Source organism: Melozone crissalis, unplaced genomic scaffold, assembly GCF_028551555.1.
Source record: "Melozone crissalis strain CALT ecotype California unplaced genomic scaffold, PUWL_Pcris_2 ptg000061l_1, whole genome shotgun sequence".
In the NCBI taxonomy this organism is placed as follows: domain Eukaryota; kingdom Metazoa; phylum Chordata; class Aves; order Passeriformes; family Passerellidae; genus Melozone; species Melozone crissalis.
In genome coordinates, this window is record NW_026535839.1 from 12,063,612 (window position 1) to 12,133,851 (window position 70,240).

The 70,240-nt window shown below is 42.5% G+C and overlaps 4 protein-coding genes across 4 annotated transcripts; 3 read left to right on the forward strand and 1 right to left on the reverse strand.

Moving 5' to 3' along the window:
* The first annotated feature begins 14,391 nt into the window (after positions 1-14,391).
* CCNG1 (cyclin G1) lies at positions 14,392-18,358 on the forward strand. Its single transcript, XM_054287853.1, has 7 exons — positions 14,392-14,455; positions 14,821-15,084; positions 16,008-16,261; positions 16,850-16,928; positions 17,033-17,131; positions 17,377-17,571; positions 18,188-18,358. Exons 2-6 carry the CDS (start codon positions 14,821-14,823, stop codon positions 17,566-17,568), a joined length of 888 nt encoding a protein of 295 aa, XP_054143828.1. The 5' UTR covers positions 14,392-14,455; the 3' UTR covers positions 17,569-17,571; positions 18,188-18,358.
* A 4,172-nt stretch (positions 18,359-22,530) lies between these two features.
* Positions 22,531-26,931, reverse strand: NUDCD2 (NudC domain containing 2). The gene is made up of 4 exons (XM_054287911.1): positions 26,639-26,931; positions 25,167-25,215; positions 23,803-23,954; positions 22,531-22,867 (listed from the first exon to the last, which is right to left on the reverse strand). Exons 1-4 carry the CDS (start codon positions 26,825-26,827, stop codon positions 22,784-22,786), a joined length of 474 nt encoding a protein of 157 aa, XP_054143886.1. The 5' UTR covers positions 26,828-26,931; the 3' UTR covers positions 22,531-22,783.
* A 189-nt stretch (positions 26,932-27,120) lies between these two features.
* On the forward strand, positions 27,121-38,776 carry HMMR (hyaluronan mediated motility receptor). The gene is made up of 18 exons (XM_054288008.1): positions 27,121-27,175; positions 27,656-27,754; positions 28,352-28,428; positions 28,990-29,070; positions 29,773-29,961; positions 30,198-30,284; positions 30,562-30,662; positions 31,757-31,831; positions 31,965-32,143; positions 32,895-33,043; positions 33,336-33,550; positions 34,155-34,271; positions 35,070-35,228; positions 36,380-36,532; positions 36,636-36,735; positions 36,968-37,144; positions 37,647-37,809; positions 38,433-38,776. Exons 1-18 carry the CDS (start codon positions 27,121-27,123, stop codon positions 38,450-38,452), a joined length of 2,196 nt encoding a protein of 731 aa, XP_054143983.1. The 3' UTR covers positions 38,453-38,776.
* Positions 38,777-42,989: 4,213 nt separating this feature from the next.
* Positions 42,990-55,040, forward strand: MAT2B (methionine adenosyltransferase 2 non-catalytic beta subunit). The gene is made up of 7 exons (XM_054288092.1): positions 42,990-43,111; positions 46,038-46,232; positions 47,622-47,736; positions 48,021-48,173; positions 50,799-50,992; positions 51,904-52,017; positions 53,439-55,040. Exons 1-7 carry the CDS (start codon positions 43,049-43,051, stop codon positions 53,607-53,609), a joined length of 1,005 nt encoding a protein of 334 aa, XP_054144067.1. The 5' UTR covers positions 42,990-43,048; the 3' UTR covers positions 53,610-55,040.
* The last annotated feature ends 15,200 nt before the right edge of the window (positions 55,041-70,240 follow it).

The following is a 70,240-nucleotide window of genomic DNA, read 5'->3' on the forward strand; positions in this document are numbered from 1 at the left end:
TGCCACTGTGTACTACAAATATTTTCATGCTTCCCCCATCCACATTCCACTACTCTTTGTTACCCTCTCTCATCTCAGTGACTTTGCCATTTGTATGGCAATTTCCTCTAACAGCTTTACTCAGATTCCAAACTGTACAAAATGCTGAACAAAGCAGAACAAGTAATTCAAGCACCTTTAAGAGGACTACAGAGCCCTTTAGCGAGCATTAGATAAGCTTCTGAACAAACAGCATTTATTTGGCAAATTATCCCTAAGGTCATTGAATTCCACAACAACCAGAAGCAAACCCAACAAAGAGGAATGCGCAAGGAACACTTTTACTGTAGGGGAAAACCTCATCTAGTTGGGATACACAACCACACTTGCATAAATGGGGTTTCATGCTTTAAAGCAGCACTAATTCTTATAAATGCTTGCTTCTGGTAATCAAGAAGCTTATGAGAAAGAAAGAAAAAAAAAAAAGAACAAAGCAGTGACAACACTTCTCCCAGAATTCCTCTGGTACTCCAGGGAAGGATCCATCACTAGAAACTCACATTACACAAGGTAGGAATGTTTAGCATCGCTTGATATTCACACAATACAGTGGTCAAGGAGTACAGATTTTTGCATCTGTTTTTAGCCAGCATAGACTGGCTAAATAGATATTATTGAAGATGAGACCTTCCAAAAGCAGTAATGGAATTTGGTTCTGAAGCTCCAGAAGGACACAATATTTCTCTGCATTTCTCTGGTTCATCAGGGATTTAAACAAGGCATTCATCAGGGCTTTCCATCTCTACTTCAGAAACACCTAAATTGCCAAGGGTTCAGGCCAAGTTCTTCATAACTAGAAGTACAAGAGTAAGGAATATGAGCTGGTGATGTCTGGGGCTCATCCTCCAAGTTCTGACCAGAAGCAATATCTCAACCTTTTCAAAACAAACTTTCTGTTGAAATTAGCCTATTATAAGAAAAGCATTTTGTCAAAAATATCTTAACCAGCTCTCATTTACCAGTTAAGCATTTAGTCTCACAGAGGCAGATGATTTTGTTCTGGTTCACTCATGCAGTTCAAGACTAACACACCTTCCACACAGCTGCCTCAATTCAGCCACACATTTGAGCATTAAGCATGTTCACATGAAAGAGTGAGAAACAAGAGCCCGGCACTTGTTGAGTTTATAGACAAAAAGCAAGATTTCTTTTTGATAGCTGACAAAACTGTCAACAAATATAGATTTAGGAGCTTGAACATCACTAAGCAGCAGGAATGAAAATACACCATCCGTTCAGACTTGCCAAACATCAGCTTCATTTGTGATTCTAAGTTATAAATCTTTGACAGTTTGGGGCTGTGGAAGTGTCCAGACTGTAGTGAAACACTGACTCATGCAAACAAAGCATAAAGCAAACAAATTTAAAAAACCCCCAAACAACAAACCCTTGTGCCTACAAGCGACTGGGATCCCATTGCAACTCAGCCTGTGAGGTGTGGAGCAGGAGCTGTTTGCCACATGAGAAGATCTCAAAGTTACACTGCAATGTTTGCCGCTGGATCAAAACCCCTTGCCCTGCTCCTTGCACTCAAAAGGGATGTAACAGTATTATTCATCCACTCCAGGGTTCGCCCAGGAGCACTGGGAAGTCTCTTAGGCTCATCTCCTCTAACTACCCTTTTGAACCCTGAGCAGAAGTCCTGGCTCAGACACACAGTCTTGAGCAGCACATTAAAAACAAACTTGGAATAACTGTGGAGAGAACAAGTGCAAAACAGTCCCAATGTGATTTTATGTTCACTTACACTACAGCAAGAGCCTGTCCGCTTCTGTGTCTCAGAAAAAATCCTACAGAACCCACAATATTCAAACCAAGAAACAGCACACTTGAGTTTCATCATTTTCCCCAGAACAGCATCAAAAAAAAAACAAACAAAACATGGCCACTCACACACTTACAGAGCTTGTGCCAGAAGGAGCTTTCAAAATGTTACATTTCAGAGTGCTAAAATGATTGTTCACAGAAACAAAGCCAAGCAACAGAGGCACAGAGCACAGATGAGCCAGCTCTGGAGCTGGGCAGGAACCCAGTATTTCATTACACTCCCACTCTGACTTTAGCCTCAAAAGACTTTTTGTCCTCAGTCCAGCTCCCACTGCTGCCAGCCTCTCCACTGGTTTCAGCAAAGGTTGATTGGGCTTCGGGGCTTAAGTTTCAGACATGCTAGATGTGTGTTGACCTCAGCTGTCGTGGTGAATGCTCAGCAACACATCTGGGAGAGCAAATCCTCTGCATGCAAAACAATTCTGGTCACGTCATCACCTCACAGGACTCACAAAAGCACAGAACTACTTCAACAAGAAAGACAGCTCTGAGAAGGATGGTGACAGAGAACTCCAACAAATCAGTCAAGAAGACTAAGCACGAGCTGCAGACTTGCAGAAGGTTTCAGAAATAAATACATGTCCAGTAAAATTCTTCTCTATAAAGAGAAGCATTCAGCAAACTCCAAACTATAAACCAAAGCACTCTATAAACTGAAACATCGTGAATGAAGATAAGGGAATTTCAACATACCTTAAAAGCCAATGCAGATCTGCATGACTTGCAGTAAAGCTTCTTCTTTCTTCCTCTGGTTTACAGGTAGAACTAAGCCAGAACTTACATTTTGTGCTCCAGCCAAAGATGTCTGGCCTCCATTGAAATTCTTGTTTCCATTAAAGCACAAGTCATTTAGGTACTTAAAATGTACTTGTGCAATATTTTGTTTGCATCTATCCACAACACATTGAACAGTATATCATTTTCATCCCTAAAATATTATTTTTAATACCTGAGAAATTACACAAAGGCATGGAGGAGGCCATCTAGAAACAGTAGGTATTAAAAAAACTTCTTTCCTAAGTGTAGGACTTGAGAGAGCTACAACACACAGAGGAACACCACACAACTTCAGAAGGCATCAAGCATCTGCCCTTTACTGCTCTTCAGGCCAGCCTTTTATCCCCTCCTGTTGATGCCCTGCACCTGTGTGCCCTCTGCTCCCTGTGTGATTGGGCAGTGCCCCTGGGCACTCCATGCCTCGTTATCTCCAATATGATTCACCTGAGCACACAGCTGTACCCAATTAGGGATGAGGCTGGGCCCCAGCCCCACTCCCAATCACCACAAACTCTGTGCCTACATTTAACTACCTCACAGACTCAAACCACAATTTTTAAAGGCTGGGAAGACATACCTACAGTTCTCCAAATAGATACAGAACCTTCAGTTCTCCAAACCTACTGGGGAAAAGTAGCTTCTAATAACTACCAGTGGTAAATAAGCAATTTCTATCACATGGAGAAAATACTTGAGATTTTTCTTAACAGATCAGTAGTTCTCTGTTCAAAGGCTTTTATTTTTAAATATAATAAGTAAAATCTCTATCTTCCTTTCTAAATCCTTTTTTCTTGCCTATCAGGAATAGCTTTTACAATTACAAAGTAAATGCTGTGATGAGCTGGAGCTTAGAACCTCCTTGGAGTACTTTATGAAACCTATTGGCTTTCAGTGCTGTCTCGGAGATCTTCCACATAAGAGTGATTTAAAAAAAAGAAAGAGAGGCAAAGCATGATTCTGATGAAATATATTGAATGAGGATTTAGGGATTCACCAAAAAAATGTCATTTCCCCTTCATTCATAGCTAAGCTTTGACTTGTTACCAGCTATTAAAGCTGGGAGTTCTTGCATTATGTCTGGTCAATGCCTGATGCAGTGATGACCACAGGTACTATAAGAAGGGTGGGACTGCAGACATCAGTATCATAGCTCCTGGCTGGATCCTAGAGTGTTCATAACTTTCTATGTCCAGGGAAGAACTGAATAAAAGTGCCCAAAATGGTTTCCTTCAGTAAATTCCTCATTATCTATGGCCTGGTTACAAATTGTGCTGTTAGCATTTGGACATGCTGCTGCTTGGCAGAGAATCAGCAATGCAGATTTTGAGCCAAGCCCAGGGTGAAAGGGAATAAAAAGGTAGAGCTGAAAATCTTTGGCAGTGCAGAAATTCCTTCCACATTCCCAGCAGCAGGATGGGCCTTCCCTGCAATGCACAGCAGCCCTTGACTCAGGCAAACAGGCCCAAGAAGATTGATTTATCAGCACAGCAAGCACTGGAAATCACAAATGTAGGCAAGAGGTTGAAAAGAAATCTTGGAGTACAAGAGACAAAAGCAATTGACATTACACCATCCTGACTATCTAGTCCTGCCAGAGGACAGAGAAGTTTAGCACCACAGGACCTTAGAAATTACAGGTTATATTGTTTGTAGCTCACATTAAAAACACTCAGATTATTTCTATTAGCCGGTTTTTCAACTTATTCTTTTCTTAAGTAAATCAAGATATTAGTTGCTAATGCTAAGTTTATGGAGGTAGCTGTTAACAGTCCTTTGATTTCTGCTTGAAGTTCTAAAATACTTTCTAACAAAACCATACTTTTTTTTACAGGACAAGCAAGAAACACATTTTCTGTTTATCTACTGGGATAAACAAAGCAGTAATTGGTAATTCATATCTTCCTTAAATTATTTTCCTCAGTAGGAACTGAGACACACAATAAGTGGGCATTGAAAGGAAGAAAAACAAACATCTGAAATGCTGCAGGTCTTTATCTCACAGCAATGATTATGAAGACAGCCTTTATAGGTCTTCCTCTGTCAATCTGAAAAAAGTTCCGTGTTACAATTAAATCAAATCAGATGTAAGAAAAAGAAAGGTATGAAACACTGAAGTGTAAAGATGCTCATTACCCTGAAAGAAAAATGAAACTGCATACAGAGTAACTGCATAAACCACACATTCTTGTGTCACCAGCCAAAACAATCTTATTGATATATATTTTTATATCTGACATAAGCTTGTAATAACATTTTCAAGCAACAGTTCTTTCCTATTGATTTTCTATGCAATCCATTAGAGAGAATGCTATCACCTTTGAGTCAGCTACAGGGCTTTAACCTTCCAAGAAGTCTGGGAGCACAAATATGACAGTTTTTCTGAGCAGCATTGATTGCTGCATATTTTAAGTTATTCTGTAGAGGAATACCAGAAAAATAGCTTCTAGATGCATAATGTATAAGCTCATTTACAGGAAGCAAGGAACAAATCAAAAAGGGAGAAGTGACACCTAAGAAACTGATAGAAGCAACAGCAATTTTGTCAAAATAGATAACAACATGGAAAATTTAACCTTATGGAAAAACTCTTTATTCAAAGCAGGCATTTTGACAAACAGCCTTTTATTTTGCAAAAGGTAATGAAGAGTACCCAAAATGAAATAAAGAGCATTGCCCCTTGTCTCTGAGACCTCAGCACACAACCTGCCAAAGCTCCAAAATGTAGATTTCCCTCCCACAAACATCCAGTGACACGGAGACAGCACTAGGCTTCCTGTCCAATGCACACATTCACAAACCTCGTGATAAATGTGAAATAGAAGGCTTGCAAACACAGTGTTACCATAATTCTTCATGCTTCTGCAGTTCCTCAGACCTAGGCTCGTGCTAGATTCAGATCAGCAGCCAGCAGATCTGTAAATGCCTCCTAGGGAAGGGTTTCCCAAGCCAAGATCAGAATCAATTTCACTTCACAGCTTTTACCTGAAAACCATACTATGTTACAACATAATAAACATCCAGCCAGGAGTCCATAAATATATAAGTAATCAGCATTGGTTTTGTTTCAGGCAGCCTGACAATTTACAGCTGTGTGCTTAATGAAGCACAGGTTCTCCAGGCAGCCAAAAGCTCAGCAGAACACAAGAGGGGTGTTTTCCCTGTCCACATTCCAAGAAGAGATTCCCAAACTCCTGTCACTGACCACTCTGTTCTAACCATGCATGTACCAGCGGCCTCAAGGGAAGGAACCAGTCCCAGTTGGACCCCACTAGTTGAGGCACAGAAAGTGACCAGCAAGGATGCTTTAACCTCACATTCCTTACAAAGAGAACATCTGCAGAGTGCCTGAAGACATGCAGGTGCCAAAATGGCTCCATTCAGCACACAAAGTGTATTCGTACTACAAACAATTCCTGCACAAAAGTGCAAGTTCAGTTGGAAAGTGCCACTGCTCCTTTTGCACACTGAGAAGGCAGCAGCCACACAGCACAGCACATTTTGCCTGCAGTTACCCCTTGGACAGGGACTGTCTCCTTTCTCTGAGGCCACTGGTAAATACAGACCTACTCCTCCAACATCTTCCTCATCTCATCAGAAGTTTGCTGCCTACATACTTTGAAAACATGATTATGTTTTATACAGGTTGAGTTTAGACTCCAAGGCCCATCCATGCCATTGCTTACCAGGCATAGAAAGCAGGAAGCATTATTCTCTGGTACAGACTCCATTGGCATACTAGAAGATAAATCAAACAAAAAAAAATTAGCTGGATAAATTTCTTAAATTATAGTTAAAATTATTTGCAAGCAAAGCTAATATACTTGATCTTCAGCTTAAAAGCTTTGCCTAGCAGTTAACACTCAGACCTGAAGTGTGGATGTGCTCCCTGTCACCTCAAAGCCAGTGACTCTACCACTTTTCACCAACCAGGGATTAGATATCTATCTTTCACATTGCTCTAGCGAAGCCTTCAGGAAACTCTCATCATGAGCAGTGGCACATAAACACAAACATCCCACCCTTCATCAGCCAGCAGCAGTTGTTCTTGCAAGCAATTACTCTTTCACTTCATTTAATAATCTGCCAAGTCTTCTGCAGAGACCTCAGCTCACTGTTCTGCACCATTATTGGCTTGTGACTGCAGAGATTCCAGACTCACTGGAGCACAAGCTTATGTAAAGCTGGGCAGACACAGAGAACAAACAAAAGCAGACTGGACACAATATCAGCAGATTCTCAAAACCATAATACCCAATTACATAATTAATTCTCTCATTCAATCCAGTTCTTCTGCCACCTCAGCAAGCTATCTGTCTAGTTACAAGCTTATCTTCATTGCTACATTAACTGCCCCAAAACCCATTTCACTAGATGCCATATAAAAAATCCTCAATTGGTAGAGAAGTCACACTTCAAAATACAACATCCATCAAAACACCTACAACAACACATTGTTCTCTTGCAAATCCCTTAATATTACTCAATACTGAAGGCAAATTAAAAAAAGCATGATGGGTCTTATGTTAAGGCAAAGAGAGGAGAAATTACTCATCTAAAACTTCCATAACGGCTGCTGCAAATCAGCCACACGAGGATGTAGCAATTAAAAGTACAAGATTTGAGTGCATGTAAATAGATTTGCTGGGTATCGAGCTAAATGGTAAAATGAAACACTGTGTATGGAAAACAATCCTTCAGAAAAAAATTACTCTTCATTATTGTAAACTTGATGATTTGAAAATCTAGAACACTTCAGATATAGATTTGCAAACTCTATTTGTCAAGTGAGTGCATCTTATTCCCTTCAGCAAGTTGTCCTGATTTTCTGCAAAATTCAAAAATCCTTCTAAGGGGAGGTTAAGTTGAAAGTTCTCTATATAAAAATATCTCCCTTCACATTCTTTTCTCGTATTTCTCAGCCCTGAATTTATAAAAGTAATTCCACAACACATTCGCTGAAACTCCTAATATAAATACAGCAAATCTCACAGTCTGTAATGAGTGTTACATGAAACATGAGCAGGGACTGTGCTATCTGTGAGCCACCACTGCCCTCATCTGGGAGAAGGCTGAATCTCCCTTTCTACCAGGACAGATTTTAATTTTCCACATGATTGTTTGTTTCATTAGTTTTGGTACTACAGATCTGAGAATACATGCTGTCATTTACATTTTCCTTCAAGTTTAAGTGTCCTCTCTCAACGAAGGGATTCCTTTCAGATCCCCTAGCAAGACAAGGAGAAAAACCTGCTAGTACACCTGGACAAACAAACAAATCAAATCACCAAACCAAGAAAACCACAGCATTTGCTTCCACACGAGTGGTAACAAGTGATTTCAGTGCTGAATCCATCTACATACAAATGCAAACACCAAATATGCAGTGCAAACAAATGAAAAGCTGAAAACAACTGGGATTCAGATCAAATAGAAAGAGGTAACAACAAAAATAGTGACAATGGGAATAACTTAAACACTCTCCACTGTTATTCATAAAGGCATAACTACTCAAGGGTGGGTGAAAAAACAACCTAAAGGGGGCAGAAGGACAAGAACTGCTATTGAACTGCTATTGACTTCCAAAAAAGGCAAGGAAATGGAGTCATGATTAAAAATTTGATTAACCATAATTTAAACCAAATTTATGTACCACCAACAATAAGGAGACAGATCAGTTTAAAGGAGCAGAAGGACTCACACAGCCTTGACCCAGTATGACACAGAAACAGAAAAAACCCAGATAACCAACCAACATTATTTTGCTCTCCTCTTAAGTAAATCATAGCCCTACTAAAATAATTCAGCATTTTAAACAATAATTTTGGCTGTTAACATTAATAGCAAAAAAACCTATTTGAATCGCCTCTATTCCACAAGACATACATTCATAAAGAGCATTCTGTGCCATTTAAGTTGATTTTTAAGCACTCCCTCCAGAAGCTGTGGTCAGGATAATATTTTTAAGGAAAATATTTAGTTAGCTGTTTAGTCTAAATCAATCCCTAGCAGTATCATTAAATATTTGCCTATTTATGCCTTCAATGCACTACTCATTTGGCCCTTTCCACAAAAAAAAAAAAAGCTAAGTCATCCCTTCTCAGACTGGAAGCCCAGTCCCTAAAACTGGCAGCAAATTCTGAGGCTCACAAGCTGAATTTTAACTGTTCAGTAATCAGTGCTGGTTTCTGCAGAAATTACTTGTCTCAGCTGTTTCAGATCTTGCAGTGGGAGGGTGACACAAGCAGAAGTCAGTGAGGCTGCTCACAAGCATTTCTTTATTTAAGCAAGAAGGAATGCGTTCCATGTTTTCAGCAAACAGCTTTGGCCAGCTGTGAGCAGGTTGCAGGGCACTTGGTCTCACTACAGGATTACTGAGTACTCCCAGCACTGTCTGAGCCTCCACAAAGTGGTATCAGAGACCAGTGACTAAAAACTTGGAACTCTATATACCATAGTTTAAGAAAACTATAAAAATAGTAGAGGCCCGTACAGGTCAGAGGGAAGGTGAGAGCAGCACTGAGGGGACTGCAGCATCTCTTTCAATTACCAAATTTCACAGCACCTTTCTCACCCATATATTAAAAACTAAAAAATAGACTTTTTTCATCCTCCTCTGGGACCTGCTTTTCAAATGTGCAGCACCAGACAAGCAGCACAACAGGGCTCATGTTTCCCTCAGAGACAACACTGTCACTCCAGCTACATTTGTCTGACATTTTACATTCACACATTAGGAGACAATGACTATTTCTGGACTGCAAAATACTATCTGAAGGACAGATAGATTATATACCCTGCATTCTAAAGTGGCAGGTTGCTATGGTTTCTCCCTGCAAGAACAAAATTCACTTCGTTAGGTTATCTGAAGATCTCCACTAAAACCAAAAGGGGCCATCAGGGAAGCAGCCTGTCCTTTAATCACAGCTCTGCCTTCCTGAACACCAGTCCATTTTTCTTCTGAAACAGCTTTTAAAAAGAAGAATGTAGTTCTGCACATGAACTGAAATATCCTGATACTCCATATTCTGAGATGAGCTCTACCACAGGGTTGGCACAACAACATGGATCCTGACTGAGTGGAGACTGCTGTACTGAAAACCTATGGTTTAGAAAAAGATATTTAACTCTTGGTTGTTTAAATTACTACCTGAACTACTTAACTCATTAGGTAAATCACATTAGGAATTAGCAGAACCTCTTTTCTTGAAAATAAAACACAGATAACAGGACAAAATATTTATTCATTAAAAAGACACAAACCCAGCCGAGGCAAACTCCCATGACCAGGTATCACCCTGCTTCTGGAGACTGTGGCAGGAGTAACATATTCAAGTTACTTTTTTTCCCCCAACAATCCTTTCTGTGTGTTTTTGCCTATCTCCATCTCCTATGTGATCCATCAAACAAAAATTACTTGCCCATGCCATGTCTTTGGGCTCTTCAGCCAAGCACAGTGCCAAAGACTCCTGGTAGTGCTTTTAGAAAACTGTTTTCAACCATTCAGAACTCCTGAGCCCTCAATTAGTGTTTCAAGTTGCATTCCTTTGGGATTTATTAAAAATTTGACTTTCTAAAATAGAAATAAAAACTTACAAGTGCAAGTGATTGACTTAATTTTTGATTGACAAAAAAGACAAACTGTGTATTTCCATCATGCCAAGTCTCAGCTTAGAGGGCTCACCAACTGTTATTCCAGAGTAGTCAGGAACAATGAGCCCATTATCAGTAAGCCTAAAGCAACTGTGCAGCACCCACACAACCATTGGAAACATTCAATCCATAAGCAAAAAAAATTAAAATATTGAAACATGAAGCATGACTTTGTACTGTCTTGTAATGACTCAAATATTTCTAGCAGTTCTCTCTGAAGGGAACTGACACTTTCCCCAGGCTGCTCCTCCCAGCGTGATTAACAAAAACACACACACTTTTGCAGGCCTATTAATCACCACAAGTGCCCAGTCTCAGCTTTCCCTGTCTGTTCAACAAATTATTCTTTGTTCCAAATCCAGCTGACATGACTCTTCCTAAAAAAGCACCACTGAATCTTCTCACAGTGGGAGAAAATACCTGGCTAAAAATTATCGGTGGAGAAGATGTAACCATGACTGCTGCTAGATTTTAAGTTTACCCTGCAGATCCATGATTTCATACCCCATTCACACCCTCTTCTTCTAGGGCAGCTAACTACACACCAGTCATATTCATAATGCTTGCTGATGCTCTTAACAAGAGCTGGGGGAAAGGAGTGTGAAACAGAAAAGGATTTTCCTGAATGGTGTCAACAGAAACACCATGTCAATATGGTGGCACGTCTGGCCAAGCAGGAGAGCAGGCCAGCCACAGTCCTCCCTGGACCCTGAACTTACTGAGGCTCCTGGATCCTCGGGTGCATGGGTGTGTGAGAAATGACTAAATGACTGGTCACTTTTAAAATTTCAAAGATTTATTAAATCTTAACAAAAAATACAACAGAAGGATTAAATACGGAAAAATTACAGCACTGGGAGCCCCTGTGACTCTCAGCCACGTGCTTGTCTTCGAAACAGATGCTCTGCCTTTTATACCACTAGCCCCTCCTAAAGTCTTGTCAGTTGACTTCTTCCTTGCTGTCCAGTGGTGGAGATCACTTTCTTACACCTTGATTTGGGGTCAGGTGTTACTGCAGTAGAGAGCCAACCCTCCCCAAATGCCCCAACCACCAAGGCCATCCCATGGTAACAGTGTAAGGGGGAGGACATATTACAGTAACATTGCTATACATCTACAAAACTTCCCTTAACATACATATCATGTTCACCCCACAATTGTGAGAGTCAGCCATCTCATTACTCATCTATAAAAGGTAGAAATCTCAGGTGAGCCAGTGCACATATTTACACCCTGCAGGTGCTGACTGTGGCAGTGAAGATTAAACAAATAAATTTCTGAAAGACATCTGACACGGGTTAAGCAGAAAAGAGGTGAAGATACCACTCCTGCAACTATCCACTCTGCTTCTGTAGCAGGCTCCCCACCCAGCCCTGCAGCACTGCCAGCACTCCCGTGCTTGGCACAGGCACTGGGAGCAATGGGTGCCCTCAGCTACCAGACCAATCCACAAGAAATGTGTGTGTCCTTGTCTCAGGCATGACACCCACTGAAGAGGCAGAACAGACATCTAGGAGAGAAGAGGTGGCATCTTTGCTTTCCAGTCTGAATCTTCCATCTCATCTCTGCCCTCTCTTGAAGCAGCCTGGAGAGCAGATGGAGTATGTGCACTCACTGCAGCCACTCCAGTGAGAAGTCTGACAGCTCACAGCAAGACACTTCTCAAGCTGTGGCCCAAGTGGCTACAGTAGCCCCACAAAGGTGTTTTGGGCTTCTGTTTGCCAAATGCCTAAGCCCAAAGAACATTTGAAAACCATAACTTGTATTTGATCAACATGAACTGCTTTTCCATGCTGTCACCTCAGTCCAGAATCCTTACTGAAAGAACAAAAAGCAGTGTTGATGATTTTGCCTGCTGTCAGTGGCTTCAAACCAGATCCATGGCCCACTGCTTTTTACAGCACTCCCTTAGTCTATTTTTAAGAGCAGTTTGAGAAATAAAAGCTATTTAAAACAAGCAGCATGAAAAGAAGTATCATTTGCTTCACATGATTATTATGTGCATAGTAACGACAGGAAGAATACTGCAAATGTTTTCCAACTCTTAAAAAAAAAAAAAAAGAAGAACACTTCCTTTGCAATATGTAATTTTGAATTTTAATTTAGATAACTCAGACTATTTACTGGCAACATAAATATCCATATTCATGACATGTGATTTGCTATAATCTTTATTTCTGATGTGCTGCATCTGTGAATACTTGAAGTACTTGAGTTTGCTTTCATGGGCAATTATATGGGAATGTCATCCAATAGCAACAGATTGATTTACAGTTTAGACTTCGTAGCACCAAAAGACAATTCATTTTCTCTCAGATGGGCTGTGGCATGAGACCTGGGATTGATGCTTCAATTCTCATTTTTTTAACAAATTACTTTTTCTTGTCCAATAGACATGCAAATCAAGGGCATTATAATGAAGGTCAAACCAGTGCCTTTTCAATGCATTCTCTCAGTGCATCTCAGTGGTTTGCAAAGGTCAGAGGAAGGAAGGGAAATGGACAGCAAGTAGAAACTTAGATTTCTTTTAAGTGTTTTGGAGGGGAAAGAGGCACAGGTACGGTATTTGGTCATTTCACCTTCACACCCAAGGACTCCCTCATTCTGACTTCCACTGAGCCTTCCAGAAATCCAAGCTCTTGCTATGAAAAACACATTTTTATTAAAAAACTTCTCCATCTCTAACTACATTTCCTTCCAGTCCTGCCTGCTGGAAGTTATTCTGAAGTAGAAAAGTACTTCCAATAAAACAAATTTCAATTAATTTCAACAGGCGATGGGAAGAATTAAACAAACCCACAATAAATCCGCAGTAAGTACAACAGGAGAAAGTAGTATGAATATCACTTTTGATGCATATATTGTCAGAGGGGCTGGAAAGTGTTTAAGACATGAACCCTTTAATGCCTTGTACCGGAGAGGTTTCATTCATGCTGGAGGTAAAAGCAGTAAAGCACTGAACCCCACTGGCCTTCAGCCCTGGGGGAGAGCACCTGCCCTGGGCTGGAAACCCAGCCAGGAGCCACCCCAGGGCTGAGAAGCCATTTATGCTTTAAGAGCCATTTGTACTGATGCCTTATCAAGGCTGGCCTAGAACAGAGGCTAGACAGACTTAAAGAGTGAAGCAGGTATTTATTAAAAGGCCTCAGTGGATCCACCTTGAGCAACACAAGAGCCCAGCCAGGACTACACCCAAGATGAACCAAAGTGGCCACAAAAATATGGATGACTGGTCACAAGATCTCTCACTTTTATAAGTTCTGGTCCATTTGCACATTGGAGTTAATTGTGCCATTACAGCTTTAAGTTATGAAGTCCCATCCTCCTTGTTTTTTTCTTTGTTGTTTGGCCATGTTGTTGTCCATGCTCTTGGGCCTGAAATCTGGGTGGCTGTCCTTAGTCCCAAGGTAGAGAAAGAATTGTTTTGTCTCCCTACTCTGCGAAGAATGCTTACCAACACTTAAAATGAAGCTCAGAACTACACACTAAAGCAGCACAGAACATGAAAAATACAAAAGTTAAAACCTAAGAGTTTTAACTCTAAGTTAATAACAGGCCTGGGTGCGCACTCGGGGAGCTCCAAGCGCCCCAATGAGCGGGACTATCAGAGCGGTCGGGCCGGGCTGGGCCGAGCCGGGCCGGTCCCTCGATGGCCGGGACACACCGGGCCGGTCCCTCAATGGCTAGGCCAGGCCGATCCCTCAGCGGCCGGGACACACCGGGGCCGGTCCCTCAATGGCCAGGGCAGGCCGATCCCTCAGCGGCCGGGCCACACCGGGGCCGGTCCCTCAATGGCCAGGGCAGGCCGATCCCTCAGCGGCCGGGACACACCGGGGCCGGTCCCTCCCCGTCTAGGGGCGATAGGAGTGCGGGCACCCTCCCCCTTCAGGCGCGGGAGGGGGCGGGGCCAGCTGGCGGGGGCGGGGCCTGGCGCGGCGGGACCGCCAGAGGGCGCCACTGCGCGGGCGGGGGGCGGCTCGCGGGCTGGGGGTGAGCGCCGGTGCCGCGGGGCCGGACAGAGCCCGGCCCGACCGCCGGCCCCAACCGCCCGGCCCTGCTGTGGACACTCCAGCCCCGCTCCGGACACTCCAGCCCCGCTCCGGACACTCCAGCCCGTCCGGCCCTTCCCCTCCCGGGCAGGGAGCGGGGCCGCACCGACAAGGTAAGGGCGCGCGGCCGGCTCCCGTCCCGCTGGCTGCGCGTTTGGTGTCTCCGTGCCCTGTCCGTCCCGTCCCCTCCGTGAGGTGGGCGTTGTCCCTCCGTCCCTCTGTCCCTCCATCCCCCGGCGGAGCGCGCAGGTCGCCCGTCCGCCGGCAGAGCCCCGCGGCAGCGAGGCAGGCCCGGGCATGTCCCTGGAGGTGCGGCCGGCGCGGCCCCGCCGTGCCCCTCACACCCCCGGGCTGCGGGCGCCCCGGGGCGCTCCGAGCGTGTGCCCGGCCTGCCGCACCTCGGCCGCAGAGTTTGTGCGGGTTTGGTGAGTTTGCCGCGTTCCAGCTGTTTGACCGGCCGCGCTGTTTCTCGCCGCAGATGATCGATACCCCGGCGAGCGGCGGCGCTCGGGACCCGGCGCTGGAGCTGCCCGCGATGCTGGAGCAGGAGCTGCGGGCCCAGCCCCGCGCCGCCGGGCTCCGGCTGCTCGAGGCTGCCCACGACAATGGGCTGCGAATGACAGCACGGCTGCGAGACTTCGAGGTGAAGGATCTCCTCAGCTTGACTCAGTTCTTTGGCTTCCACACCGAGACGTTCTCGCTAGCCGTGAATTTCTTGGATAGATTCTTGTCAAAAATGAAGGTAAGGCTTTTTAAAGGATAAGCTCTCAGCCTAGTTCCTATTCGAAACTGGAATGTCTTGGGTTTAGATAAAGGTTAGGCTCCTTCCAGAGATTTATGATTGTGCAGAGCTAAAAAATTGTGTTTTCCGTTCAGATTTTGGTATTGTTAAGAAAGGTTTCCTCTGGAAAAGGAAAAACTAAACATGTCGATGGGCTGGGAAACAGGACCTATCAATTTACCCTGTGTATATGAAGATGCTGTTGAACACCTAAAATCTGGTCAGACATCAGTTAGCACTGCACTCTCCCGTGCAGATGTGACATGCTGACCTGAGTTGTTTTAAATTGTCTAACAAGACAGGATTACCATTGTACAATTTGGACAAGGACAAAAGCTTGTTTTGCTTGTGTGTTCAAACAGAAATGAGAAAGCTAGATTGAATGGATGGGAAAATGATGATTTCAAAGACTTGTGAATCCAGATTAGGCAGTAAAAATCAGGGAATAAAATAAGGGAATAAAATTAGACCATTTATATATACATGTACATATATATGTTTGTATACATAGTTAAAATAAAGTTGTAATCCCCCAATATTTTACTAGCACTCACCATGTAGAACACTTTATGTCCTAAAACCTTCCTATTAGGCTATTTTAGAACTTTATTAGCAAGTCAGTTCTACCTCAATCAAAATTGCTCTGCAATCTTTGCTTTTTAGAAGAATGAGATGCAATTTACAGTGCATAACTGTTTATTTGTTCAGTTAAATAAAGATAGTAATGTACAGTAAAAGATTTAGTTTTCAGTCTCCAAAACAAAACAACTCCTCATCCCTCATAATTTTTTGATGAAATAGATTGGTGCCTACAGTTTGATACTTACATGTTGTAATAACTGATCAGAGGCCTTCTTCTCTAAAAATAATTTACTTTTCTTTAGGTACAGCCTAAACACTTGGGCTGTGTTGGACTCAGCTGCTTCTACTTGGCTGTGAAGGCATCAGAAGAAGAGAGGAATGTGCCCTTGGCCACTGATTTAATCCGAATCAGCCAGTATAGATTCACTGTTTCTGATATGATGAGGATGGAGAAAATCATACTGGAGAAATTGGGTTGGAAAATCAAAGCTATAACTGCCTTCCAATTTCTACAGCTCTATCATTCATTCATTCATGAGAATTTAAGCTGTGAAAGGTACAATAACTAATGCTGATTTTGCTATAATTGCCTAAGACCAGAAAATGTAGAATGTAGAACAATAAGCAGGGAAATTGCTTGAGTAATTGGCTTTTCTATACTTTAAAAATTCCACCAACTTTTCCCCCTACTCGTAATTGTCATAAATGTGAGCATCTGTGGTTTAATACTATTGTAATTTTAAGTATTGTTTGCATGAATGGAGTATTGCTCTCTGAGCTGAAAACTAAACTTGATCAATAGTGATGGTATAATAAATCTCTGCTTATGCTGCAGTGAAGTATTGCCTCATTGTAAAGATTGCAAAATCTGGTTTAAAAAGATTCCTTTTACTAGTAAGCACTGAAATTCCTTGTTAAGCCTGCTTTGGTAATGCAACTCTTCCCCAGTGTAACACAAGATTTATTTTTGGCATTGAGGCTGCCAAAACTGAACACCTGTTTGAATGTAACCCCAGAAGTTCTGAGACAAATGAGGCCTTTGTTTAGATAATGAACATTCTTGCTGCTTCTCTGAGTTCCCAGAGTGATGTTGCCTTGATCAATCTTGCATTCCTCTAGATTCACTCATCTGTTCTTGTTACAGGAGAAAATACCTTAATTTTGAGAGACTTGAGACCCAGCTTAAGGCCTGTTACTGCAGAATCATGTTTTCTAAAGCTAAGGTAAAGATCTTGAAAGTTCAGAGAAAATTAAACTGCTGAAACTCAGCAGTTTAATTTAGCAGTGTGTAAAAAGCAGTGTGTAAAAACATCTTCTCTCTCTCCAGCCTTCTGTCTTGGCACTGTCTATTTTGGCACTAGAGATAGAAGAACAAAAACTGCTGGAGTTGACAGAGCCATTGGAATTTCTACAGTTACATTCCAAGGTATGTGCAGATAAAATTTCAGGGGAGGGTGGAAGCAAAGTGCATGGAAAGGTCTACACGGTGGGGAAGGAACAGGTGCATTGGCATATTGGTTTCTTTTGTGGCTTTCTTGTGATGTTTTATTGGGTTTTTTTCATTTGGCCTGGAATATTTGGCTGCCTATCTTGTTGAAGAAGCTGAAAGTACATGTACACAGTAAAGATTTAGCTAGTTGTTAACATAGGACATTCTGTCTTGTTATGTAGATAAGCAACAGAGAATTGACCTTCTGGAAGGAGCTAGTGTTGAAGTGCCTTAGAGAATATTCCTCAAGCAAGTGTTCCAAACCAAATGTGCAGAAATTAAAATGGATTGTGTCTGGACGTACAGCTCGGCAGCTTAAACACAGCTACTACAGAATAGCACACCTTCCTACCATTCCAGAGACCACCTCATAACAGGTAAGGCTTTGTAAAATCTGTAAAATCAACTACTGATAATGTCGAAGTAAAATTAGCTGTTAACTACCTCCAGGGTCTTACAGGTTACCTCCTGGAATCATGGAATAGAAGTGTAGTTGCCTGTTCTCATGTTCATGCTTAAACCATGCTGTACCTAAAGAAGTGATAACCTAATCAATGTATGAACACTGGAGAAAGAACTGATTTGTGTTGTGGTAACAGAGATGTTCTACAGACATTGGGACCACACTCACACTAAAATGTGAAGTAAAGCTTGGAAAAGGGGAGAAAAACCTTTGCCTTGCTCTTATCCAAAAAGAAAACCAGCCTGTTAGAAGGAGTTTCTTGTAATTGTTCATTTAAGCCACTTATAACCGTTTTATACAGTTTTACTTGTAGAACTGCTTAGTGAAGGCTAAAATCTGTAATTCAGTTATTCCTGTTACTGTTGTTTTACTCTGTAAAATGGTAAACTTGTTACCTAGACTTTACTTCCAGAGGCTACACATTTTTCTCTAACAGCCATCTTGCTGGTTTGCTATATTAAGATCTCATGCTTTGTTTGGCTCTTGTAGAAAGCACTTCTGTTGACTGGTTTGTTTGCGGTTTTTTACAGGAGTACAATAAAATTGGAAGATCATCCTGTGATCTTGTCAACAGGCACACAGATATCTGAGAAACAGTCTGAACCATGATCTTAATAATGAAGAGCTCAACTCATGGAAAGAACATGTAACACTTCAGACTAAAGATCCTTCTAGCAAATACCAGTTCTTTTCATGATGAATTCAGTATGTGGTGTCAGTTTTCTTTCTTACTTGGTAGACTGTTCACTAGTCAGTGGAATAACACAATCCCAATGCAAGGGATTTTAACACCTTAGAGTTTGTAGAGCAGTTTGTGTAATCTAACCTCAGTTTACAGTAACTGCAGGTGCTGAATTAGGTATTAATTTTTAAAACCTGGTTCACTTTCTGAGGATTATGCAATACTAGGAAAATCTGATGTGCAGTAGTGCAGTGCTGCAGTGTGTTAAGAAAAGAAAGACTAATCCAACTCAATCTTGATGACAACAGCAAATGCCTGCCAGCTCACCTGGTGTGCTGTTTGGGCAGTACCTTGTGTCCACGTGTTCCTGCCAGGATGGGCACTGGCCTCCTACCAGACACATTAAACAGCAGCCTGTGATACCCACTGAATGTGTCAGGTAGGTAGAGCAGGAGAAAAGAGGAACTTTACTGTGTTCCTTTAGGAAAGACAGTCACTAGCACAGCATCAGTAATTGCAGTATTTGGTAAGAGCTGTAGTTTGCTGATGCCACTCTCATTGAGTGTAAAACTTGGTGATACCTGATGAAGGACTAAGGCAAAGAACTGGGTCACATGTAACCCTGTCATGCCCTAAATCTGACATTAGTTTTCCAGAGTTTTGCTGTACTAGAGGTAAATGCTGATACTGAACAGGCACATTGTTACAGGTACAGTAGGAGCAGGGCTAGTTCCGCCCCCCCCCCCCCCCCCCCCCGTGGCCTCTGTGTAGGAGTAATCCAGATGAGAAACACTGAAGATTGCTTCAACTCTGATCTCTTTCATGGTAAGCTTTGTAAAACATAACTGTTCTGAAGACCAGGTCAATATTTGGGGCATTCATGCTTCTAGTGCTACCAAGGAAGTGAATAATAAGAGTGTATTATTGTATGTTAGATGAAAAGAGGTTCTGGGAGAGTTGCTAATGTCCTCTTGAATTCTGTGTCACTGTGGGACAGAGGCTGTTGGCAACAGGCTGTTAAAGCTGATTGTTATATGGACTGATGGAGTGGAGAAGGAGAGATCAGAGTGTGGGATGAGGTGTTGGCCAGCCAACCCTTCTCTGTGATGGTACCAGCTGGGGTGGAAACCATTCTTTGCATATCTCAAACTAGTTAAAGCTTTCACAGAAGACTCCATACCAAAGCTCTCTACTGGACAAATCAAATCCTCTCGTGAGCTCATGGGAGTGATTGCACTGCAAAACATGTAAGTGGCTGTCACACCTGTCAGTGCTGCCTGGGCATTGTGCTGACCTGTGCAAAGTGGTTCAAAGGTGTGGTCAGCCTGCTGGGAGAGGATGCAGTGTGCAATTCTAATTGTCCTGTCTCAAGATATGTACCTTTAAATTAAACATGGAAATGTGCTTAACTAAGTAGCTTTTTTCCTGTAGTGTATGTTATGAAACATATTAGTAGGAAGCCTATAAATGTGACTTACACCTGAACAGTACCTGGAGAAAAATTTTCAGGCAAGAGGTAAGACATAATGCAGATTTTTTTTTTTTCCCCAGTTTATTTTTATAAGAGGTTGAGGCTGTGTAGGAGGAACCACATGAGAAAATGCTAAATATCTTAAAATATCTGTTCTTCAGCAGTGAATCACAGAATGGGTCAGGATGGAAGGGACCGTGGGTGGGATCAGCTGGTCCCACCTCCTTGCTCAAGCAGGGTTATCCCAGAGCACACGACACCAGATTTTGTCCAGACATTTCTTGGTTAACTCCAGTAAGTCAGACCCCATACCAGCTCAGGGAAACCTGTTCCTGTGCACAGTGGCTGCACAGGAAAGAATTTGTTCCTCATGTCCAGGTGGAACACAGGCATCACAGAATCACTAGGTTGGAAGAGACCTTCAAGATAACATTGAGTCCAACCCATGCCCTGACACCTCAATTAAGCCATGGCACTGAGTGCCACATCCAGTCTTTTTTTAATTTGGGGATGGTGACTCCACCACCTCCCCAGGCAGGCCTTTTTAATACATCATCACTCTTTCCATAAATAACTTTTTCCTAATATCCAACCTGTATTTCCTTTGGTACAGCTTAAGGCTGTGTCCTCTCATTCTGTCAGTTGCTGCCTGGAGAAAGAGACCACCTCCCACCTGACTACAGGCACCTTTCAGGGAGCTGTAGAGAGTGATGAGGTCACCCCTGAGTCTCCTTTTCTCCAGGCTGAACACCCCCAGCTCCCTCTGGTTCCTCACAGGGTTTGTGTTCCCAGCCCCTCTCCAGCCTCGTTGCTTCCTCTGGATGCACTCAAGCATCTCAATGTCCTTCCCAAGCTGAGGGGCCAGAGCTGGACACAGCAACTCGAGGTGCAGCCTCACCAGTGCCAAGAACAGGGGCAGAATGACCTTCCTGCTGGCCACACCATTCCTGATCCAGGCCAGGAGCCATTGGCCCTCCTGGCCACCAGGGCACACTGCTGGCTCATGTTCAGCGGGCTGTCACCAGCACCCCCAGGGCCCTTTCTGCCTGGGCCCTGTCCAGCCACACTGTCCCCAGCCCAGAGTATTGCAGGGGTTATTACAGCCAAAATGCAGCGCTTGGCACTTGGACTTGTTAAACTTCATCCCATTGGACTCTGCCCATCCATCAAACCATTCCAGGTCTCTCTGCAGAGCCCTCCTACCTTCCAACAGATGGACACAGGCTCCCAGCTTAGTGTTGTCTGCAGATTTACTAATGAAAGAATCCCCTCATCCATGCCATCAATAATGATATTGAACAGAACTGGCCCCAGTACAGAGCCCTGAGAACATCACTGCTGCCTGGCTGCCAGCTGGATGCAGCACTGCTCACCACCACTCTGGGCTGGCCATGCAGCCAGTTCTGAGCCCAGCACAGAGTGCTCCTGTCCCTGCCCTGGGCTGCAGCTTCTCCAGGAGTGTGCTGTGGGACACAGTGCCAAAGGCCTTGCTGGAGTCCAGGTACACAACATCCACAGCCTTTCCTGCACCTACCAGGCAGGTCACCTGGTCATGAAAAGAGACCAGGCTGGTCACACATGACCTACCCCTCCTAAACCCCTGCTGGCTGGGTCTGATGCCCTGGCCATCCTGGAAGTGCTGTGTGCTGGCACTCTATATAAAGTGTTCCATTTCCTTACTGGGTACTGAGGGCAGGCTAACTGGCCTATAGTTACCGGGATTCTCCTTCCCACCCTTGTGAATGGGTGTCACGCTGGCCAGCTTCCAGTCATCTGGAACATCACCAGTGAGCCAGGACTGTTGGTAAATGATGGAGAGCAGCATTGCAAGCTCATCTGCCAACTCCCTCATCATCCTGGGCTGGATCCCATCTGGCCCCATGGATTTATGAACATCCAAGAGGCTCAGCAGTTCTGACTGCCTCCTCCTGGATAACGGGGGACCATTGTGCATTGCTCCCTCACACCATCTTATCAACCAAAGAAGACAGTTGTCCTGAGGACAAAGGCATCTTCTCACTAAAGACTGAGGCAAAGAGGGTGTTAATCACTTGCTCCTTCTCCTCATCTGTGGGTACTGAGTTCTCTCCCACATGCAATAGGTTGCTCTTAACAAAGGTTGGTTTGTGCCCATTGCCTCTTGTCCTGTTGCCGGGCACCATGGAGCAGAGTCTGGTCCCTGCTCTGAGCCCTCCCTGCAGACAGGGACAGACAGGGATGAGATCCCCTCTCAGCTCTATCTCCTCTGGAGGCTGAACAGCCCCAGCTCCCAAAGCCTTTCCTTGTAGGGACATCCTTCAATCCCTTCCACAGCCTCTGCTGGACTCACTCCAGGAGCTCCATGTCCCTCATGTCTTGAGCAGCCCAGCTGGACACAGCACTCCAGATCTGGCCTCACCATGGCTGAGCAGAGGGGCACGATCACCTCCCTGACTTTCTGGCAATGTTGTTCCTGATTGACCCCAGGATATAATTGGCCTTCTTGTCCCCCAGGGCACTGCTGGCTCAGGGACAGCTCATTGTCCACCAGAACCCCAAGGTCCTTCTCCACAGAGCTGCTCTCCAGCACATCAGCCCCAGCCTGGTGCATGGGGAGATTCCTTCCCAAGTGCACATAAGCATGAATAAGAAGATATCCTTGCATTAAGACAAGTTGTAGACTTATAACTGATTTTTTTAGTATAGTTTTTCTAAAAAGAAAAAACCACCCAAACCAAACATTCTGCTTAAAGGCATTACTTTTTTATGTACACCTTTCTCTATAGGTTGTGCCTTAGTATCATAAAGTTATCACAGCTTATAAATCAGCTGGTAACATTTTGTCTTCAGTCTGCTGGAAAAGATCTTCTTTCTCTTCACTGAAGTAATTTTGACAACAATCCATTGAAGAGAACACTGAAGTCTTCAACAGTTACATGATTCCAGTCCTTAACTGTAATATGTAATTTGTCTAAAGGGTCACATATAAAAAGTTCACTTTTCAAGACTAGAAAAGTCTGGTCCTCCTTTGCTGTAGTTTCCAGAAATTTCTGCCCCACTGAAGTCAAACCCAGGGTTCTGATGGAAGTAAAATTAAAAATTGTTTAGTAAGTAAATTATGTAGAATAAAAATGCTTTAGAAAATACCAGACAACCCACAAAAGAAAAAAAAAAACTAAATTGCTTTTTGTTAATATTCTGCCATTGTAACAAGAACATGTAACAATGAACTTGTCATACATTTAACACAGCACTGAAATTCTTGGAACATGCCTCAACAAACTCTGAATTGTCATAGTTTGGTTGTCTGCTGCTGAAGTGACTTTGTAATGCTGTTCTTGCTTAGCAAGTAGTCAGATCTGCCAGAAAAGAAATTTTAAGGTAAGTTTAAGAACAAGATCTGGCCTTTGGTGTGCTTTGAAACTGCCTTTTGAAATTCTAAGTATGTGCACTGATGGATAGCAAGGTTCATAAAACTGCTGTTCTCTGCTGCAGTACATAGCCTGCTGATTCAGCTGGTATGTAAAATGTAATTGTACACCTCTGCAGACATGTACAGGAATAGTTGTGTGCCAAAGGTAGAGCAAAAGAATTTAGGCAATTTTAGTAAAAGTGCAAGGAACATCTTTTTCAGCCAACTATTGCACTCCATCTTACATCATGAACAAGCATATCCAGCAGATGTCGATGTTCAGATTTTATTGTAAATATGGCTTTGTCATAATTCTAGATAATAACAGAAGCTGTGTGGAGCCTAACAAGTGAAAAGTTGTTATGAAGATGCAATTACTAAAACAGCAATAGCACCTCCAAACTCACCTGTACTTATCACAAACCTTGCAGACAGAGTGCAGACAGAATAATCTCTTCAAAGCACAGTGATAAAACCTTGTAAGCATTTTATAGATATTGAACTAAAGCATATATTTCCATGGCATTTGCTCAGCTTTCCTGGCCATAACCTCTGTGTGCTAACAAAACATCTAAGGAGTAATTATGGTGCTTTAACTTACTTCTCTTTGGAATCTCTCCAGTGTAAGTTTCCTTTGCATCTGGTCCTGTACCCAAGGGTCAGCAGCATATTCATTTTCTAACAGAGAGGTCCAACAATTTCCAGCATCTCTATTTGTCTTCATTAGAATAATTCGTATCAGCTGCCTGTCTTCTGTTAAATGAAAACACACAGAGCAACTTTAAACTCAGTCCTATGTGCTGGTTCTTTTCTTGGTTTGGGGAATTCAACATTAATTGCACAAGATATGAAGTAATTTAAATTCTTAATGCCACTGCCAACCTAGTTCTTGATAAATAAATAAACATTAACAAGAAAAAAGGCTGAGGCAAAGACAGCCTGTACTGTCATCTCTCCCCTTCTGGCCTGTAAGATGCTGAAGCTGTTTTAAGGGATTAAACACAGTTCATAAGTACTCCTATTGCAAACATAAAGTAACCTTTTGGAGATGTTCACAACAAAGATTTAAACTACTAATATAGACAACTCTGCTAAGGCAATAATGAAAAATTTAAGGTCAGGCTGTACAGAGAGTTATTACCAACAAAAAGCCAGAACTAAGTTTTAGCAACATATGAACAGATGGTGTGTATGGCCACAGAGAATATATTGAAAGTATGTTTCAAAATAAATGTGCAGTGCAGGGTGTTCAGTTCTACTGAAGTGAATAATACAGCATTAGAAGTGTATTTTGAAGATTATTTGTGTACTGATAAAGACTGGGTTTCACTTCACAATGTGTATTAACACTGTAAATTTTAATGGCTTAAATTACTAAATTATCAGTAAATATTTAATATAAATATTGAATGGAAAAGAAAACCCTTCACAGAAAATCACTGAGAGGCACAGTCCACAAATATGATTGTCAAACCCCAAAATATTCAGAATACTTTACAGTATTTATGATACAATGGCCCAATATGCTTTTTTTCCTCATTATGTGTAGGAACCTTAGTGTGATTTTAAAATTTATTTCTGATTCTCTTAGACTGTAGATTTTGTCATTCATTCAAAAAATGTAATGCATAAAGAGTAGTTATTATGGAGAGTCATAGACCATACAGCTCTACCATAACTGTTTACCTTCAAATAAAGGTTTTTGCAAAAAACTTCTCATTATATGGAAATGTTTGCAACCCATTGATTAGGACCTTCCAGGATGTGGCATTTTCTCATTAACCTTAGTCTCAAGTGTTTTTGTAATACCTCAGTTCCTTAATCCAGCAATAATGACTTTGCCTTTTTACAAAGCTAAGGGAAGGAAGTAATCTTTCCCATTAATAAGAGGGGGTAAATTATTCTGCAGTGTCTACTGGAAAGTTTTACTGTCTTTATAATGTCACTTCAGATGTAGATTATTACCTAACGTCCACGTTCCTTCATCAGTTACTGTAGAGTCAAAAAGTTTACCCTGCAAAAGACAGGTACAAAATTACAAATCAGTGAAACCTTTTCAGCATCCAGTTCACATTGAGTTATGAAGTTTTACTGACAACTTAACCACCTTGTATTCTGCTGAAAATAAACAGGGTGATCTGGCCCTACAAGTATATACTTGCATGTAGCCTGTCAAAGAATTATTGTTTATTACACAATTATTTTTTAACTGAAGCATTAAATACCTTGTTTTAGTTTCTGGAGTCATTGAAAAGGCTTGTGTTTCTCAGCTGGAAATGTAATTTCTAATAATCTTATCATGAAAATGCAAGAGTTTTTGTCAGGAGTAACATCTAGCTCTGGTGCAGGATACAGGTAGCATAAGCAGTTCATTATAAATGTGAAAGTAAATCTGTCTTTAGGCTGGTTTTTTGTTGTTGGGGTTTTTTTCGTTTTTTTTTTTGTTGTTGTTACTGTTGTTTGGTTGGTTTTAGGGTTTTTTGGGGTTTTTTTTGCCTTCTGGGGCAATTGAAGCTGTGCACTAAAATGCTGTCCATATTCACATTAAAATCCATGTGAATTTGTATTTTTATTTTTCATAGAATCACAGAATGGACTAGATTGAAAGGGACCTTAAATTTTATCTAATTCCAGCTCCCTGCCATGGCCAGGGACACTTTCCACTATCCCAGGTTGCTCCAAGCCCTGTCCAACCTGGCCTTGAACACTTGCAGGGATGGGGCATCCACAGCTCCTCTGGGCACCCTGTGCCAGGGTCTCCCCACCCTCACAGGAAACAATTTCTTCCTAATATCCAATATAACACTGTCTTCTGACAGCTTAAAGCTTTTCCTCCTTGTCCCATCACTACATGGCTTTGTAAGAACCCCTCTCCAGCTCTTTCCATGCACTGGAGGACAGTCACCATTTGTAAAACCTCATGCAAGTGAACAAAACTGTTTCCAGTGAATGCCATTTTTAATGTATCAAACCTGGCATAAAGAAGAGAGAGGCGGCACAGGTGTGCCAACCTTCTCCCAGGCAAATAATGACAGCACATGGGGACACAGTCTGGGCTGTGCCAGGGCAGGTCTGGGTTGGACAACAGGAAGAAATTTCACAGAAAGTGTGACTAGACATCAGATATCAGGAAGAAATTTCACAGAAAGTGTGACTAGACATCAGATATCAGGAAGAAATTTCACAGAAAATGTGACTAGACATCGGATATGAGGAAGAAATTTCACAGAGTGTGACAAGACCACGGATCGGGTTCCCGGGGAGGTGGCGCGGCCACAGTCCCGGGAGGTGTTTAAGAAAAGCGCGCAGTGCTGGGTCAGGGGCTGTACTCGGTGATCTCAGGTATTTTATAACCCAGCTGAGCCCGTGCCTCCCCGGTGCCCCGCGGCCTACGCGTCGGACGGGCCGGCGCCCGCTGCCCGGGCTGCCCGCGGTACCTGCAGCAGCTCCTGCCCGCCCACGGCCAGGGCGATGTGCCGGCTCCGCAGGCTGCAGCGCACGTCCTTGGCGCGGGTGCCCGGCGGGACGCGCACCTCGATGAACACCTCCTCCAGCGTCTGGTACCAGCGGCCCCAGGGCGTCGCGCAGGGCACCACCCCGCTGCGCTCCTCGAACGGAGCCGACATGGGACACGGCGGCAGCGCCCGGCTCCGCGACCCGCACCGAGCCCCGCACACACGGAGTGAGTGAGTCCCACACAGCGAGGGAGCTCCGCACCGCTCCCGGCCCCGCTCCCCGCGCCCGCCCCGCGCACGCGCACCGCCGGCCACGCCCCCCGGCAAGCCCGCAGTGCGCGTGCCCCGCGCCGGGCGCTCCGATTGGCCGAGGCGGGCAGGGCGGCGGCAGCTGATTGGCTGATCAGCGCGCGCCGCGGCCGTTGGCCCCTTTGAACGCCGGTCCGCGGGGTCCCGGTACCGTCATGGCCTCCGCGCGCGCGCCGCTCCGCCGCCCCCTGCACCGCGATGGCAGCGCCGGTACGTGAGGGGAGGGCACGGGGGGAGCGGGGAGCGCTTCGGCGGGACAGAGGGACGGGACCGGCCTCAGGGTGTCCTTTCCTGTGAGCAGCAGCCCGTAGCGCGGTGTCCCAGGGCTCTCTGCGTTCTCACAGGGATCCCCTTCTAAGGCAGAAGGTGCCGACTTCGTGTCTAGCCCTGGCATCCCTGTCTAGCCCGGGCATGCCGAATAACAGCCATGAACGGGTATAATGTCCGTAGTACCTAGAGCGGTGCCGAGCCTTGCTGGCCTCTAGCTCTGTCGTACAGCGCTGTAAGAGGAGCATGCAGAGCTTGTCACGGCTGAGGCTCTGCTAGCCAGAGCTTTTGCTGATGTACGAGTCTCTCACAGTGAGATTTTGGCTGTCGATTTGCCATAGATGTGTTATCAGTCTCATCGAAGCTGAAAACCCTGTCGTTTGCCTTCATTGTTCTCTGCTGTTCTGAAAATCTCATTTTTAGCACGTACTCCCTTGCAAGAATCCCATAACGTTAAGCCATCAGGTGGAGTGGGAAGTTTGCTGTCCTCTGAAGCATGCCAAGGGGTTAGGAAACAGAAAAGTAAGTAAACATTGCACAGAATGCACAATGATAAGGTATCTTTAGATGCTGCAGCTGTTAGTGCTGTTGCTGCTCTGCTGCCCAGAAATTGGTTTCTGTTGCAGAGACTCACTGCCTGCCTTCCAGCTCAAAGGAACAGCTGTAAAAACATCTATTGGAGTCTACCAAAAATAGCTTTATATGGGACTTCTGCTACTTAGGGGGGTCTCTGGAGGTCTAATAAACTACCTATTAGCCTAGGGTTTAGAGGTATTTTCATGCTTATTTAATATCTAAAGCATCCCTCAGTTCAAAACTGACATTATGGATCTGGATCATGGCAGGGAATTTTCGCAGAAGTGGCAATATGGAAGCTATCACCTGGTAGTCTCTTAACTTGGTCAAGTACCCAGATGAACAATATCGAACTGGCTGATTGCAATAAAAAAGTAGCTGGTGTTGAGTTGTGAAGTTAATAGTCTAACAAACAGGTGGAATGCTGTGTTTTGTACACAGTTAACCTTGTGTAGTTTTGTTGCATTTGCCTCACCCTCTTTTTTCACCATTTGTACATGCGCACCCTCTTTTTTCACCATTCCCTTCTACTTCCTTCTGCAGGTGAGACCAATCTGAGCAGTGAGAAGAGTGCACCCACCCCAATAACTGCAAGGAGACTCACATCTCTTGGATCAACAGTAAGACTCTGCTGTGGTGTCTGTAGCTCTGTTAAATCCCAGCTAAACCTCTGACTGCTTAAACAATGCAGCCTCTTCATCCAACTGTCATTAATCTACCCAAGTGGAATATGGAACATATTGTTTTATCTGTGTTCCTTAAGACCTAAGCAGGAAAAATGAAGTGCTGCATCCTTGGGAATCATGTGATAATTAACTTGAGACTAGAGAGCAGCTTGTTATTTTTGGTGCTACACTCTTGTTCTTTTTCTGTTGTTCACCATGTAAGTATGGTGTGACTCCTTTTTAAGGAGATGGTGTTCCTGCTCTCAGGGGCTGGGCAAGGCAGAGTGGAAACCTGGTGGTGAAAGGAACAGGGTGCTGCATGTACAGGTTCTAAATGTCCTATGCTGGCATATGGATTTCAATATTAATAGCTTAACAGGCTGAAAAATTATATCCCTGACATGGTAATTAGGTTCATGAGTATTGATGATGTAGGATGAAATTCTGCAAATTCTTGTATTTAACTGTGTTCAGCTACTTGAAGCTACAGATTTCTAACACATGTCTCTTCCAAAGCCGGCTAATGGGATTGTGAAGACCAAAAAAGATGCTCTCCTTATGAAGGAGAAAAAGAAGCAGAAGGCACTGGAGAAGGAGGTATGAATCAATTGTCAGAGTCAAATCCTGTCATGTCTCCTCCCCCTTGGAATAATAAAAAATACCAGCTGATAGAATTGGCCTCTTTTGCATCAGACAGTATGCAAGTAGTTTACAAACAGCTCTGTGCAAAATAAAGATTATCCGATATTATGGGTGTATAAAGCTCATGGAATTGCATTAATTCCTGCTGACTGTGATGAACTGTTCTGTCAGTGTTTTCAAAAACAGAACTAAGTCCTCTGTTTGGCTGCCCAAAAAAATTCTGTTTTATTGAACATTGTCTAGCTGAAATTTTTTGCTCACTAATTGTCATACTTTTAATGCTTAAGAGGCACCCTGAACTGTATCAGTGTACTTTGGTGTGCTCATTAGTGCCTTGTGTCTCAAATGTCATGTTCTGCCTTTTTCTCTCACAGCCAAAAAAGAGAGTTGGCTTCTGTTGCCCATTAAACCTAAGACTATTCTAATTTTTACATTTTGTATTGGCTTGGAAGCATAAAATAAGTCAGATTAAATGTTGCTGTTGTATGGTGTGTGATAATGGGGAATTGTGGTGATTATTTCCTTCCTGTGAATGAGTTGCAGATAAATATTCTGAATGAAAGTAAACACAGTTTGGATACCTATGCCTGTGGTTTACTTGTCTAAACTAATGATAGTAGGAATTAAAGAAAATACCTCAAATACCTCATATTTTAGATTCGTGCATTAGTGAGAGAACGTGGAGAGCAGGACAAAAAACTTCATGCTCTGGATGAAGATCTTGTAAAGATGGAAGCAAAGCTGAGTGCTGCAGTTCAGGAGAAAACCTCTCTTTCAGCAAATGTTGCATGCCTGAAGAAACAGCTGCTGGAGTTAACAAGAAGCAATGAGCTACTGAAGTCAAAGGTATTCAGACAAATAAATTCAGCTTTGCTTTGCCTTTGCTGTTATTGAGCTTCCTGTGCAAGAGGAAGCTTTACTTGCTGATCAGCAGGTGTTTTGATGTAAAGCATGTCTGCTTTGGGATCTTGTGCCCTCCTGTCTAAACACAGAGTGGGAGGGGAGCACTTGGAAAGGGTTGTGTGAGCAGCAGTTCATACAAAGGAATTACACTGAGTGGTTTTATCTTCTTTTCTAACAAGCTGTCTGAAGATGGTGTGCAGAAGAAAATGAGCAGCCTGTGCATGGAGTTGATGAAGCTCAGAAACATGAGGGATGCTAAGGAAAAGGTATGACCATTTGTACAGGACAGTAATTCTGAGCTGCTCAGGAAGAAAGCCAGTGATCCTCAGTATAGCTTGAAGCTCTTGGTGATAGTAGTTGTTTAACAAGTGGCTGATATCTTTACAGAGGGATACCTGCAGTCACATTTAGCATTGTAGCTGGTGCTGTCATAAAATTTCATCATCACTCCTGTTTAATTTCACCACTGTTTCCCACGATGCCTTTTTATTTACTAAATCTCATTTTAATGTTAATGTGGTGTATTTTGTTTGGTTTTTTCAGAGTGCACTGGCAAAGCAGGAAAACATGGAAATGAAGCTGCAGGAAGTGCAAAGGAATCTAGAGCATTCAAAAGGAAAAGTAGCACAGTTACAAGAAAAATTGTAAGTGTTAGAAAGGGAATTAGATTATATGATATGACCTGGCTGCATTTCCATGCGTATCCTTTGTAGTAACCAAAATCAAGGCTGTCTCTCTACTGAGAAGGGACAGACATTATCAGTGTTTGGAATAAATACAATGAAATGAAGTTCTAACAACTGCTGTGGTTTGATAAAGCTGCCGTTAGCAACATTGTTTCTCTAGCGTATGTAGCCAGTTTTCAAAATACAAACTGTATCGTGTCAAGCCTTTGTCTTCCAGTGTGGTATGGGTGGAGCTTTGTTGGGTATGAGATGAGGAGGAAAGACATGTCTTTAGGAAAGAATTGTTTTTCAGGTTGGAGGAGGACATTGGTATGGATGGGATATTTCTGGCCCTTTAGACTACTAAGTCAGGAATAAGTAATAAGATTCTTATTCTATAAGAATAGAAATGCATTAGAGCAGGAGCTGAAATCCTAATTCAGCAGGCATTTGGCTTGAAGTTGATGAACACATTCATGTTCTCCAGAGAAGTGCACTGAAGAGCCACTGTGGTGCCTTCAGAGCTGCTTTGGTGTAGACGTGTACTCTGAAGAAAGGCAACTGCAGAGTCTCTTGGTTTCAGCAGCTCTAGGTAGATAGAGAGTGGGTTCTAACTCAGCACTTTCTATTCTGCCCAAAAAATGTCATGTGCTGCACAGGAACAGTGCTCTGATGTGCAGCCTGTTGCTGAGGACAGTGACCTGGGATGAACTTGCAGCCATGTTCAATGTAAGGTTGGCACAATTGCCACTGCAGCACAAACTTGGCTGTGAAAATACACAAAGGTAATAATGCAGGTAGTGCAGGTCACAAAGAGAGGAGGTGCTGATTTGCTAAAAAACTGCATTATGTTAATGCATTATTGTGGTTGTGGCATATTGCTTGTGGCAAAATGTGGCACAGCATCATTACTACAATGAGAAGACAATCTGGAACAAGGATGAAAAGAGGGTAGAATCACCTCTTAGAGCCAATATCAATTTTTCAGCTAAACTAGGAGATGAAAAGTATGTGTTACTGCTTAACTCTGGATTTGTTTAAATGTATCTGTCATAAAATCTGTCTGGTTTTAGGTCTGCTACTGAGAGAGAGAAAGTTGAAGAAAAGTCTGACACTGAAAAACTCCTGGAATATGTTACAGAGCTTAGGTAACAACAAATTGTTTTGAAGAAGGCAGTTTTCCTCTTGAAAACCAACAGTCCTAAGCATTTTCCTTTGTGTTGGTGTGTAAGCCTGCAAACAAAATTTAGTAGTAACAAGTGCCTGAATTTTCTTCTGCAGTAGTGTTGCAGAAACAGCAGAAAAATACAAATTAGAAGTTGCCCAGATGGAGGAGACACTGAGTAAGAAAGACCAAGATATTCAGATGCTGAGGAATACCCTCAAAGCAAAAGAGGAAGAGTCATGTAAACTGATGAAAGAACTTAATGAGCGGTGTCAACTGCTTCAACAAGAGAAAGGTAATTGTTCTTGTACACTGTTCCATATGTGGGATCACTCACATGTCTTAAAGCACCTCAAATGGGTGTTTTCTAAAATGTCAATTTAGACTGGTTTGTTCTAAATGAGAAGTCTCTGAGCTCCAGCTACAAACACCAAGGCATGTTTTTAACAACAGGGAAATCACTTCACATCTGACATCTGTTAAGTCTGAATTGGTGTTTCCATGGAGGGTGACTTGGGTGCATAGTATATGAGTGGCTTTAATCTGAAAGGTGAACACTAAGTTCTTGTTCCTTACTCTTCACTGAGAAGCAGTGTAATATTGTGTGAATTCACTGCTAGCAGCTTGTTCACAGATGCACTGAGGTGTTGGGAATGTGGCAAGGATCCTTCTTCACCTCCTTACTCCTCCTCTCCCAACTCTAGCAGCTCTGCAATCTAAGACATGTACTCACTTTTCTGTACCAGCCGCTTTCTGTGTGCTAGCTTGTGGAAGAATCTTTGGGGAACTCATGTAGTTGCTTTTCCCTGCTCTTCTGGTGGAGGCCAATTGCTTGGTCCAAACACTCCTGCTGTTAAAATGATTTTGAAGTGATTACCCTGAGCCAATTTTGAGGAGTTTGCAGATGGGTTGTAGGTATGGATTTGTTTCCCTAGATAGGCAAGGGAAAAACAAAGATAGAATAGAAGTATTATGATTAATGTACGTTGTGTCTATTTGAAGATAGAAAAGGAATTTTATGTTATATTGACCATTTTTCCATGCAGAGAAAGAGGTGTCTGAGGCTGAAGGACAGTTCCTGAGTATGAATGCTGAAATAGAAGACCTGAAAAAGAAAATTGATTTGGTGGAACAAGAACACCAAAAACTCCTTCAGAAACATGAGGAGGTTGTCTCTCAGCTGCAGCAAGAGAAGGTAAATACAGGCTATTAATTAGTCTAAAAATAGATTGTAATCCCAAGGACTGGCACTAAAAATTGTTCTTTGCACATGAGATGTGCATTCCACAGATTAGGTTATCATTAATATGGCCAAGTGGGAGCTGGCCTGCAGAAGCTTGTGTGATCTAATAGGTCTAAGAATCATTCCTGGTGTGATGGGGGGGTTTGGTTCTTCCCATAGATTTGAAACTTAAACACTGCAAATTAACCCTTAACTACCCAGACAGTACTGGTAATTTTAAAATCTGTGGTGTTCTGGCATGCAGGAGTCATCTGCATCAATGCAGCAGAAGTTACTGGAGTTTGAAAATGAAGTAACAAGTGAGAGACGTCTTCTGGAAGAAGAGCTGAATGGCACCATGAAGGAGCTGAATAAATTGCATGCAAAGGAGAAGAAAGCTGAAAAGTTGGTGAAGCGACTGGAACAGGAAATCAAGTCTCAAGGTCTTGAACTCACACAGATGGAAGAAGAGTTGAAAGGGTTTGTGAAAGAAACTTTGTAATTCAAGCTTTGAAAGGAAAGATGTTAAATTAGTTCTGTAAGCAGAGTTTCTAAGCCTAATTCAGGTTTTAGAGACCTGAGCAGATCTGAAGTTATTTCTTGCTGGTTGTTAATTACTGATGGTGATGAGATCTAATGACTAGCACTAGTAACTTGAGTCAGTATCAATAATAATTTGAGTCCATTTTACATTGTTGTAAAACAAAAAAGCCAGTTGGGATTTGCTTGAAAGGCTGGTATTGTAGTGCTCTGACTTTGCTGTGCTGGATAAGATAAGTGCATGTTGTACTGGCTATTTCTGTCCTGGTGAAGGCTATGACAAAAATACTTTCAAACCAGTTGTTTCTTGTTTAAGTTTACTATTAGGTTTTTAGTCTATTCTCTATCTCCCTTAGAAAATAAGGAGGGGGGAAATCCTTAGCAATACCTGTTGTGAAGATCGTGCTTTAGTATGTGAGAAGTTACTGGTTTGTCACAATTAATTCATTGCTGCTGCTTCAAGCTTTCTGTTACTGATGGCAGCATTTGGTGATGTGTTCACACATGCTTCTCTGCAGAGTGCAATGCTGAGTTTTTATTTCAGGAAGAACATGGAGTTGGAGCAAATCAAGGCAATGCATAGCAGTGCTGTATTGAAAATCCAAGAAGAATACAGCAATACGCTGCAGGAACTTGGGAAGGTTACTGCTGACTTTGAAAGGTATTTAGGTTTTATTAATGTATAGGACAGGCATTATCTCTAAGATGACAATAACATGTACTGTTCATTTATGTGCCACGTGTGAGTGTTGACATGGCATTTGAACAGAGGATTTGGTGATGGCTTTTGGTGGCATTAAGAATTTATTTCTTAAGTACTAGGCTAGTGCAGTGACACAGTATCACTATCTAATTCAAGAAGTTGGGTATCTCTTCTTCCAAAATGCAACCAGTTGGAGGAGTTCAGGGGTCTTGAATCACAAAGAGATTTGTAGCTAGTGATGGTGTTCTTGACAATGAAATATCTTGCAAAAAGACTTATATAGACTCAAAATTTGCACTGAATTGAAAGTAGTTTCCTACAGTTACTGCAATTATTGTACCTTAAAATACTCAGGTATAGAAAGTATATAAAAAGTCATACTGTTATTACTGGGTATGTGTGTCACCCATGAAGGATCCTGTGGGATATTTCCAAACCACAGACAGTAGGTGCTGTACTGGTTAAATCAAGTTTCAGAGGGAGTAGGTCCTTTGTTTTAAAATACCTACAAGATATAGTAATATCTGTATCACAGAGCTTGTCTTAGTGTTACTGCTTATGGCTTTAGGGAGCTGTGTTGTGGTTTCCTTCTTACCTTTGTATATTTATCAATGCCTGTACACTGCTGTATCTTGAGGTTATACAGTCTTTGGTACTTGCTAGCACAAGCTTCTATTGCTCTTGTAAGGTGTTAACATATCAATCAGTATTTTCCCTGAAGTAACAAGGTTTTTCTCATTTGTACTGTAATACCAGCTACAAGAAAGCATCAGCTGAAGAAATTTGCTGTTTGAAACTGGAGAATTCCTCTCTGCGAGAAGAAGTTGCCAGCCTGAAAAAAGCAGGCCAAGAGAATCTGCAGTTGCTTCAAGAAGCAGAATACACTAAAAACCAAGTAAATGAAGAATATGCAAGGTACTACACAGACAGACTTTTTCTTAAGCTAAAGAATGCAAACTGAGGCTTGCCTTTCTAACTAGAACCTGATGTGATGCTCTCAAAGGTCAGATCAGTATTTTGTGTAAACTGAAGTTTCTTCTTTTCCCAGTGCAGAAGGTTGAAAATACTGATAGACAAAATTCATTAAGTTTATATGCATTAGAAAACTGGTCTGTCCAATCAGTTATTTTGACCTTTGTTTATATGTGGAACACAGAGGAAAAGGACAATACTTGAATGAAATATGTAGGAATATTGTCTGTTTCAGAAATATCAGTTACAGTGGCTGCTCTGCAAATGAGATCCCCAGAGGTGACAAGCAAATACTTAATGCAGAACTCACTCTCTGCCACCCTAGTCTGAATGATGTCACCTCAAATTCTGCTCACTAGCAGATGCCAATTAATCATCCATGAGATGCTGCACTGTGATGATATAAACTGAGGTCCTCTCTCTGCCTAATATGAAGCATCACAGTGCAGCTGATGAGACACAACACCCAAGAAGTTGTGTTAGGCTAGTAGCTGAGGATGTGCTTCTGACTGTCTTAACAGCAATTTAATGATCCATGTTCTCTATGCTTCTGTGCTGTTAAGATACTGCCCTTTCTTTCCTCCCACCTGCTTAATGTTTCTAGTTTTCATTTGAGCTGGTAAAAGAAAAACTGAAGAGCTGTTTCCTGACTGAGGTGGCAGGGAAGGGATGGAGCAAACAGCTGGGGCTGAAAAGGGGTCAGTGCTTTGAGGTGTAGGGTTTTTGATGCCTTGCATACATCCACACTGAACAGTCTTGATTAGTTGCTGCTTGAGCAAATCTCTCTATGTCAAGCCTAACTACTAAATTGTCCCTGCTAAAAGCTGTTGGCTTGAACAGTCTTAAATGAGCGACATGATCTTTCTTTGCTTCAAAAGGACTGCTTGCATCCTTACAGAAAAAGGTAAAAATGTTGTTCATCTTAAACTTGATTGCCTTCTGTACTTGGGTTTTCTTTGTGGCACTTTTCATGCAAACCTTTATTTCAGTTCTACTAACAGCTTTTCAACCATGGTTACTTGTGGATTTTAGATTTAGTGTAGTGGGAAAAAAAAGTAAAAATCAAGGGTGCATTAAGAAATTATCTTCTTCAGGATGCTTTCAGAAGTCCAGACCAAGCTTGCACTAAAAGAAGCAGAAACAGAGAGAACAAAAGAGTCTTGCCTTGCACAAATGACTAAACTTCAGGAAAAACTTGAGGAGCAAACTGAAGATCTGAAAAGAGAACTTGAAGCAGAAAGATCAAGGTGACTTTATCAAACTGCATGTGATGGCACAGCCAGGTTTGATTGGGAAGAAGTGCTGAGAGCTAACAAGGAACATAACAAAACTCTGTTCCGTGCATTTTAGGAAAACCATAAGTGAAGATGTGACCTCTGCCTTAAACAAAGAGATCCAGACCTGGCGTAAGCTGTATGAAGATTTACATAACAAAGTGAAGCCTTTTCAGGTGTGTTGTGAAGTAGGTGTTATATCTGTTGACATAAGACTTTTGCACTTGGCTCAAATTCTACTCTTGAGGTAAATATGCTTCTGAGCCATTTATTCTGCAGTGGTTTCCTAAGTTACTATCCAATGAGCCAGCTATTCCCTTTCCCAAACTAATCTTCCTTGGTAGATTTCAGTTCGATAAAAAGTTATGCTTAGTTGCAAGATTTCTAAAACATTCAAATGTATTTCAGCAACAACTAGATGCTTTTGAAGCAGAGAAGAATGCTCTCCTAGAGGAGCAGGGGGCAGCCCAAGAACAACTGAATAAACTGAGTGATGCATATGCTAAACTACTTGGCCACCAGAACATGAAGCAAAAAATCAAGCATGTTATGAAGCTGAAGGAAGACAATGTCCACCTGAAACAGGTTTGTGAAATGAAAAATTAGAAGTCTGCATGTTACTAATGTGCTTGTGCCTTTGTTAATTACTCTAAATATTTATAGACTAATCCTGCAAGCTACTTACTTCTTAGTTTTTAAATTCTCTGCACGAAACAGATTACAATAAACCACCAAACTCCAGAAATGCCAAGAGTTTTATTTTTGACTGAATTTACGACATACAGAGGGATCAGCAGTACAACTAAGTACTTTTACTCTTAGCTTGGTTGGCTTTTCTTACCTTTTCTTGGGGTCCTAGACTTAATAAACTATCTGCTGAAAGTTTGAGACTGCCATACTGCTTGTTGCTGTTACACAGTACCTGTACGTGCTGCTGGTTTCTCTACACCTCCATGTTTGGGTTGTGTTTTAATGCCACCAATAATTGTCTGTGTGTTTAGCATTAGGCAAAATGGCTCCCTCAGTAAATGATGAAGCAGAATCTTGTCATGTTCTTTATCTAATATCCAAGTCTGGTTTTGCCTAGGATGTGTCCAAGCTGCGTGCACTGCTGGCCAAGGAGAAGCAAACCAACAGGCAGCTTCAGGAGCAGCTGTGTGCAGTACAGGGCATCAAGCGCTTCGATCCCTCCAAAGCTTTCCAGCATGATAGCAAGGAAAATATTCCTCCAAAAACACCTTTAAAAGAAGGTAAGTGTGAGCTTGATGTAGCTTTTGTCCCTCTTAGGCTTAACCAAGGAAGGTATGAGAGACTTGCATGGTCTGCTGCATCTGAGGGAGGTGAATGGCATCTCTGGTTCCACAGCAGATGTTGGAGGCTGCCAGCAGTGGAGCACTCCCAGGGTGCTTTCCAGCCCAGATCCCTACAGCCTGGCAGGAATAGATGTTGTGCCAGGTCAGACAGCAGAGCCATTCTCCTTCTGTCACCATCTCACATATATTCCTGCTGATGAGGTGACAGGAAGTGTCTCCTGCACAGATGATGGGGTACAAGTGGCTCAGCCAGACCCCTTTGCACCCTGGTTCTTTAGCTGCTACCTGGCAGGACCTTACACCACTCCAGGTGTGAAGTGCAAAGGGTCCTCATATAAATGTGGAGTGGAGGAACAGATGGAGAGAACATGGGGGCACACCAAGAGAAGCAGGGTAGGGGAGAGAGGTTCATTATAGTGTCTGTTCCAGGGTCTGAAATCCTGGCTTACCTGCAAGGTTCAGAGTGTAGGGCCTTCTGCCCCCCAGGAGACAAGAAATTACTTCATGTGGTGGGAGCCATAGGTGAAAAACTCAAACTTATTTACGTTTTTTCATTGCAGGTAATAAAAACAAAATTTGAAGTTGTCTTGGTATCAAGAAAATAAATCGCCCATAAATTTGTGTGCTACAGGAGACTTCAACAGACTGCTGCTTCAAAGTGAAATTGGATGCTCTATATAATGCAAATAAGTAGGAGCCCTAGAGAAATGACCTGAAATTATATGTATTTCTAAAAACTGTTTTACTGAGAAGCAACAGGTGACAGCTCATTCCTGACTCCTGGTAACATCCTTACAGGCATGAACTCTGAAAAGTGTTCACTGTTGCACATTTTGCTTATGCTGAGGCTGCTTAGTTAGGTTTTGAACAGAGCATTTTAAGAGATTAGGATTACAAATGAAATCAGATTTTATGTTAGTTTTTTATTTTTTATGTTTTTAAATTTTTTTGCATCTGTCCAGTGTATACAATTCTATGATAAATTAATTTTGCTGTTTATAGCTGCTTTGGTACCAATGGCAGCAATACTGCCAAGAGACCTTTTTACTTCTGTGGCTACACACTATAGAACCTGAGTAGAAATGGGACTGTACACTTAATTTTGATATTTTACAGGGTCTATATTCAGTATATGTGAACTTAAATCCTAGGGCTAGGTGTTGCAGCTGTTCATCTTCAGAAAAGAATTTTCAGGTCAAAGTAAATTGACTGCATTTATCTGAATGTTTGTGCACTGTGACTAAGCTTAGTGTCTTATGAGCAGTGCTGTGTCCTCTGGACTCCTGAATTGCCATAAAATCTCTGCAGCCAGCTGTTGTACGTGGTCAGTGCCACAGTCAGGGAATAACAACACAACTTCTCTCACTGGGCTGGGAGGGCATCACAGAGCTCACATGCATTGTACAGACTGGAACGTTGACAATGGGGAAAGAATCTGTTTAACTGCATTGAAAATTAGGAATATTTTGGCGCAATAAAAATTTTAAATTCACAAATTTGTCCTTTTCCTTTGCAAACCGGTTATAAAACCCAAAATTACATTACAGTGGGATTCATCTAATGTTCTTTTTTTTGAGTCTTGTCTTCAAAGCAAAGCTCAATTGTCAGTCTTGCCTCAAAAACTACATATTCTCTTGTCTTAAGGAAATTATTTAGCTGAACTGTACAAAATATGCAACCTGCAATTCTCTGATTGCTCTTAATACAAAAGCAAATAATGAATTCAAGTCCAAGGTGGAACTGTGTTTTTGTTATTGTATGTCTGTGCAGCTCCCTTACACAGAGGTGCTGCAGAGGCAGCACCCAAAGCTTAGCTGGTAGAATTTGTTTGCATTTATGCTGACATTTTGAGCCTTACAGAGATGTCATAATTCCTAAGAAATTATATACAGAAAATGCACATTAAGTCCAAGGAAAGAAGTTGCTAGATGGTTTCTCTTAATGTCATGTTTGTGTATTTGCTGGATTACTTGATCCTTTGAAGATTGAGGGTGAGGATTACTTTGTGTTTTAATTAAGAGAGCACTTGGTGTTCAGCCTGAAGTGTTGAGAGATTTTTGATTAAGTTGCTAGAAGTACTTTTTATTGGAGTTCTCTCCTTGTGGAGAAAAAATTTAAGGTTTTCTTGTCTGAAGGGTATAAATGGAGTAAAAAATTGTAGAGGAAACAGGCATTTGTCTGAACGTTGATGAAAGGTTCCACCAAACTCAAAACATAAAAATGGGGATGCTGATTTAAGGTTTTGGTTTTTTTTGACTGAAGGTACCAATATGGCAAGGGAAGCCAAGAATGGCAGGTGTCACAGGACTGGGCTTTTAGGGATCCTACACCCTTGTTTGATACAGCTGACAGGAGCAGGCTTATACTGACAGAAGAAAAGACAAACTCCAGCAAATAATTCTGCTAGCCTTACAGCAAGGGTGATCCCTGAGCTTTAAAACATTGATAGGTCACAGACAGAGCAGAGTGGGGAGAGAAGCAAAGGATGCAAGTCAAGGCAAAGTTGAGGGCTTTTAGGTAACTTCAGCCAAGGAGGCTTTTTTGCTTTCATGCACTATGAAATGAAGTATTAAAAACTGAAACCTTGACACTTATAGCTCAACTGACATTAGTATTCACTGCAGGAATCCATAATTTTCATGTTGTGGAAGATTTTTTTTTAATTGGAAAATCCATGATTTACCATAAATCTCTGATCATGTCTTGCTCTATTGTAGCAAGAGCTGGGCTGTGCTCATTTGAAATGTAACATGAAGAGCTCCTGGAATTCTCAACCTGCCTGACCTAATTAGAGCCCTCCTCCTGTTTGCCATAGAAGACAAACTGTCTAACACTCAGTGCCAGTGCTTTGACTGGATCTCATGCACACAATGGCTGTGCCTGCTCATGCTGGCTGTTGTGAGGTAAAAATTTAAGCTCATACTGAGCTGCTTAAATGGTACCACTGGGACCAGACCAAAAGCTTACCAGGAATCAGAGGCACACGTGATGCAGGGCTTGGATGTGTGTTGTGGTTCCAAAGGTCAGCAGAGCCAGTGCTGCTCCCAGCCCCTGTGCTCTCTGCAGGCACAGCACACAAAGGGACAAGTGCACAGCTGAGCTGCAATGATTTCCCAGGCTGCTAATTCCCCCTGTGCCTTGGCAGTGCCTGAAATGCTGCTGGAAATGGAGCAGGTAAGGCTCTGAATATTTGCATTGACAGGTTCCTACCACACTTTGGTTACAAAATCAAGGGAAAAACAAATGGGGAGGAGAGAGAGAGAGACTTCATTATGCTGTAGTCTCTGTGAATTACAGTCTGAAATGTGAATTTAATGAGTGGTCCATTTAATCATCCAGGGATGCATAATGCTTAAGGGACTGTGATCTAGACAACAACACAATTCTTATTGTAAAATCACAGTGTTTCACAAAGTGGATGTAACAACAGTAAAGAAATTGAAAGTATAGGTAGAAGACTACAAAACTTGAGGTAAATATTTGAGGGAAAAATAGATTATATTATCTAATGAATATACAAAAACTGTATATAATTTAAATTCATCTGGTGACAAAGATGGTAAGATCTTTTAGAGGTTGATTGATAATTGTAGATTGAGATTTCAGTGTTTGCTTTTGGCTATTTTTCTCTTGCTCTGAGCCCAGATGACAAACTTTTTATTTCTCTATCATGGTTTTTGTTAAAAAAGAGCACAGGGACCTCATCCAAGCTGTGCTGGGAGGAGATGGTGTGACATCAGGTGTACTGGGAGTTCTTGCCTCCATGCTGCTAAACAGTTTGGTATTGCTTTGCGGTTTCTTCTTGATTTCAAATTATGAATTGCTGGTATTTAAAACAGATTTCTAAGGTTAATGGAAAGGAATTAAATGTCAATAGCTTGTTACAGGGGAAAGAAGGGCATCTGTGTTCCATGAAGGCAGAAACTGGCTCAAGTGGTTTGTTTTTTATGTATATACGCATTTTTGTCCTTTAAACGTTAGTTGTTTTTCATAAAGGTAGTTTACAATATTCTGCAAGCTTCTAGTATGATGAGGTTTTGGTAGACTTTTCTGGTTTTCTTCCTTGAGTACTACCAATTAAAACTACTTTGATGAAGTCAAGTTGAAATAAACCCATTGGCATAGATACAAGTGTGAAGTAGCTGCAGTGAATTTTGGCCAATAATTTTTATGCGTCTACTGATCTTCAGTTCTCTTGCTAAAAAAAATCTTGCCAGGCACAGTCTCTGTCTCCGTGGGTCAGATGGTACAGTAACGCTGCATACAGTATCCTGTTACCTTCAGAACTTTGTATTGAAAAAGAAATCAAATTTGTCACCTTGTAAGCATGTAATGATACGTTCAGGGTCAGTACTGTAAGCAGGGATTGATTGTTCTCTCAAAAACAAACCCCTCTTCTCTGTGGGATTTACACACAGTAACTGAATTTACCAGTTGCTTTTATATCAAACTCTGGATCAAGGCAATTCCAAGTGCTTTTCTCCACTCTAAAACGAGGAATTGTTATTTATTGTGAATACATAAATCCACTGTAATGCCAGAACTACATGCACGATCATACGGTGTTTTGGTCTAATTCTGAAGTTTCATTTGTGTTTTTACAAATGAGAACTCCCATTAGGAAGTTGACAGTTTCATTTGGGGAAGTGTGGTTAGATGTTTAAAGGCAGCGCCAGACGTGCTCGGTGCAGTGACTTTTGTTACTGTTTAGAGCACCATGAACACGGCCAGAGGAGCGGCCCTGCAGGTAAGGCAGCCCCGGGAGCACACAACCCCCTATTTCCCTTCTGCCCCGAGGCCAGCAGCGTTCGGGTGGCCGTGGCGTGTTGCCGTGGCTGTACCGCGGGGCGGTGCGGGCACTGCGGGCCCCACTGTCCCTGACAGCTCCCCTGCCCCTCACAGCCCTCTTCTCCCTCCAGCCCCGCCGCGGCCCCGCCCGCCCCGTGTGGGCCCTCCCTGTCCCGCGGGGCCGCGCCTGTCCCTTTAAATACCGGTGCTGGCCCCGCCCCCTCCGGCGCGCCCCGGCCAATCAGCGCGTGGCAGCGGGAGGCGCGTGCGTGGGGCGCGCGGCGCGGCGAGGGCTCCCCCCTGTGGCTCAGCCCGGGCGCGGAGCCGCGGTCGCGCAGCGCCGGGAGCCGCGGGCGCGGAGCGGTACCAGGCCCGGCCCGGCCCCGCCATGGTGGGCCGGGAGAAGGAGCTCCGCATCCGCTTCGCGCCGGGACGCTGCGAGCTCGTGGAGGTGAGGGCGGAGGGGCCGGCAGTGCGCGCGGGGCGGCTGTGCCGCTGCGCAGCGCGGGGCCGGGCGGGCAGGCCCGGAGCGCCGACGCGTTCGCGGCGGGGTTGGGCCCGGGGCTGAAGGGGCCGCGGGTGCCTGAGAGCCGCGGTTGGGAGCGGTTCCGGGGGTTGGGTCCGTTTGTATCCGCTCGGCCCCGCGGAACGGCCAGCGGGACGCTGCCCTCGGAGCCCGCGGCGCTCGGGGGTCGCGGCGCCGCTCTCGGCGGGCCCCAGGCGCGGGGAGGGGCTCGCAGACAGAGCCCGAGTGCGGAGGTTCCACGGAGGGTTCATTCCCCGGGGAGGCGCCTCCGTGCCCGCTGTCCCGGGCGGGGCCGGCGGTGAGCCACAGGTGAACGTGAGCTGCCGCAGCAATGAGGGCCGGGCGTGCAGGGAGCGGCACAACAACTTCTGGCAATGCCGATTCACCTGCCATTGCGAGCCTTTGGAAAGCCCCAGGCTTTGCCTTTTGCTTTCTGCGGCTGCAGGGCATGTCAGAGCTGAGACAGCTCCGTCTCACGTTCCCTTCCCTGTAGGGACTTAGATCTCGTCGGATTATGTTGCGAATCTTTTACACCAGTGGCTTCCGGGTTTCGGTGCCCATTCCTTAAAATTGGTGTTTTGAGTTCATCATGATTTTCTGAATAAAAATATTAAGATTAAAAAGCTTTAGAATAGACTTCAAAAGTACTTGTTTCTGGTTTTCAACTTGAAATGCATTATGTTTTGTTCTTTTTATAAAATCTACTGTTATTTTATGTTTTGGTAGTGTCTGCAAAGTGATCTGGTGTCTCATAAATGCTATTTTTAAATCTAATAATGCTGTGACTTGTTTATGTGAACTTGTTTATGAGACTTCTAAACACAATACTTTTTTTTTTCTTGGTTAATATGGACATCAGATAACAATAAATGGCACGGTTTATTGTAAACCTCGAACCTCATGATTGTATGTTGTGGTAGTGTTAGAGGACCACAGAAATGCTGTTGCAGCTAGGTGATGTCCTGTGAAGGAGCAAGGCAGCATACAGGGAAAGAGTTCATCTGTTCAGAATGTTAAAACTTGAGGCAAGAAGAGGTTCAAACTGGTAATTAGTTGGTGTTGGATATATGAGAACCATGTATCATTTGTCTTGCTCTTTCAGAAACAAGCGACTGGAATCGATTAGTCTTGCAGACAACAGCAGTAGCATCCAGGCTGTGCTTGGTGAAAGCTGTGTTTGTGTCCAGTTCACGCTGTGCTGCTGATGTAACATCCTCTTCACAATATGTAAAATAAACAAACTGAGATGAATGAGGTTCTAAAACATCAGGTTTTGTAAATGACACTTGGTTTTGGGTTGGTCACTTCCTACTTACTGAAGATATTCAGTGATCCTTTGATGTTTTTAGAGAACCCTTTGACTTTGTTCTGCAGCAAGTGTTGGATGCTTATTAGTGAGCACCTCTGGCTGTGGAACTCTGATTATAGATCCTGTGACACTGTGCAGACTTGGCTAAGAGGAGTAGAAGAAGAAAATAGTAGTTGCATGTTCTTGCTCATGCTGTTCAGAGAGGCCTGGGTAGCCTTAAAAATGGTAAGCCAGCTTGTGTTCTCAGGTAATGTTTAAGGATAAAAGTAACTTTTTGAAATGTCACTTGCTGTAGTCTGTCATTTTCAGGCAACTGTCCAGATATATATTATTAATTTTCATCTAGTACTAATGGGAATAAAGCTTTCATCTGGAGATTTAGAGTTGAGAAAAATTCCTGCACTGTGCTGGGAACTTGGAACAATTGTTTTGGGTAGGCATTTCCATCGTGCCCTCTGCATATGCCCTTATGGAACAAAAGCTTTGTAACTTTATGGGTGAAAGACACTGAGTGGGAGTGATTGCTGAGCCTTCCTGTGCTGCAGTCAGAAAGCACCAGTCTGGTACAATGCTTAGAAATTACAGGGCTATTGAGATTGCATAGCAGAAAGCATTCTGTCATGTACAGAATTATAGTAATTTGTCACAAATTGTCCTTTGGTCAGGAAATCCAAGACCTGTGGGTTCTGCACACAAAGTTTTTTCTGCACAGACATGGTGAAGATATGCTTTCATTTTTGTTTTTAGCAGGAGGTTTTTGGGTTTATTCATGGCAGATACAGAAGGAAAGCATTAAAGGAAAATAAAGATTGTAGAAACAGACATGGATCTTGTGTTTGCTTGCTGGCTTGAAAACCTGATGTTCTAGTGAGAGGTGGGATGAAGTTCACGTGTGCTGATGTTCACAGCTGTCCCAAGTACCAAAGGGAACAGGAGCTGAAGTACAGCTTTAGTCTGTTGTATAGATTGAGAGCTGAAATTGTCAAATTGCTTCCAGGTGCATTTTTGTAAAGAGAGATCCATATCTTGGTTTTACTTACTATTAGACTATTGTGTTGAATAGCAATTAATTACTCTTCTCTTTGATAATAGAATTCAATATTTTAATCACTGTAGTAAGTTATGTTGTATTGCTGTGCCTTTTAACAGGCACAGTGTATCCAGAGTTATTTGTTGAAGGATTTGGACCCTATGTGTTAAATCTTTTGGGTCTGTTTTCTAAAGAAGTTAATTCTTTCCTTTCAGATTGCACAAAGTTATCAGCTTTTGAATGAACTTAAAATTCTGTCTTCACTAGTGGTTTGGATTGTTGTAGAAGTAAATGAGTTTGTCATTGAAGTTTTGTTTTCATTACCTTTGACTATGTGGTTAAATAGCTGACTGACTGCAGTCCTCCCAGATGTTGAATGAGACACTCCATAAGACTCAAGAGAAGCTTTTTTAATACAGTAGCCTTTGACTGTAGTTTTGCATACTTTTAAAGAAAAAAAACAGTACAAAATTACAGTAGAAACAAAACTTTTCCTGTTGTCATTTCCCCAGGAAGATGTTGAGGTTCCCAGCAGGCGAGTTTTGATCACCGGTGCTACGGGACTCCTTGGCAGAGCTGTGTTTAAAGAGTTCAATGAAAACAATTGGAACACAGTTGGCTGTGGATACAGGAGAGCTCAGCCCAGATTTGAACATGTTAATCTTCTGGACTCTATTGCAGTTCATGACATCATCCATGATTTTCAGGTAAGTATTGGAATATGAATCCCAATATTACCAGTAGATGGTGCCTGGGCCAGTCTGACCCTCGCTGCTGGGCCAAAGGCGGCAACTACGGTGTAACCACCCTAGAGATACCTTGGCTTGCTGGAGATTGCAGCTGGGCCCTGAACAAGTCCAGGCTTGTCAGGAACTCCGTTCACCTCAGGAGGAAGGCTTCAGGCGCTGGTGAAGAGAAAAGGAGAGGATTCTGCTGGAGCGTTTAATGTCCAGAGGTTTATTCCAAGGTTACGGAGGTCTGAACGTGGGCAACTGCTCCAACAGAATCCCGGCCGCATGGTCTGATTCCCTTTTTAAGCTCAGGGACAGGGGAAGGGGAGGGGACAGGTGAGCCACCCAACCAGGTGAGAGGGGCAGGGTCTCAGGGGGGGATGACACCCAGACAGGCCAATGACCCCCAGGCCTGAGGGGCATCCTCTGAACTTGACCAACCACAGACGCCTTGCTGGAATGTTAAGCCTGATTGACAGGACTCACTCAGCAAGGGGCGAGGGGGAAGGGAGAGAGGTATAGGCACACCTGGGAGGTGACTTGGAAGCTTAAGACACACCACAACAGGTAAGTTTCTGGAGTATAAAGTGGATGGGAGGGGTACTTTGTGTGCAGTAGTCAGCTGATAGTGCTGCTGAGTCCTGGGCTGTGAGTGGGGCTGGTGCTTGGGCACAGCTCTGATAAAGGGGTGTGCTCTGCCCCACCCAGAGCAGAGGTTTGCTCTGTGGGTACAGACAGCTCTGGCCTCTGCTGTGCTCACCACAGGCACAGATGTACCTGCAGCACACTGCAAAGGAACAGATACTTTTGAGTTATTGACACAGCAATGTGTCACTATGCAGTTCTGGGAAAGTGGAGGAGTATTTAAATACAACAACAGTAACTCTGTGTAGTGTGCAGTGTTGACTGGTTTTTCAGTCTGAGTGCCAAGAGGAATATATAAAACCTGAAATACACGATCCAGGGTGCTATTTTATAAAATAGTAAATATCATCCTAATAATCTGCAAAAATCAAGTAAGCCACGTGTAAATAACTTACCTAAAAATTTTTAGTGCCCTTGTGTGTATGAGAACTCTATCTTATGTTAATATGTATTTTACTATATAGAGTTAAAAAAGAAAAAAAAATCCTCACAACTTCAAAGTTTCTGCAAGATTGAAGCTACTGAGGACCATCATTTCACAATTAATGACAAATGTTTTTCTTGTCTTGAAACACCATGGTTTTATTGTGAAAAGATACTAAGGAAAAGGTGTTCCTCAGAATGCCAGAATTAAAAATAACAATTTTTATTACTTAGAGTTAGGGTGCAACTGCCATATCTTGACATGTTGGTTGTTTAAAATTAGTCTTTAATTTCCAGCCTCATGTTATAGTGCACTGTGCTGCTGAGAGAAGGCCAGATGTTGTAGAAGGTCAACCAGATGCTGCTTCTCAGCTCAATGTGGCTGCTTCAGCAAACTTAGCAAAGGAGGCAGGTAAGGAGATCATCCCATTGGTGTCTGGTTCAGATCCTGTATCTACATATACAGGGGCATCAGTACAAACAGTGCAAGTGTTAATGTCACTTCTGCCATCAGTGTGCTGTTGGTCTGTTTGCCATAAGAGTAGTGTGCACAGCTCTGTGAAGGGTCAGGGAACAGGCAAAGCAGCAGGAATGAATGTGCGTGGAAGATGAGATCCTTGGCAGATTTAAGGGTCTATTAGGATTTCAAAGAATGCATGAATTAATATAAATTATCTATCAACATTTTCTTCCTAGCTGGAGTTAGAGCATTTCTGATCTACATTAGCACAGACTATGTATTTGATGGAACAAGCCCTCCATATAAAGAGACTGATGTGCCAAATCCCCTGAATTTATATGGTAAAACCAAACTGGAGGGTGAAAAGGCAGTTCTAGAAAACAATGAAGGTAAGACACTCAACCATTTTTAATGCAGGCTTTCTATTTTTGCTCAGTTATTTATTAGCTTAGTAGGCTCTTAAGTCAACGATGAAGTTGCAAAACCATGGAAACGAGTTTCAGAGAACAATGTGATTGTGGGTTGGTCTCCTTGCTCATGAGCAATTCCTCTTGCTTGTATCTTGATTAAAGCTTTTATTTCTTACCTGTTCCAGTCTTCATTCATGTTATTTGTCTCTTCCTGATGGACATTTATAAGCCTTTGTCCATTGTGAATCTGCTGTTCCTAAGTAAAGAATACTTTATTCAATATATAGCTGCAGTAATTATGAGGATCCATTACATGTGTTGTCAATGTATGTTTACTTAAAGGAAAAACCAGACTTGTGATTCAGTAATAATACAGCTCAAATCAACATGGAGCCTTATTAGTCTTTGGGTTTTGCTCTATTATTTGTACCAACATGCCACCCATCTCGGTTTTACTCACCTACACACATCATATTCCTGCTTGTAACAAAAGGTTTAATTGCATATTTATGGCTTTAAACAACCAGATTTTTAAAATTTGCTTACGTCTTTTCTTAATGAGAATTTGGCACATGAAATATACAGACATAATTTTTCAAGTTCTATTTAAGGGAAAAGAGCATGTTCTCTTTAATTTAAGATTTAATTCTTGTATAAAAGAGAGATTTGGCTGTTTCTAGGTAGTGCACTGTCAATATCCAGTTACAGATTATTAGGAAAGAAGCACTTGTATTTTATCAAAAGATCTGAGGAAAGTAATTGCAGTACACATGCAGAACAGGCTTCTGATAGTCACACTGTGGTTCTGTGCTTCCCAACCAGAGAACCAAGCTATTGATAAATTAGTGTGATGGTCTTCCAGTAAGTAAACATATGCTGTGTATGATGGATTTGGCTTTATTAGAAAGAAAGAAACTTTGTAAAAAAAAAACCTTTTTGATAGGAAAAGTCTCATTTAAGTGAAAATAAATTTAAATGACAAGTTATTCACTCCACCTCTAGATTAAATACCATCTCTGAATTTGACTGTGATGCTGTTTGCTGCCTGTTCTACACTGGCAATGAAGATAAGACTTTACCAAATCCAGGGATGTGTGGTAATCCTGCTAGAGCCTTCCCCCAGCTCAGCACTGCAGTTTGGTTTCATAACCTTTTGGAGCAGGATCTGTCAGGCAGCATTGCTTGCAGCAGTGGAGTGTTGAGGTGGGGATGAGTAAAGGGTTTGAAAAGATGAGTTCTCTTGATTCATACAAATACAAGTATTTTCCATGTCCTGGTGTTCCAACCACTAATTTACTGATACAGAGTAGGTGGAATTCCATTGGTCAAATCTGTAGCTGTGTGAAGAATTGCCCTGTCCATTTCTGTTGTAAGATGCAAAAATCTCCAGTAAATGGTTTTAACATTTTTTTAGAAGATACTTTACCTTGGTTAGAAGGGGATACATACTTATATATGTATACGTATAAAGTCATGCTTAGAGAACTACAGTGTCAGGAGGTGCTCAGAGCTGTTAATCATGAGGCTGATCCTCTCCACATCCCAGAGAGCTGAGAACACCAGGAAGGCAGTTGTCTTCTCAAGAAATGAATATTTTTAAAACAAGTTAAAAATAGATGTTTCAACCAGTATTTAAAGAGAAGAGCATATCTGCTGAGTGACCAAAAAACTGCATCTAGAGCAGCAGGAAATCAGTGTTTTGTTGGGTTTTCTTATTTGTTTTTCTTGTCTAAGTACTTATTCTGGTTTACTTCTCTGTGAGAATAATTTCTGTGTTAGTTTTTTCTGTTTGTCTCTCCAATAGCCATAGCATTTCCTCCAGGTATATTAAGAATGGCAATGTTTTGATGACTTCAGCTTCTAAGTTCAGGTCAAATTTTTTTGTTTTCTCTTTCAGCAAAACTATTACTTTTAGGTACTTTGTCATAGCCTTGGATTTCTCCTCAGAGGCTTTTTGAGTCTTCATGGCAGAGATAGACTAGTATGATGTATTCCATCATAAAATATGCTTCTCTTTGCATTTTGTTAATTTTTCAAATCACTGTCCTGGAACCTAACATTGTTTACTATTGTGTTCTGTGAACCTGTTCCTTATTTGTCAAGCTTTTAATTTATTTCAAGGTTCATAGGGATTTTTTTTCTGGTAAATAATATCCTCCTTTTTACAGGAGGCTTCTGCATGATGAGTGAAAAATCTTTGTAATTGATGCCTAAATATGATGACCTGGGATTGATGGGAATTTTTTTCCTTGCTCTTACTCAGAGGGGAGTGCTGAAGAAACTGCACAGAGTAGTTGGGTTCTTTAATTTTTTAATTTTTGTCTAACCCACACAGGCATCTTTATGTAATTAATGAAAACTTGTTAACTTTCTGGAAATCAATGGCATAAATGAAAATAATAATAATACAATAATTTCTATTATCTTAGTGTTTATAAACTGGTTTGGATATAAATAAAAATGATATTCTATGAGCTAACATACTGCTTGCATTTTATTTGTGATTTGTAGATGCTTAATCAGCATATTTCCTAACACTTCCACTTTTCAGATTGTGCTGCAACATTGCTACCCACCCATGATCTAAAATATTCTTTCTTTTAGACACTGCAGTACTTAGGATTCCTGTCTTGTATGGGGAGGTGGAAAGACTGGAGGAAAGTGCTGTGACAGTTATGTTTGATAAAGTGCAGTTCAGTAATAAGTCTGCCAACATGGACCACTGGCAACAGAGATTTCCTACCAATGTCAAGGATGTAGCAGCTGTTTGCAGACAACTAGCAGAGAAGAGAATGTTGGTAAGAATGGCAAGAAATGAGCCTCTGCAAGGGGAAAACAGTTGGAGTTCTCAGCTTTGCTTCTGAACAACTGAGAACTGCACATCACCTGGATTATTTGCATTTAGGGAACGCTGGAGGGACGAAGGAACTGGCTGTAATGTTACAGGATCTCTGCATGACTATGAGGGTATTGTAGTCTTTGGAACAAAAGTGGTTAAAGAGATTGGACAGAACCTTCTGAAAACCATCTTGTGTCTCCTGGTATAGAGGAGAGAATTAGAAATGCCAACTTATTCTGATGTGCTTTTTACAAATTGCTGGTTTGAACTAAAAAACCCACGTGGTTGAATGTAGTTCTCAAAGATGCCCTTGTTTATTTTATTAACTGCACTGAAATGGCCAAACAATGCCCCTGGACTGAAGCACTTCCTTGTATTTGTTCACCACAGCACCTTCAGATTACAATCTTTGCAAGGTAACAGAGCCAAACAACAAACAGCCACCTTTATGTTTTCACACAGTAACTTTGAAAACATGGACTGGACTTGTACAGGGTTTGCAGTTTAACATTCAGAATGTTTGTGATGCCTTTTGCCTTTGTTTTTGAGTAAGTGAACATCACAGAACAGCTGGGTTCCTCCTCCCCAGCTCTTTGACCTTGCTTGGTTGGTGGGCAGCTCCTTCCCCTCCTGTTCATTCTACAGGACACAAACTGTCTGTGAAGTCAGGTCAGATAGAAGTAACACCATTTTCCAGTCTCAGGTTCTCTGAAAGGGTACAGATGTTTCTACAACACCACTGAGGTGCTGTAAGATGCCTTTTGGGATAGGGTTTTGCTGGATGCTAATTCTGCACAGTTCTTGCACAGGAATTAGCCTGAGGAACAGCTGACTGCCTCCTTTCATCTGTGTTTCCTCTTTCTTCTCTAGGACCCATCAATAAAAGGAACCTTTCACTGGTCTGGCAATGAACAGATGACTAAGTATGAGATGGCCTGTGCAATTGCTGATGCTTTCAACCTTCCCAGCAGCCACTTGAGACCAGTAAGTGATGTGCTGTTGGACCAGTAGGCAGACAGATGTGCCTGATCATTGCAAGTAGCAGGTCTCCCACTGGCTGTACAAGTGAACTTCCCCTTCAGGACAGGCTGTGGATGTCCAGCACAGCAGCTGTGTAGCTGAGGGGACTGGTTGGTATCAAGCTCAGGAAAAAAACAGCTGCTTTGACTTGCTGAATTAGGAAAATTATACAGTCAGTCAGTCACTATTTTCCCAGTCTATAATGTAATGGTATTTCTGCAGAACAGTTCCCCTTAGTCACAAGCAAATCTGTACTTTTATGTTAGATTGATAGGCCCTTAACTTGAAGATAGGACTCTGTAAAAGCAGTGTTAAGTCCAGATTTATTTCGAGTACATGCACTTAAGAACTGCAGGGGTTTTTTTGCTTTGCTTAAACCACTTATCCTGCAGTTTTATTGACACTTGAGACTACCCTTAAAGACATACTGGTAATGTGATGGGCATATGACATGTCAAGAAGATTTTACCTATGTACAAAATAAATTCTAAGGATTCTGAATTGGTGAACACTGGAACTGAAATGTGACTTGGAAGATGGAAGAAAAGCAATGGAGAACACTTAGTCTAAATTTTTTCTGCTCAGTTCTATTTCTCTTCAAGACATGGTTGTCTTCTTATTGATCAAGACATGGTTCTGTTTACATTCTGGAGTATTCCTTACCTTGTGACAGTAATTGTTAGCGTTCAAAAACACATAATCACGGGGGATTATATGCGGTGCTTTTTATTAAGAGCTCTGGGTGTCAGGGGTATATTCAACCCAAATCTGACTCTGACCATACATCCCAAATGATCATGTTTTTATACTCTATTGTTATATAACTTTCATGTTAATTATTAAACTTATATTGTTCTATTGTATACATAAATTTAGCCCCTCTCTGAATTTCCAACATAGTTTCTCATTATTGTTCTTACGGTTTTATAATAATTAAATATAATTACTAAACAATCATCACATCTAACAATTATATAATTTATCATACTGCTTACACAGGTGCAGTTGATCTGGGAAAGCACAAAGCCTAACATTTTAGATTCTATCTTTAACTTTTTCCAGGGCTCCACTATCATAATCACAGAATGAAAATATGAATAAAATGTGGAGAACCACAAATAGTAGCAGTAAAGAGAGTGAGAATAAGTTGCCTTAAAACAGTTCACATGGCTTGATGGGTTGAAATAAAGTTAACTACACAACAAGCAGATAGCAAAAAAATCCAAACCATAGAAACCCTCACAAAATAGAAAGGAGGAGACAACCATACCTATATAGAAAGCTGTGAAGAAGTAGTTGTAATGTACATGTACAAGTATTTTTCTGTCACTTCTGTTTACTTATTCCTGTGGGGGATTTTTTTTGTCTCCTGTTTCTGTTTTCAGATTACTGACAGTCCAGTTGTGGGTGCTCTTCGTCCCAAGAACGCTCAGCTGGACTGCTCCAAGTTGGAGATGCTGGGGATAGGGCAGAGAACACCATTTCGAGCTGGGATCAGAGAATCACTTTGGCCTTTCCTTGTTGACAAGAGATGGAGACAGACAGTCTTCCATTAGTTTGTAACTTTTTTTAGTAAAAGTATGGTATGTGGCACTTTTTTAAAAGAAAAAAAAATAGTTTTGTATGAGTGTTCTTAAATTGTGACATTTATGAGCTTTCATTTAATTGGGTAAACAAATGGTCTTGCACTAGAGAAACTTAGCCTAAAAAAAGTTCAGTGACAAAAACTGAGCCTATTTGATGTCATGGGTTTTTTCCTTCCATTTATACCAGTCTGACTTGCTATCTGTTCTTGGTGGGTTGAGGTTCTTAGTAATGAGTACTGTGTGATGCTAAGAATGACTCCAATCACTTGCTGACTTACTTTTGGCTGAAATATGTTGTTGATGCTTAAGGTCTGTGCCATTGTTGTATATACCATTTCTCTTCATTAAAAGACATGGTCAGTCACTTTATCACCAAAAATCTGAGGGTTTTGTTTTTAATTTCTGAAGATGGTGTTCTTAGGGAGTTAAGCTGAAGTAGGAATCCTTAAATGTTTGTTTTGCTTGAGCTCTGATCAAAATGTTTTTTAAAAAAGTGAAACTTTATTTTTGCAATTATCAAGTGTACTTTTTATGCTTGAAATATTTTCAGAATGTTCTGTACATTGAATGCCTGCAGCTTTGTATTTGTACAGTAAGTATGCATTTGTTTTCATGGTGACTTATAAAAGCTAGGGGAGGGTGGGGACAGTGGGCAACCAATAGTTTTGAACTGGGCTTTTTTTGGGTGGGGGATTGGAGTTGAAGGATTTAAATTTTTTTTTTCTGGGTGGTTGTTTGTTTTTTGTATGAAAGCACAAAATATCTCGATCCTTCCCTTCCCTTTTTGGGGAGAGCATTTGCAACTTGTTAAATTAATGGAAGATGTTTGTTAGTCAGTACATGGGAGATGGTAAGTGTTCAATAATTTGTAGCCCTGCAGCAGCTTTTGCACAGACTGTCAGACCTGGCACTGCTGCAGCTTGTTGTGGAACAGCAAAGTGTGTGTTTGGTGAAGGTTTGCAGCATAATAAAACTGCAGTAGTCCAATATAAGTCAGTCTTTAAAGCTGGACTCAGTAGCCAGGTAATGTGGAGGAAGAACATTGTAAGGCTTTGCTTTGTTTTGAAGTTGTAGAATCCACAATATCAATGTTCTGATATTGCTAGAAGATTATTATAAAGCTAGTAAAAGGTCCAGTTGGATGGTCATTTGTTTTTCTGAGGCTGAAATGAAGGGGAGGGAAAGATGTTCAGATTTTTTTTCTTTAAGTGTGTGGGGGAGACACATGCAAAAATAGACCAATGAAGGTCTTGTAAGGGTGAGCTTTACATTCAGTCATTTCATTTCAACTGGCATATGCTAAGCAATCATAATCCCAATCTGTTTTAGTCTGAAGTCCTGATACACACATGGTAACCTATCTCCAAAATGACAATAAATATATATTGCCAGCATGAGAAACAGTTGTTGATTCTTTATTTACCATCAGGGTTTGTTTATCTGAATCAGAAATGTTTGCAATTCTTCTTGAAATCTGTTTGCCCTTTCAATGCTGGGGATTTTGTCCTTCTTTTATTCAGTAATTATTTCTGGACTTGGATTAGATTGCATCAGTTTCTCTGTCAGTGTCACTGCCTTGGAGATGTGATAAATATACACACCAAAGATGCAGAAGGTGTTGAAAATGTGAGCCCTGGAACATCTTGGGCCTCAGAGCTGGATCAGGAAGATTCTATGTCCCTTTCCCTTGCAGAGAGCAGTTTGACCAGGAGTGAAAAAAGGATGACTTCTCTCCCAAGTGAGAAGAGTTGGGTATTTTACTGGGAGGACAAAATTAAAATATTTCATCTTCTTTTTCCACACTGAGCAAGTAAGTCTCACTGTCCAGGTGAAGCCTGTCAGAGGGGATCCATGTCCTCAGCATCCCTCTTGGAGACTGCAGTCTTGAGGCATTTTGCTACTGGACAGACACCTTGGATGACATTTCCCTCCTTTGGCTATAGAAGTCTAAGACAGCACCAATAAATACTGCAAGAGGCAGTGGAACTAACACTGTCATTTTCCAGTCACTTTAAAGATAGGCTGCTGTTGAAATAACTTCTTATACTCTTCCCTTTTTGTTTCTGGCTCCATGACACTGGAGGTTTTTGTGTTCATCCACAAGGGCCCAGGAACTTTTAGGGTCAAAACTGTTGTGCTTGCATGAGACACAGTCTTGGTGTTGTGAGGAAACTGTGGCCTCTTTTACAGGAGCAGTGCCAGTTTCTGCCAGGTTAGTGCTTGTGAAGTATGGCAATACAGAGTCCTGCTCCTGTCCCCATGTGAGGGTTGTTGGAGGTTCATACTCATTTATTCACTGCTGTCTGTCAGCAGTGGGCATAAAGGAAGAAAAGTCACTGGTTGTGAAGTCTTACTTTCTGTTCAGGCTGGGGATGATGCTGTGGAAGCCCAGCAGAGCAGGAGCTGATGTGTGTCTCAAACACCAATAGCAGGATGGCTGTGGAGCCAGCCAAGGGCCACACAGGGCTTGGGCAGCACTTTCCTGGGACAAATGTCCTTGTTCTGGCTGCTGGACATCAGCACAACACAGAGCACAAGCACAGGAGTGTGGCCCAGATGTGGGTGTATATTTTGCAAAAAGACTCCAAAGCTCTCTGACCCATTTCCAGAAAGGTTTAGGAAAAGGGACTGCAGGGTGATTAATTTGCATAGAAAGTGATAAACTCATCTCTAGGGCAGGGAAAACTTACCTAGAGAAAGGTATCCCCACCGGGCCCAGGACTCAAGGGCACATCAGCTGGAGCAGCACTGGAACCAGGACTGGTGATCTCCCTTTTTCCGTCTCTGCCCCTCTTTAATTCATCTCTTTCCTTTCACCCTACTTCTTTATGCAAAACCCCCTGCTTATATAGGAGGTCAGGGACTAACTGGTATCAATTTCCATGCCAAGTGTGTAATTCAGTAATGAAACTTGCTAAGCTTTTGCAGAACCTCTGACTTTTGTTATCCTTGACAACCCTGAGTAAGTCATTTGAGGAAATTTCTTGGTTGTTTGTGTCTGAAGGGACTGCATGTCTCTCCAGGAGGCTCAGGAAGCACCTGCTTGTGGAGAGCAGGATGGCAGCAGGGGAACAGCTGCTCCAGAGCCCCTGGATGTACCTGCAGAGCTGTGAGCTGTGCCTGGGGGGCACCTGGCAGGGCAGGTAACACAATCTCCCATGATATCAGTCATTTCTGCCCTAATGTACAGGAGGCTGTTTTACATTAACTCACTAATGACATAAATTATCCAAGTTTTAACTATTCTGATTCCACGTACTCTGTAATTAAATTGAAACTGAATGTTATAAGTGGCACATCTTCATTCAAGCTACTTCCTTCATGTGTTTACTTTACAACCAGTCCCTCACATACAAAACTGCTTGTGCATTAGCAATTACAGTATAGCAGGAACTTAAATGAACTGTAAAACAAGATGAAAATATGTAGCCTCTTAGAATATACACTGGTTTTGAAGAGCTTTTGGACTTCCGAGATGCATTGAATGATGAGCTTAGTGCTGTCTTGAGGACCCCTGAGTTGCCGCTTTGAGGTCAGGGAACTTGTGGCTTTGCAGTGTTGCTTGTTTACTTTATAACAGCTTTATTCAGTTACTTGCCTGAGCTAGTATTTAATTAAAACCTTACAGAAGTGAGACTTCTGTCTGAAATGGCTTCTTTATAACCCGAAAGAGGTCTCTTGAGTAGGATTGACTGCTCAGTGACACTGACTTCCAAAATAATGACTGCTGTGTAATGTCATAGGGCATTTGCCAGCATGAAAAAATGTCATTAATAGGTATGGATAAGAAAAAATGTGTAGGCAGCAGGGATTAGGAATTACATTAAGAAAACCATTACAGAAACGATTTCTCTCTGTGCTTAATGTTTCACTGATTTCAGTAGGGTTCCTTCCCATGCTTACATTTAAGTACAGGATAAAACTTCTAAGCATCAGTGCTTGGGAGTACCTTGATGAGAGGTGAATAAGGATACAGATTACGGACTTCCATGTATTTTTAAGTTTTGATAGTACTCTGTTGGGGATACTGTAATTCAAATTGGTATCAAAGAGTGCAGCAGTTAAGTTCCAAATCTTTTCACTGCAGTCAGGCAGTTAGTGCAATCACAGGGGATGGACCTGATGAGATCCCCAAAGCCACTGCTCCTACCCCAGCCCAGTGACCCTCACGCTGAGAATTGCTCTCCTTTGTTCATCAGGAGAAAAGTCCAGCTCCTTCAGCTTCCAGAAACCTGATCCACCCAGCTGTGACATGGGGGCACTCCTGTCACTGCCTGCACACCCCACAGATCTAGGGGATTCACTTCTGGAGGATAATGTTAAACTAATGTAGAGGAAAAGAAGAGAAAGATTTATTAACAAGTCCAGACAAAAGGGAGGGGACTATGAAAACACGGCCTCTGAGCCTTTCCCAAAACGCAGCAAAGAACTCTTATTCCTTCCTTTCTTTGGGGCAATAAAGGTGGAGTTGAATGGAAGTTCAGCAACATACCTTTGTATCCAGGCTTTCTTTTATTTCTGTTTTAGTTGCAGATGTCATGTTATGATTGGTCTCCTTCTTGTTTGATTTTTGAAGAGAACTTCCAGTAGGAAGAAATAAAACACAGAAAGCTGAGAGTATGGAAATGAATGACAGCAAGGGGCAATGCAGGAAACAGAACAAATACTGAACTGATGTGAAAAACACAAGCTCATGTTCTTAACAGTGGAGTGAAAGGCTCAGAGGCATGATTTAGACCACCAGGGTACACTGCAGACACATGTCAGGGCCTGAGGGAGCCACTGGCCCTGCAGCCCCTTGCCCTGGGCTTGCCTGCAGTGTGGGGCCAGCTCTGGGATGGGGTTCAGGGGGGAACAGCTGTGGGAAACTCCCTGGGCCTTCTCCCCAGTGCCCGTGGTCACTGTCCCTCCCCTGCCAGCTGGGGACAGGCTGTGCATGAGGAGCTCAGCCCTCCTGCCCCTCTGGCTTCCCCCTGGCCAGGGAAGTAAGAAAGCCTAGAGGAATAAAAAGGCCTCTAGGCTGGCTGAGGTCACTGCACCAACTTAGAATGTTTCCCTTCTTGAGTCTCAATGGTGGCTATTTTGACTTTTTCTTACTAAAGTGTGTGTTTTACTGATAATTTATTAAAGGACACAGCACAGCATTAGGCACCAGTGAGCATCTAATAGAAGCAGAAGGAGTAGAAGAAGATTGAGAACACTGTGGGCTTGTAAATCTGATCTCAGCAGCAGAAAATGCATGGAGAGCAATTATGCACACAGAACATTTAGATATATGTAATTGCTTAAGGGGAGTCAGCATGGATCCTGGAAAAGAAGATTAGGCAAGATAAATGTGCTTGGCAGCTCTGAGTAGGCAGGACAGCTAGAGTGGATACCATTTATCTGGATTATGGGGAAGGAGGGGAAAATTTCCTAATTCTGCATAAACTGAAAGATGACTCATTTTCCAAGTCCATAAACATAGCTTGAGAAAAGGAAGCTGGTGGCCTGGGTTATGGCAGGTAGAGACAACAGGCATAAATATCATGTAACACTTCTACAAAAATTCCCCATCTGATTTTCATACTGCTTAGTGAACCCCTGAGGCTTTGTGTTTCTCTCAATTGCATTTAAGGAGCCCCACTGGCTCTAGGACTGTCCTAACATAACCTGGGCCAGGGCAGCAGTTTGTGTGCCAGGGGCTGGAGCCTGCATTCACCTGGGGATATCCACTGCCACAGAAGAAGGGATACAGGAAGGGATCCAGCCTGGCATCCAGGCAGTAAGTAAGTTACCCATTTTAAGATGCAGTGGAGCCTCTTTTAAGACCACATGTTGCATTAACTCAGGGGTAGAAAGCATTGGAGCTAGGACAACTCTCAGGGCTTTCATTTCCATCTCCAGCAGCCATTCTTATGATTTCGCTTTTATTCTACATGAAACATTTTAGAACTTTGAGCAGAGCAAGGACATTTTCACTTTAAAATATACAGCTGAGCTGCAAAACTCTTCACAGATTGGACTCCAGTGTGTTTTTCATGTCTCCAGTTGGAGTGGTCACAGACACCCATCCATGGCACATTCATGGCCTTACTGCTACTGTGCCACCACTCCAGAGCCCGTCCCCAGCACTCCTCAGGAATCAAAACCAGCTGGAGCTTTAAACTCAAGTCACTGCAAAAGCTCATTTTCATTCTGCACTGAAGTTTTCACTCAGTTTACAGAGAGGAATTAAATTGATCAGAGTACCTTTCACAGGGGACAGCCTTATTTCTAGCTCTCAAGGGAGCTTTGGGTTTCTTGGGTGCTTCTGGCACTGGGGTTAAATATTTACATACACTGACTACCTGCTTTGTTCCTCCCAGACACGGTGAGCACTTCTGTTCCAGCTGTGCTTCACAATCATTTCCCTACACAAAATTATTTTTGTACAAACCAATCCTCAGTCCTGAGGCACCTTCGCTCCTCAAACCATACTGCAGCTTTGAGTTAAAACAGAGCAACTTTGCAAGACTGTTTTCCCCATTTTTCCCTTCTGGAAATGAACCCCTGGGATGTGCACCACAACCACTAGCCAAGGAGAGCTGAGGGTGAAATGGAGAGCTCAGATCCCTCATGGGGGGACAGCCTGTGAGCTACAGTGGGGTGCAATCTGTGCACAGCCAGTGAGCCCCAGATGCTGCTGGGGAAGAGCCCCACTCCAGTGCCTAGCCCCAGTGCTAGAACAGGCACAGCCACTCCTGGAGGATTCCCCAAGCCTGTTCTTGAGACCAGCCTGTCCTGGAAAATGTGCTATCTCCATGAATATCTGTAACACTTCTCTCATGAAAAACCTGAATATTTTATGTGTGTTGAAGTGGGTGTGATTTTTTGGTTGTTGTTGTTTGTTAGTTTGGGGGGGACATGTTCCTGATTCTGTTACTTTCTTTTTCTGTTTGTTTCTCTTCATTTCTGGGTGTTTTGCTTGCTTTGTTTGGGTTGTCATATTGTTTAATTACAGCTCTCTCTGTGCTGCGAAAGAGACGGAATAGACTGAAACTGAAGCAAAGCAGCAAAGATGGCTTGCAACCACCTTTCCTTCTCGAGTTGCCTGCTTGCTCCAGAATCAGTGTTTGAGAGCTGGGGCGGTGTTTGCTTTGACTTTAGAACCTGTCTGGGGCTGAGATCCCCTGCATGTGACCGGAGCTGGCTGTGCTGCTGCAGCCACAGCGCTCGGGGATGGGGAGAGCGGGCGGGACAAACCCGTGCCCACCAAGTCCATCAGCCAAACACAGCGGGAACACTCCCGTAACCAGTCACAAAACCAGCCGGGGACAAGAACGGGATATTGGGGAATGCCCGGATTTGCCTCAATTAGCCAAACACCTGGGCGGTCAATGCCGGGGTGGGATGGCGGAGCTGGATTCCCTGGGACAATTATCCGCACCCGCGGTGCTGGGCTGGATTCCCCGTTTGGGACAATTTTACGCATCCGCGGTGCCGGGCTGCGTTCCCCGTTAGGGCCAGGTTTCCGCACCCGCGGTGCCAGGCTGGGTTCCGCGTTTGGGGCGGGTTTTCCGCATCCCAGGGTGCCGATTCCGGGAGGATATTGGGGCTGGATTCCCCGTTCAGGACAATTATCTGCACCCGCGGTGCCGGTTCCGGGGGGATACTGGGGCTGGGTTCCCCGTTTGGGCCGGGTTTCCGCACCCGCGGTGCCGGTTCCGGGGGATACTGGGGCTGGATTCCCCGTTTGGGCCGGGTTTCCGCACCCGCGGTGCCGGTTCCGGGGGATACTGGGGCTGGATTCCCCGTTTGGGCCGGGTTTCCGCACCCGCGGTGCCGGTTCCGGGGGATGTTGGGCTGCGTTCCCCGCTGGCCGCGGTTCCCCGTTTGGTGCAGTTGCGCAGCGCGGCCGCTGGAGGGCGCTGCTGCCCGCCCGGCGTGTCTCGGCTGTCGAAGGCAGAGCGAGTCCGCGCTTAAACATTTCCATTGTTTATTATTTCTTTATTATTTCTTCCTGTGTTTGCATTGATGCAAGCGGCCAAGCAGATGATTTATCTTAATTTGTCAGTTTGATGGACTCGTGCTAATTGCGTGAGTGGGGCGCTCCTTTCCCCGCCATGCACGGCTTGTACAACAGGTGATGTTTAGCTGCTGGTGCGCATCACCTGCTGGATGCTACCTGCCAAACCTGTCATTAAGATTTCAGGTGTGTTTTTATACTATCAGAGTAAAATGCCTGGAGGAAATAGGATCAGTTTTTGGGGGCTGTGTTGTAATGAGTTTACTTGCTCCTTTTCTGCTGGATGGCTGAGAAGCAATAACAATGCCCAAAGTCTGGAAGTTTGTGTGCCATCAAGTTTGTGTAACGTCATCAACATGATGTTACACTGCAGCTTTCTCGACTGGTAAGAAAATCCTGAACACAATTGGTTTGGGAGTTTTCTTGTAAAACATACTGTGAGAAAAACTCTACAAGATTTAGTTTTGTTTATCTAGCTTAAATATAAACAATCTCATTTTCATAATGTGTGAAATTTCTCTGTTTTAAATGGAGTGTTCATCTGCTTCGTCTGCAAGTGTCAGTTATCATACATGATGACAGAAGTGCATTAATAAGGCAGTCAGGAACAAAATGCCAGGGCTTTCACGTTCTGTCTCTTGACACCCTGAAATCCTGGTGTTTGGTTTTCACTTACCATGGCAGATTGCGTAAGCATCAAAAAGAAATGCTCCTAATCCTGAAATGCACTTTTGACCCCTTGTCTTTGACCCTGACACGTGTTGACATTGGAAATTAAATTTTGGCAGTTTTGCTGCGTTCAGTAAAGAGGAGTTTGCAGAGGCAGACAGGAAATCCATTCCTACTCCGCAGATTTATCACAAAAATGCCGAAAGCAAACAACAAAGCAAGTTTGCTTTACTGGAAACAAACTCACACCTTTGCTCTTCCAAAGATCCTGTTTACAAGTTAAAGCCATGGCTCAGGCTGTCTTTCTTCTTAAACTACCAATCTATAGGTGCTGCCTGGAGGCACTTGCAAAGGAAGAGATCAGGAGATATCCTGCTGCTATCACGGTCTAACAGAAGCACTTGATGTTCTGAATGCTGGATGATTGTGTTTCAGCAGTCGGAGAGCCTGGAGAGCTGAAGCTGAAATGGAGGCACAGGTGTGCTGTCACCAGCAAAATGATTGCTCTGTGCAGAAAATCTCCAGCTGACGTTACCCAGACCAATCGAAATCTTTCTGGCTCAAAGTATGTTCCCAATCAGCCTATTAATGGGTTATATAATAAAAAGGTTCTAAAAAGGTCAGTTGAAAGGACTCTTGATGTTACCTGGCTCAAAGGCTCTGCCCATGCTTGGAATAGAGCTGTGTTCAAAGTGGTGTTGAGGCACGGTTTGGGTTCAGCTCTGGCTGTTCCATTAGCAGCCTGGCAAGAGCTTGGATGAGATGTTAGGAGCTATATTTTCTTCTTGCAGGAGGAGGGGAAACTTTTGAATTTTGTTACAATTAAACTAGGTGCTGTGAAGCACAAGTAACTTTATTTTTTAAAATTTTTTATTTATTTTTAATTCCTTAATGTGATTGGATTTGTGCTGAACATTTTTCTATGTTACAGGTCATGCATGACACAAAATTCATCGTGGATTGCTTCTAAAACTGTTGTCAGCATGGAATTCCTTCTCAGAATGGACCCAATCTGTATTTGGAGAGAATTAAATGAAATCATTATAGATGGTGAAACAGACCTAGCAATGAAAGTGTTATGAGAACATGACAAGAAATTGCTCCTGGCACATGGTGGTTGTGAAAGTTAATGCACAGAAAGAAGAAAATAATGAAGGAATAAAGGTTTAGATTTGTTATGCTGGCTGGAAAATAAATGCAATAAGTTTGTAGTATAATTGGGAATAAAACCCGAGTATTTTGGTGCCCAGTTCTGTGCTTTGTTTGCTGGCAATGACTAATTTGAATTTTGGCACTCTAAGAAAGGTGTGCATGGAGGTGATTTGTTATGATTGCTGATAACTTGTCAGGTGTCCACTGGGCCCTGTTGTTGGAGTTTCCTGTGTGAAACTCCATTTTAAATATAGAAACAGATCCATTAAAAAGAAGCAAAAGTTTCTCTTTTTCCTTCCTGTCCAGGAAATTACTGTAAACATTTTTCCAAACTGTTTCCTCTTTCCAGAAGATTTTTTTTAAGTCAGTGAAGTAGGCAGTGTGGTGTCAGGACACCAAACAGAAGAGAAGCTCCAAACTTGACATCCATGGAAGCTGCTGGCAGCTGCTTTTTGCTCTGGATTGCCTCTTGCTGGCTGGTTCTGCACCATCACTGCCTCACCTGGGTGTGTTTGTACCATTCTCAGTTATGCCATGGCATTTCTTACTTGTGACAGTGTTCACAGGGGTTTTCAGATTGGGGAAGAGACAAGGATCTGACTTTGTTTCAGAAGGCTTGATTTATTATTTTATGATATATATTACATTAAAACTATACTAAAGGAGTAGAAGAAAAGGTTTCATCAGAAGGCTAGCTAAGAATAGAATAGGAAAGAATGATAACAAAGGTTTGTGTCTCAGACAGAGTCTGAGCCAGCTGACTGTGATTGGCCATTAATTAGAAACAACCACATGAGACCAATCACAGATCCACCTGTTGCATTCCACAGCAGCAGATAACCATTGTTTACATTTTGTTCCTGAGGCCTTTCAGCTTCTCAGGAGGAAAAATCCTAAGGAAAGGATTTTTCATAAAATATGTCTGCAACATTACTGGCAGCTAAAGATCACCTACAAATATTATGGAAATGCAAGGGTATTGTTGCAATGCCTCGCCCTAAGGTTTGCTCAAGAGCAGGTGCCTTATCTTTAAAATCCTCTGGGTGGCACTGAAGCCTTAGATATATCTATTGAGAGTCTTCTTTCGGGTACCAAATCCTATTATCTAGGTTAGCTCATCTGTATTCAAAAGATCAATGTTGCATTATTACAAAGATCCTTTCAAGTGTAAAAAGGATGGCACTTCATTACAGAAAGTAAAAGAAACTAATCAAACTTTCTTGGTGAAATCATTGACTTTTTATAGTAAAGGGCAAATTTAAGAATTTGAAAGTCCGAAATGTAAGAGTCTTACAGTTGAGGCTCTGTGCTGCCCTAACTTAAATCTTCTGTAGCACAGTCCTTGGATTTTCACATAATCTGGAGAAGAAAGTGGTGTGATGTAACTCTCCTGATGGCTTCTGGCTAAGCCAAGTTGCCATTTGCCCTGCTGCAATCAGATATTCTGTGTTGCTTAGGAAGTGTCCAGCATGCAAAGAGGGTCTTTAGATGAGATAATCTCTTTGCTGAGGACAGTTAGTTGTGCCTTAGCAGAAATTCAGTTAACCTGGAACCATAATGTGTTTGAGTCCTTACCTAAGATGTCTTTTAGCTTTGTACAACTTGTCATAACAAATACTCTGCTATTTTCCCCCTATTTGTTATGTTTCACTTGTGAAAGGACAGCACAGAGTTATACAGTTTCCTGGTTTATTTCTGATCTCCAGATCTCCTGTCTCATGTCTCTTCCTTGTAGCTTTCCAAATGCTTTGCTACAGAAATGGTTACTGCTGCCTTGCATTGCCTGAGGATAGATCCAGGACAGAACTCAGACCCCTGAACTTCCACTCCTCAGAGAGCTGGTGCTGATCAGCAGCTCCTCGATAAACACCTCACTCCCAGTATTGGTAATCACATTTTTTTCCCCTTTTGCTTATTTCCTTGCCTGATTAGGTGACTTGTGTAGCTCACTAGCCATTGGTAGGCCTTGCCATTGAAAATTTTGCTCAGAATTCCCTTTTGTTGACTGAGTACTCAGTTCATTTTCATGAATAAATCTCCAGCATCTGATCATCCACAGAAATGAATATAAATGGATTATGAATGCAGCCAAATGAAAATTCAGCTTTAGTTTGCATGCATATTCATGAATGTTTCTTCTCACCAGCTCCTTTCTCACTGACAACAGGCACGAGTGGAGCTGCCAAAGGTCAGGGCAATAGCAGATCTCAGCAGCACTTACAGCAGATCAGTCCAACCAGCTTGTACCAGTTTGCACTTTGGACTCTATTCCTGCTTCTCCATCACATCTCAAACAGTTTTACACTTCCTTTCTGCAGGAAACACTGGACTGGCTGTTTTGTGGTCAAGGTGAGTTTGACAGTGGTCACAGGAGCCTTAGGATGAGGGAAGAGATGAGGATCTGACTCCATGTTACAGAAAGCTTGATTTATTATTTTATGATATATATTACATTAAAACTACACTAAAAGAATAAAGGAAAAGTTTCATCTCAGAAGGCTAGCTAAGAATAGAATAGAAAAGAAGGAATGATAACAAAGGCAGCTGCCTCAGACTCTGTCCGAGTCAGCTCTGCTGAGATTGGCCATTAATTACAAATAAGCATATGAGACCAATCACAGGTGCACCTGTTGCATTCCACAGCAGCAGATAACCAATGTTTGCATTTTGTTCCTGAAGCCTCTCAGCTTCTCAGGAGGAAAAAATCTTAAGGAAAGGATTTTCATGAAAAGATGTCTGCGACAGGTGAGGTGTTGGAGACTGCAACTCTGAAATAAACTGTAATTAACACGATAACCCAACTCCTCCATCCTCAGTACTTTAAGGTGTTTGCTGGAGAAAACTGAGCATAAAGTAGTATTTACCTCAAGGAGAGAGGGAAACATCTTTGCTTTTGTGTTAGGATGGGTTCACCTGGGGATTTCTTGAGATGAGCTCAGCTGGTTGGAACCTGGTGTTGATAATGCTGAGATTGATCCTGGCCTGGATCCCTCTGTGGGCCACTCACCTGAGCTGAACTCAAGCATCCTTGTGGGTCCCTCACACTCAGGATATCCTGTGATTTCCTGCATTTCTGCAAACAGCTGGCATTGTTTGCTGTCACAGATGAGGGGCTGGATTAGATGAGCACTTTACAGTTGTGAGGTTGGTAGGATTTTTCTCTTTCTGGAAATACTTGCAACAAATGTACTGCATGGGTTGTGCAAGGCTATCAAAGGGTAGAAATGTATTGGGCTGAGGTTTCACATTATTAACTGAGCCAGTGGGGAAGATTTGTAAGAGCACATACAAACCTAGTTAGTAATTATTAGGTTATTTCTGGTAAATAATGGAAGACCACAAAAAACTAATTTATTTTCTTTAGAGCTGATTGTATTTACAGATTGTAATGTGATTTCTAAATTATGTTAGGTGTGCTTTTTTCCTCTACTCTTTTTTTAATTATTATTATTTTTGGTGGGTGTTTATATTTTATCTAGTTTGCTGAGGTCATTTAACAGTTCTGTTACAAGTGTCCTTGGCACTGCTGCCCCAGAACAGAATGTACCTAAAAAAAAAAGAAATGGAAATATCTTACTTTTCCCCCTCATGGCTTCTGTTTGCCATTTCTGTCACTGATATTGCAGCTTTAGAGGATACAGAACTGAAATCCTCTGCCATTTCACCATGACTCAGAAAGGCTAAAGCAGACTGCACAAAGCTATCAAGCTGGATTGCAAGCCTTTTCATAGGGCTGTTTTCCTTACATTTCAGCATTTTATTTGCTCACCAAATGTCTTGACTGATCCATCATCTTCAGGTGTTGATTTCAATGGAAACACTGTGCTTGATCTAAAGAGCAACACAAATAAATGTGGGTTGTATCAGTAGATTTTTTTTAAGGCTCAAAGTAGTCGTACTATTCTGCAAAAATTTAGAGGAAAACAAGTTGTTTAAGTTTTTTTCTATAAACGTATGATATTGTTATCCATCCTTTGTAAAATATGGCTCTACTAAGAAGGGATTAAAAATATTTTTTGTGTTTTTAGACATCTTTGTCTGACTTAGATAAATGACTTTTACAAAACCTAATGAAGACCAAGATAGGCACAGCTGGCAAGTGAATTCATTTCATTTCATAGTAAATAGAGCTATGATTTTTGACTATTTATATTTTAATATAAGAAATTAATCTTCTACCTAGGTTTTTAGTTCTTAGGTTTATTGTTGACAGCTTAAAATTTGTCCTGGAACTGCATGACTTTTCTTCCTGTGTCTTGACATTTCTGGTGCTGTATCCCATGTGAATTGGAAGAGCTCACTTCTGCCAGTGGTACATGGCATTAGGGCACTCCATTGTCAGAGGGTACCAGGATTCTGTATCTCAAATTTTTAATATTAGCTGTACTGTTGGGAAGCACTATATTTTAATTAAGAAGTTCAACAAGTTCACTCCTTGGGTTCAAAAGTTGCTGCTTGGGGTGTTTGTGGCATTATAAACACTCTGTGCCTGATGATAGGTTTTGAAAGCATTAAGAGCATGTGAATAGTTCATTATTAGATGTTCATTTTGTTCATCCATGCCCTTTGCTTGGTGTACCAGCCCTGAGTCAGGGCCCAGCCACCCTGGCACACACAGCCAGCCCAGGCCAATCCCCAACATCAATTTTCTATTCCCTATGCATTGATGAGGGAATTTGAGAGTAGAGTCCTAAAATACCTTTAATTCTGGTTAAGACCTGTGTCTGACTACAGTTAATTTTCTTCTTCATTATGATTTTGACTCAGGTGGCCCTGAGTGCATCTGGGTTTCCTGTTAATCCCTACCAAAAAAAGTCACACTGATGCATCCTCATATTCCATTAAGCCTGTCTTCCCATCACTTTATCTCATTAACTGCTTGATCAATGTCAAAAAAAAAGAATAATCTTTCATTAGCTCTCAACTTCAAAAGCCTCAGATTTTCAGATCAAACAGTTTCTCAACAGCTGTATAAAAGTCTATAAATCCAAGAGGTTAACTTCAAAGAACACCTTGTGGGTGTTCTGAAACCAGTTGACAAGTAAACAGTAATTTATGACCAAAGATATTCTCTAATGAAATGCCTTTAACACTGTGGGTAATCTCCCAGTCTTTCCCTTTTTATTCTAGTGGGTGGTTCCTGGGCTGACAGCAATACAAATGGATGGCTCAATTAGCCATCAGTGCAGTGATGTTCTGGGGTTTTTACTGTACCATTCTACCAACATGCTTAAAATATGCTTCATTAGGAGTGGGAAGCTACTCCCAGAAAAAAGGGAACAGCCAGAACTTTATTTTCACTTGCCTGTAGGCCTTTCTCTTGAGCTTGCCAAGTTGAATTTGCTGGGTTGATGTGTAGAGCAGCAAGGCTGAGCAGCAGCTCATGGTCTAAGGGGAAGTGAGTGGGAAGCTGGGAGGAAAACCTGATGTTTCTGTGTTATTCCACACTCATCTTATAGGGGTGATAGTGTAAGGACTGTTACTTATTCCATGACCCAGGAGGTTCAGCTGTTCCATGTGCAGAAACTCAGGAATTGATTTGAGGGAGGATTTCCATGCAGAGCAAGGGGTGGCTGGGAAGAGAATCTGGGCCTGATGCAAGTCCTGCCTCTTTCCAAATGCCTGACTGAGAGCATCAAAGGAAAGCTGGTGCTTTGGAGTATGGTCTGAATAATTTATTCATTTACTCTGAGGAGTATTACATTAGGGAAAAAGAATTCCTTTACCTTAATACAATGCTAGGAATTCTGGCTGTTTTAAAGAGATTAGAAATCCAGGTCTAAGGAAAGAAAAACAGTAAAAGCCTTATCAGGTCATTGCTTCTGACATTTGTGCTTGTATGATCCTAAATGGAAACACCTGAATTGTATTCTTCTAGAAGACAGAGAGTAGCGTGTCACTCTATGTGGATGGAAGAGAAAAATAGTTCTTTTAGTTAGAACTGTTTCAAGTTCCTGCAAGTAATTATTCTATTGCATTAGTATTCTCCACACCTTATTTTTATTACTATATAATATTAATTATATACAATATGTATTATTAAATTAATTATTGTTTCAGTTCTTCAGGCTTTGCCTTAACATCTTAATCTTGTGTAACAGTGGAGGAGGGGGGAAAAAATTTCTTCTGTGATAAATGCATATGCACAAGGGATTGTGAAGTGAGATACAAAGTGAGCTGGCTTGGGCTGGGTAGAGTTAATTTTCTTCACTTTGGCTGGTATGTGCTGTGGTTTGGATTTGTGGTGGGAAAGGCACTGATAACACAGGGGTATTTCAGTTATTGCTGAGCAGGGCTTGCACAGAGTCAGGAGCTTTGCTGCTTGTCACATCATCCCGCCAGTGCTGGGTGCACAAGGAGCTGGGAGGGGACACAGCTGACAATGACCTAAAGGATGTCCCAGTGTTATGTTCAGCATATAAAGCCGGGGGGAAAGGGAGGAAGGAGACATTTGTCTTTGGTGGCATTTGTCTTTAAAACTCCTGTTACACAGCCCTGCTTTCCTGGGGAAGGCTGAATTCCTGCCTGGCCATAGAAAGTGGTGAATGAATTCCTTGCTTTGCGTTGCTTGTGTGCATGGTTTCTGCTTTGCCTGCTAAACTTTCTTTATTTCAATGCCCAAGTTTTCTGAGAGTCCCTGCTCTGGTTCTCTCCCCATCCCAGCAGTGAGGGAGGCTGTGAGTGACTGCTGGGGCTGAGGGGGCAGCTGGGTTAAACCACAGCACTGTAACCTCAGCTGCTCAGAACCATAATGGGGCCACTGCTGGAACAGAGGGAGAACAGATCAAATTTA

Bases quoted from the DNA above. Each gene is read 5' to 3' on its own strand.
- NUDCD2 (XM_054287911.1), bottom strand. From the start codon at position 26,827: ATGTCGGCTCCGTTCGAGGAGCGCAGCGGGGTGGTGCCCTGCGCGACG. The intron at 25,216-26,638 runs GTACCGCGGGCA...TGTCTTTTGCAG, and splicing joins GCGGGCAGGAGCTGCTGCAG to GGTAAACTTTTTGACTCTAC. The intron at 22,868-23,802 runs GTAAGTTAAAGC...TACTTCCATCAG, and splicing joins TGGAGAGATTCCAAAGAGAA to AACCCTGGGTTTGACTTCAG.
- MAT2B (XM_054288092.1), top strand. From the start codon at position 43,049: ATGGTGGGCCGGGAGAAGGAGCTCCGCATCCGCTTCGCGCCGGGACGC. The intron at 47,737-48,020 runs GTAAGGAGATCA...TTTTCTTCCTAG, and splicing joins AAACTTAGCAAAGGAGGCAG to CTGGAGTTAGAGCATTTCTG. The intron at 48,174-50,798 runs GTAAGACACTCA...TCTTTCTTTTAG, and splicing joins AGTTCTAGAAAACAATGAAG to ACACTGCAGTACTTAGGATT.
- HMMR (XM_054288008.1), top strand. From the start codon at position 27,121: ATGGCCTCCGCGCGCGCGCCGCTCCGCCGCCCCCTGCACCGCGATGGC. The intron at 36,533-36,635 runs GTGACTTTATCA...CGTGCATTTTAG, and splicing joins CTTGAAGCAGAAAGATCAAG to GAAAACCATAAGTGAAGATG. The intron at 37,810-38,432 runs GTAAGTGTGAGC...TTTTCATTGCAG, and splicing joins AAAAACACCTTTAAAAGAAG to GTAATAAAAACAAAATTTGA.
- CCNG1 (XM_054287853.1), top strand. From the start codon at position 14,821: ATGATCGATACCCCGGCGAGCGGCGGCGCTCGGGACCCGGCGCTGGAG. The intron at 15,085-16,007 runs GTAAGGCTTTTT...ACTTTTCTTTAG, and splicing joins GATTCTTGTCAAAAATGAAG to GTACAGCCTAAACACTTGGG. The intron at 16,262-16,849 runs GTACAATAACTA...TTCTTGTTACAG, and splicing joins GAGAATTTAAGCTGTGAAAG to GAGAAAATACCTTAATTTTG.